Raw genomic sequence first — 72,089 nt, forward strand, 5'->3', positions numbered from 1 at the left:
GTACCTATCGAAGCCAATGAGGGTTCTCTATTGACCAGTAATGCATAATATGCAAATTCACATTACCTTCGTTGGTGAAAGTCACTTCATCTGTGAGAAGCACCCGTTGAAGAAACGTTGGAACATCTTGTTGGCGCTGCAGAGCAAACCGGCAGAATTCCTGGTACCGTTCGTAATCCACACCTGAGAGTGCTTGATGTAATGAGAGGTGAAACAGGTGAAATCTATGCGGGTGCAATACGCATAAAACACTGCCCTGACTTATATCACATTCCGAGGTGATACGTCGCGACGGAACAGTAGGGTCGTTATGCGCCAAAGCTATAGAATGCCCTCTTCATCCGCCTCACCAGTTGCAGTTTTCTGCTTTGTCCTCTGTATGCCGTTCCATGATCCCGATTGAAGTAGTTTCTTGCAAATACGTGCAAGAGGCTGGTGCGTAGGACGCTCACGATCATGATTACAGCTCTCCATACCGCTTTATTGCTCTAACAGCATTTCTTCTGCTTTCACCATACACTAGAAGCATTTTCTTAATTGGTGTACATGTCTGCTCCAAGAGAAAATGGTTGGAATGGCTCTGAGTATTATGGAACGTAACATTTGAGGTCATCGGTCCCCTGGAACTTAGAACTACTTAAACCTAAGTAACCTAAGGACATCACACACATCCATGCCCGAAAAATGTGGAAATGTGTGTGAAATCTTATGGGACTTAACTGCTAAGGTCAGCAGTTCCTAAGCTTACACACTACTTAACCTAAATTATCCTAAGGACAAACACACACACCCATGCCCGAGGGAGGACTCGAACCTCCGCCGGAACCAGCCGCACAGTAAATGACTGCAACGCCCTAGACCGTTCGGCTAATCCCGCGAGGCTCCATGCCCGAGGCAGGATTCGAGCGTGCGACCGTAGCGGTCACGCGGTTCCAGACTGAAGCGCCTAGAACCTCTTGGCCACACCGGCCGGCAGTTCCAAGAAACTGTGACGGAAATGCGATGTCTCATTACCCAAGCAGCACATTTATACACTTCTGTCCAGCTACCTTGTGCGTCGCCTTGCTGCGTTAACGAGAAGCAAAAAACAACGGCTTCCCTGTTAAGTTCCTCAATGGTCAACAGGAAGGGTCGCATTGTACAACGCCGCTTCGAAGGACGAATACGATACGGGAACATGTCCGTGTCTCAAAAACTATTCGCCTAAATGTTATGATATACACATATTTGAAATCGTCTTTTTAAGCCCATCATGTTACGCTAAAATTTAACATCAGGTTCCATTTGAAAAAAAAAACCAAAGATGGCTTCATATCTCTGTAATAAAAAAATAGCACAAACATGAAATGTGATGTATTCTAGTAGTCCCTGTCTCTGCAATTCACTGTCCAGACGGCATGTTTGTATCTATTACGATTTGGGAGATACAAGGGATGTTATGACTTAGCTGCCTCACCCTGTGTAAGTCCAGGGAAACGTACGTTACATGAATACCGTGTATCTCGAGGGCTGTTAACACCGATATTGCCGGAAAGAAATCCTTTCTTAAAATACAGTAATCTAACCCGAAATGGTTATTCATAGTGTTTGCGTTTCTTTGGTGGCTTGTTGTTGGTTCTATGTGGTAATATTCTGCTAAGAGCAGCTTGTTCCTCTACCTGACTACACGTTTCTCCTAGGTAGCTAGTGAAGTGTCATGATGAAGAAGTTGTAAGACTGGACGTTGCAACTACAGTATCGGCGATTTGCATTATGTTCCAAAGTACTACGAAAGCGTTACCACGCGTTGTGCGTATTTTTGAAGAAAACTGATTTTGTTTTACTGTGGGCAGCTACGCATTGACCTATCCAACAATCAGTTTGCCAGTCTAAGCTTTAATCATTCCGGTCGCCGCTGTATGAAATTAGAGTGAGTAGTTTAACATCTGGATCCACAATCTGAACGTGTCGCAATATTGGATCCTTTTAAAAACACATTATTCTAGCAATAGCTTATGGTGAACTGCAATGGGAGCAGGAGTACGTAGCGTATATGTAGGTGTCCCAAACAACACCAACAAACTTCAGGGAAAGGTTCCTTGTACACATATTAGTAAAAGGTATCTAGTAATCAAGACCTCTAAAATACATACCTTGAGAGGAATAAGCACTTTCTAAAATCATTGATTATGTTTTATGGGAAGCTATCCAATCGATCACTCAAACACATGCGCAGAAGTGGCGTAAGCTAAAAGAGGCTAGCTGTAACCCCACTAAGAAGTAATATGCCAGCACAGCAGAGCATTTCCCTTTGCCGGGCGGGTAGTAAACCTAACTAAAACAGAGTTCAATACACAATAAATGCAGCTATTGAATACAGATTGTAAGTATTGCATTCAATCGAAACTTAATGAAAAGCTCACTACGGTTCGAGTTACTGATTTGAAAATGGCACTTGATGCCACCGCATTATGTAAGGTCGACAAAGTAAAAATAACGTGTAGAGGAAGCTAATTAATCCAAAGGGCTAGAAATAAGTCCTAGAAATAAAGAATATCTCGAAACTTGATGACAGATTAAAACTGTGGCCAGACAGAGACTCGAACTCGGGACCCTTGCCTCTCACAAGCAAGTGCACTACCATTTGAGCTATCCAAGCAGGATCTCTGCCGGTCCTTACAGCTTTCATTCTGCCAGTACCTCGTCTCCTTGGATGGTAGGAGCCGGTCCGGCAAACAGTTTTAATCTCGCGGAAGTTTGAAATGAGCGCACAATCCACTGCATGGTGAAAATTTCACTCTGGGAAGAATACCTTGTACACAGAATCATCAATGATAAGATAAGATCTTATGATGCAATGATAATTGGTACTTACAAGGTAAATAATTAAATACTTCAGTCGTTCTTCATAAAGAAAACCATTTAGCTAAAACATTATCCTTTTTTGAAGACAATAACATTAAAGAAATAGAAGCTGATGCAACTAAGGCATAACCTAAAGAATTAAAACTGATATCGAGGCCTGCCGTAATATCAAAGAGCCTGATGTAGGCGCGAAGTTCAAACTCATGTACCCTAAAGCCCCTACTCTAGGTGCTTAAGTGAAGACTCACAAATTAGGCTGATCGGTTTGCCAGATTTCTAAGGAGTAGGGAACACAGGAGAACCGATTTCTAAATCTTTACTGCGGCTGTTTCAACAGAAAGTGGTTTTAGAAGAAAATTTGGCTTTTCGTAACAGGGAAGATCTATTGTGTGACAAAACCTTTCATCTCGACTGTGTTCTGTTGTCTTTAGATATTCAAAATCTGTACATGAATATTCTCATCAATGAGACTATTAACGTTATTGAAAACAGTCTTGGTAGAAAGCATCGGTTCGCAGCTGACCAGATCACTGAAACAATCTCACTTCTTAAATGAATATCTTCGTATAACTATTTTTCATTCTGCATTTGGTTTTATAAGCAACACGAGGGCTTACTCATGGGTAGCTGCCGGTGGGCTTTATTGCCGATGTTTTTGTTAGTTAATTAGGAAGTGACTATGTTAAGAACGATACAATTAGATCCAAACAGAACACAGAAGTTGTGATATAAATGACAATAGATTTATTCATCCTTAACATCACAAAACAACAAAAATGACTAAAGAAACGTCACACAAACATTTTTATTTGACAAACACTTTCACTAACATGGGGTCTGTGGTGGACAAAGTGATCACCTGGGGATCGACACACGACACTAAGCGGAACACTAATCGCTTTATCTGACTTCATACACGTGAATCCGGGTTATGGCACTAAAACTACGCCACCATCAAGCTTCTCTACTCTACTATTAGAAAGAACAGGCTGCTGAATAAAATATGTTGGAGCCTTACGGCGTAGCAGCGAATACCTTGCGCTACTGCTGGACAGGGTGCACACCACGATGCGTTCGGCGACTGAAGAAATGGACGGTCGCAATTTGTTATTAACGGCGCGCGCCCGAAAAATGCAAGTACGCGGTCTCACGTTCAGTTAATTCCGAACACAGGAACTTCCCTATGAGCCTCTGAAATCCCAGTGTGCAGGTGGACCGTTTGCTGGTCTACCATACCAATTTGACTCCATGCGACGACTATGCGTGAGGGAATATGTCAAACGTTTAGATGGCTGACTCAAGACAAGTAAATACACACGCGCATCACTCATTGTGTACGTGATGCTAGAACAGTACCTCTGACAGTTGAGAAGGTGACTGGCACAGGCTTTAAGAGGCACACTAGGGAAGGACACAAGTCTCACCGTTTAGGTAGAGACATGCAGTTCTTTACTTGCAAAGCGTCAATACAAGTGTGATGTTCTCTTTCTATCCACTTTCCTCCTCAACTCGGTAGCAAAATCCCATTTACATCTTAGACTTCCCCACTTTAGCACAAGCCAATCATGAGCTGGAGCACGGCATTTGAAGCTCGGAGAGTGCCCCTTGCTCTGCATACAGCGATTTGACCAAGCAGACTTTAAAGTTAATTGGGAGAAAAGGAAAAAAGATTCAGCTTTGTGGCCTCTTTCCCATGCTTTTACGCCATGTCTTTTGCTAACAACACGATCAGGATGGAACCACACCCCTCTTGTTATCTACCCTGTTGCGTCCATTTCAAAGTTTCCAAAGAACAGCCATAAACTCGCTAAAAGCCTCGTGCTTTCACAAATATGTTTTGTAGCAGAGTCTGGATGTCTGGGCGCAGTGATCTGTCCCACTGAATTTCGCGGAATGCTCACAGTTGTCTTGTTGGCTTCCTGACAAACAAGAACCCATCCTCTGCTTTTTTGCTGGTCTACAATTCAGTTGCCATTGAAGCGGCGAATTCTCGGCGCTAGTCACTCTACCTGTATGCGGATGCCGACCAACTGGCGCCTACGAACGTGTCTGCACAGTGAGACTGCATAACTTGGCTGTCCACCCAGGTTCTGCAGAAAAAACGCGCTTCCCTCGGCCCGTAGTCGCTGTGCACTTTTACTGCAGTCGTTTAAATCCTTGTCCTTTGAGCGCAGGTAAAGCTTACCGTTATTCCTTCCCTAGAACATGCAAACAAGAGCATTAACTACTGCCCACCATTTCATCCTGATGTATGGAGTCAAATCGAAATAAATATCATCTTCCCTATGAACATGAAGCGGCATACCACTGAATCAGAAGCGAGAGTGCCCTGCAATCTCTCAACCTTAAGCATATTTCTGTCAGCAACGAATACATCAAAAACATTACAGATGGCCTGGATCAACAAAAAACCAATCCTGATGAATCTAAACGTCCTGTAGGTCTGTACCTCAAGAATTCTAGATATGTTAAAACGGCTCTTGTAGGCACCTTATCGTATGACCTTGCAAATCTATTTATAAAATACACTGTGAACGTCATCTTTTCTTCTACAAACAAACTCCAACATCGGTACATCCACAAAGAAGTATTTACCCGACAATACTCTGGTCAGGGGTTTACAGAATAGAGTGTGTCGACTGTTAAGCTCCATATGTGGGCCAGAGTGATAGCAAATTTCGAACCAGATTTTGTGGACATTTTCGTAACAAGTAGGGACAAATGAAACAGAATTCGACCTGTGCAGATCACCTAAAATGTAGTGGGCACTGCCACTCAAAGTTGAGAAATTTACAAGCACTCCAGAACGCCAGAAAAGGAAAAAGGCTAAATCTTCTAAAGAAAATTGAAATTCTGAAACACTCTGGTAAAGGGAACGATCAATTGGTTAGCAGAAACCAGTCTTATTATGACGTAGGATGATGGTTCCACACAGAACTTTATCTTAATGCTGTAAGTGGGTATTAATGGACGGTTGTTGGTTTTCCACATTAATTTTCATGCAAGTTCACAGTTATTATTAATTGTAGAGACGGCTGCACAGCCTGGAACTTTTTTCAGTTTTTGTATTAACTCCATTGCCCCCTTATAATATGCATATGGCTCACTATTGTCAGTTTTCACTCCTACGCCAATATGATGATGCGCCAGTTGGGCAAAACAAGTCAGTTCCTGTAAATACAAGAGATTTTGCAATTGAGACTGTCTTATTTCAAGAAATTCATAGCGATTGCTGCACCAGGCACCCAGTATGGAACGGAACCATTTTATTCTTGTTGTTTACTTTATTGTACAAATTCAGTGCGTTTACAATAGATTTATAAGTAATGAAACGAAAGACAAGTCTCTTGTACCATTTGACGTTACTTCTTACGTATGGGGCATGTGAGATCATATAGTTGGAGCCATTTCCTCTATTATAGTCGATACCCATAGCGACCTTCGTTGTTTCTTTCCCTTTTTGGGTAACTGGGACCATTGAGTGGTTATGTTTCTTACGAAGCATTAGCACGTCTCGTTTATCCTTCAACTTCAAGACTACAGCTTTTGTCTTTATTCTGTTCGTCTATAACATCCTCTTTTTCCGGTTTTGACTCGATTTATCCAAGGGGATTGTTCTTTCGATTTGCATGCAACGTGCCTACCAAGAGTGTCTCTCGTTGGAAAAGCCTTTTAGATGGGGAAACTCTAGCGCATCAGTTGCCGTTATACCGTGCTCTACCACTTTCTAAGAGTCCGTCCATTAACTCTGTTACCAGCATCTCGGAAAGAGGTATACAGTCTGCTCTTTCTTTGACTGTGTAAACTTTGAATCACCAAGTAAAACCTCCGCTAACACAAAGCTTGGAAACTTTAATCGCTTATTTATGTCTTTTGTTAGGGGTTTAATGTCGAAAATAAATACGTCCACGAAATGGTGCAACTGATTTTATGTTTACAAATCACTTCTTCTAGATTGTAGGACTTCTTGAATTTATTCTCCAGAATATCCAAAAAGTATGAGATTTTGAAGAGCCTGTCATCTCGATCCCTTTGTTGCTCATTATTTGATAAGTGTAACATCGAAAGTAACAACTCAAAACTGTTACGATTAATTATTTTTATACCATTTTCATTCTTTCTTTCTGTGGAACAGTAATCCCCAATTTATGAAACTGCGTAAGTCCTGTCCATAGAATGATATCCCAAAAACTTTCACATTTAGTCACTATTGGTATCAAGACATATTGATAGCCTTTGATTTGGAGTTCCAGTTGCACAAAGGTTTGAACAGCGAACCTATTGGTCACTTCAACTAAAACTAGTATAATTTTATCGTCAATGACGTGTTCAGATTAAGAGGCACAAGGTATTTCTTGAAGTTTTTGACTGCATCTGAATGAACACCATTGTCTGAAGAGAAGAAAGTAAAATTAGTTCTGTCCCCTGCTACAGGTTCCCATTTGTTTCGGTCTGAAAGATTCATAAGAGGAACGTCATCGTTAGTCCCAGAACCAGTTGATCGTGCATTATGTTCATCATCTTGACAACACGTGACGTCACGTGTGCTGCATTGCTGTTGAAATAGCTCGTTAATATTTTATAAATTTTAGACTTCATTTACTTATTTTAAAGTTTATTTGTTTTAATATTTGCCGTAAAAGTAACTTATTAGTGGATTTTCATTCATCTCAGTCTTTCTTCCTGTGTTATTAACTCGAGTGGTCTGTTGTTTGTGAGTCTGCTTTCGTCGTTCGTCTAAGCCTCGCGCCTCAGTAGTGTGTTTACATTAGGCGGCGTGCACTGCAGCTGTAGCGGTTATAAGCTAAGTATTGTCAAACTTATTTGTGCTCTGTAATACAGTTATTAAATTTAATAGATTTCAGCGGTGTTGCGTGCCGTTTGTGGCGAAATAACGACTTAATAAACTCGCTGTGTTTTAGAGAGTTTTCAGTGCGTTGAAGTCGTTAGTAATTTTCGTGCTTTAGTTTTCAACTGACGTTTATTATTCTTTCTAGTGAAATATTTCAGTAAAATTCTCATATAGTGTTTTAACTTCGCTTAGTGTTACAGTGGTAGCTTTAATTTTTTGGTTGTAGCTAATAATTTTTTGAAGTTTTTCTGGTATTGGTATCGACTGTGTTGTAGTAGTATTAATACAAGTAGCTGCTTTCTTAGTAGGCAGAGAATTTCGAGACCATTATTGTTAGTTCTTAAATAGTTCTACTGGTGTAACTGAACTTTGGTAACCTAGACGTATAGTTTTTTTTCAGTAACTGTAAAATTTACCATGAGTGACAAGTGTGGGCTCTGTCGTAGGTTTGTTAGTAGTGGATTACGGTGTGTGAATTGTTCAAAGTATTTTCATTGGGGGGGTTGCAGTGGGGAAGCCAGTGGTCATTTTAGGGAGATCCTCTCCTGGGAATGTAGAATCTGTAGTAGAAACAAGTTAATAGAGGAGCAGGAGCGTAAGATCTGTACCCTTCAGGAGCAGTTACAATGCGCAAAGGAGGAACTAGATAGGTTGAGGAGGGTGAAGAGTGGTGGGGAATGGGAACTGGCAGTTGGCAAGAAGGTAGCTAGGAAGAGGAGGTACTCAGGCAGTTTTACTTTGCATACATGCAATAGATACGACCAACTGTCAGAGTTGAGTGGAGAGGAGTCTCATTTAGCCGTAGATGTAGGTAACTTGCAGCGGTCCTCAGCAACTAGGAGGCCTAGGTTAGTTGCAAATTCTAGCAGAAAGAAGGTTCTGCTGCTAGGTAGTTCCCACGGTAGAGGTGTGGGCCAGCAGTTGCAGGAAGTGTTGGGGAGTGAGTACCAGGTCACCAGCATTGTGAAGCCTAGTGCAGGGTTGGCTCAGGTGACTGAAAGCATAGGGGAGTTATGTAAGAATTTTACGAAAGAGGATCAGGTAGTGATAGTGGGTGGAGCAGGGAACAGTCTCGATAGGGACGGGGAATATGATGTCAGTGGTGACTTGGTTAACATAGCTACTCAAACTGGTGGTACTAATGTGTATTTCGTGCAACTGTGTCAGCGTCATGATCGGCCTCACCTGGATACGGCTGTTAGGCGCGTTAATGAGGGGCTGGGGAGGGCACTGATGGCGGAGGGCATGGATCACATCTCAGTGGTGCCAGTTGGGTCTATCAGTAGATGGGGTTTCACTAGGCATGGCCTGCACCTCAATAGGTATGGGAAGGGGAGGTTGGCTAAGCTTATAGGTGACAATGTAGTGGGTGGTGGTGGTGGTGGTAGTGGTATTATTCATGGAAAAATTCCTATAGTAGTTGGTGTTAGAGCTGCACCTTTTTTAGACTGAAGTCAGGTATACCTGCTCAAAGGAAGTGCCTCTAACTAAGGGCTTACCACCAGAGGATGTAATGTCTCCAAGTAGAGAAGGAATTATCATATTTCATCAAAATATAAGAGGTATTAGAGATAAGGTTAGTGAACTGCTAATAGATGTTAACTCTGAAATTATTGGTATATCAGAGAACCATTTAAATAATTTGATAATTCAGAGGCTTCCTTTACCAGGCTACAGATTAGCTGGCTGTTTCTCAAGGAGTTCCTTGCGGGGTGGGGGAGTGGCTCTGTACGTAAAATACTATTTCATTTGAGTCCATAGACGTATCACGACACTGCACTGAACAGATATTTGAAAGTTGTGCAGCAGTAGTTGAACTTAGTGAAACTAAACTTCTAATTGCTTTTGTTTATAGGTCCCCTAACTCCGTCTTCAGAGCATTTTTGCTTGAGCTAGAGAGGGTTCTTGATACACTTTGTAGGAAGTACCAGAAAGTAGTTCTATGTGGTCACTTCAATATTAATTTTGTACATGATTGTGCAAGAAAAAGGATGTTGGTAGATCTCCTAAATTCATATGATCTGATGCAAACTGTGTTTTTTCCAGCTAGGGTGCAGGGGAACAGTAGCACAGTCATAGACAATATTTTTATTCATTCTTCATTACTAGATGGGCATTCTGTTAGTAAAAGGGTGAATGGCCTTTCAGACCATGATGCACAAATTTTAACACTAAAGGTTTTTTGTACTCTAACCAATGTCGTATTTAATTACAAACTACGTAGGAAAGTTAATCCAACAGCAATAGAGAGTTTTTCAAAACTTGTCAAGGAACAAGAGTGGCAAGATGTTTATAGTGCCAATAATATAGATGCTAAATACAATGCTTTCCATAACACATTTCTCATGCTCTTTGAGAGTTGCTTTCCATTAGAACATTCTAAACGGGGTACTAGGAGTAATGGTCAGCTCGGTTGGCTGACTGGTGGGATAAGGATATCATGTAGAACAAAGCGGGAATTACATCAAAATGTTAGAAGTAGTCACAATCAAGCTACAGTAGCCCATTACAAACAGTATTGTAAGGTGCTTAAAGTGTTATTAGCAAGGCAAAAAGTATGTGGTATGCAAATACACTCCTGGAAATGGAAAAAAGAACACATTGACACCGGTGTGTCAGACCCACCATACTTGCTCCGGACACTGCGAGAGGGCTGTACAAGCAATGATCACACGCACGGCACAGCGGACACACCAGGAACCGCGGTGTTGGCCGTCGAATGGCGCTAGCTGCGCAGCATTTGTGCACCGCCGCCGTCAGTGTCAGCCAGTTTGCCGTGGCATACGAAGCTCCATCGCAGTCTTTAACACTGGTAGCATGCCGCGACAGCGTGGACGTGAACCGTATGTGCAGTTGACGGACTTTGAGCGAGGGCGTATAGTGGGCATGCGGGAGGCCGGGTGGACGTACCGCCGAATTGCTCAACACGTGGGGCGTGAGGTCTCCACAGTACATCGATGTTGTCGCCAGTGGTCGGCGGAAGGTGCACGTGCCCGTCGATCTGGGACCGGACCGCAGCGACGCACGGATGCACGCCAAGACCGTTGAATCCTACGCAGTGCCGTAGGGGACCGCACCGCCACTTCCCAGCAAATTAGGGACACTGTTGCTCCTGGGGTATCGGCGAGGACCATTCGCAACCGTCTCCATGAAGCTGGGCTACGGTCCCGCACACCGTTAGGCCGTCTTCCGCTCACGCCCCAACATCGTGCAGCCCGCCTCCAGTGGTGTCGCGACAGCCGTGAATGGAGGGACGAATGGAGACGTGTCGTCTTCAGCGATGAGAGTCGCTTCTGCCTTGGTGCCAATGATGGTCGTATGCGTGCTTGGCGCCGTGCAGGTGAGCGCCACAATCAGGACTGCATACGACCGAGGCACACAGGGCCAACACCCGGCATCATGGTGTGGGCAGCGATCTCCTACACTGGCCGTACACCACTGGTGATCGTCGAGGGGACACTGAATAGTGCACGGTACATCCAAACCGTCATCGAACCCATCGTTCTACCATTCCTAGACCGGCAAGAGAACTTGCTGTTCCAACAGGACAATGCACGTCCGCATGTATCCCGTGCCACCCAACGTGCTCTAGAAGGTGTAAGTCAACTACCCTGGCCAGCAAGATCTCCGGATCTGTCCCCCATTGAGCATGTTTGGGACTGGATGAAGTGTCGTCTCACGCGGTCTGCACGTCCAGCACGAATGCTGGTCCAACTGAGGCGCCAGGTGGAAATGGCATGGCAAGCCGTTCCACAGGACAACATCCAGCATCTCTACGATCGTCTCCATGGGAAAATAGCAGCCTGCATTGCTGCGAAAGGTGGATATACACTGTACTAGTGCCGACATTGTGCATGCTCTGTTGCCTGTGTCTATGTGCCTGTGGTTCTGGCAGTGTGATCATGTGATGTATCTGACCCCAGGAATGTCTCAATAAAGTTTCCCCTTTCTGGGACAATGAATTCACGGTGTTCTTATTTCAATTTCCAGGAGTGTATAATAGCTAATTCACAGGATAAAATTAAAGCCATATGGTCAGTTGTGAAGGAAGTGTCTGCTCAGCAGCACAAGGTTGCTGATATAAAGTCAGTTTGCAGTAATAATATTTCTGTTACTGATAAATCAGATATATGTACAGTATTTAACAACCATTTTCTGTGCATTGCTGGTGAATTAAATAAAAATTTAGTATCTACAGGAAATCATATAAATTTCCTAGCAAATGCCTTTCCGAGATTGACGTCTGAAATACTCCTCTGTGATACAGACAAGAGGGAGATTGAGACAATAATCAAATCACTGAAGACTAAGAACTCTAATGGTTATGATGGAGTGTCTAGTAGAATATTAAAGTACTGTGCTGCACATGTTAGCCCTGTATTTAGCCATATTTGTAATTTTTACTTTAGGAATGGTCAGTTTCCTGAGCGATTAAAGTACTCAGTAGTAGAGCCGCTTTATAAAAAGGGAGAAAGGGATAATGTAGATAATTTTAGACCTATTTCTATGCCATCAGTGTTTGCAAAAGTTATCGAAAAGACTGTGTATGTAAGGTTAATTGATCATTTTATATCACACGATTTGCTATCAAATGTACAGTTCGGCCTTAGAAGTCGTTTGACAACTGAAAATGCTATATTCTCTTTTCTCTGTGAGGTACTGGATGGGCTAAAAAAAAAGTTTCGAACGCTTGGCGTATTTTTTGATTTAACAAAGGCATTTGACTGAGTTGATCACACAATATTGCTCCAGAAGTTGGACCATTACGGAATAATGGGATTGGCTCACAATTGGTTCACCTCTTACTTTAGCAACAGGCAGCAAAAGGTCATTATTCACAATGTTGATAACGGCTGTGATGTGGGATCTGAGTGGGGTCCTGTCAAGTGGGGGGTGCCCCAGGGATCAGTGTTGGGGCCGCTCCTGTTCCTTATTTATATAAATGATATGCCCTCTAGTGTTATGGGTAACTCTAAAATATTTCTGTTTGCTGATGACACTAGCTTGGTAGTAAAGGATGTTGTGTGTAACATTGACTCGGTTTCAAGTAGAGCAGTACATGACCTCAGCTCATGGCTTGTATAAAATAAAGTAACGTTAAATCACAGTAAGACTCAGTTTTTACAGTTCCTAACACAAAATTCAACAAAACCTGACGTTTTAATCTCGCAGAACGGGCATATGATTAGTGAAACTGAACAGTTCAAATTCCTAGGTGTTCAGATAGATAGTAAACTGTCGTGGAAAGCCCACGTTCAGGATCTTGTTCAAAGACTTAATACTGCCATTTTTACTATTCGACGGTATCAAAAGTGAGTGATACTTCGACACGTAAATTAGTCTACTTTACTTATTTTCATTCCCTTACGTCGTATGGTATTATGTTTTGGGGTAACTCTTCCCATTCTAGAAGGATATTTTTGGCTCAGAAACGGGTGGTTCGGGCAATAAGTGGTGTGAGTTCCGAACCTCTTGTCGAACTCTTTTCACGAGTCTGGGTATTTTGACATTGGCCTCTCAATATGTATATTCCTTATTGTCGTTTCTTGTTACCAATATTAGTTTATTTCCAACAATAAGCAGCTTTCACTCGGTTAATACTCGGCCGATATCAAACCTCCATTTGGATCGTACTTCCTTAACTCTTGTGCAAAAAGGTGTGCAGTATACTGCTGCATCCATTTTCAATAAGCTGCCACTCGAATTCAAAAACCTTAGCAGTAATCCACGCGCTTTTACATCGAAACTGAAGAGTTTCCTCATGGGTCACTCCTTCTATTCTGTCGAGGAGTTCCTTGAAAAATGAAGATGATTCTCATTGTATTGCTGATAGCGTTTGCTTAAACTTATGGACTGATTTTCTTTCAGGTTCATGAACGTTTATTTTTATCTGTTATTACTTTTTATGTTGTAAGTTCATGTACTGACACGTTCCATGACCTTGGATATTTGCCCCTCAATTTGGTCTTACGGAACTTGACATTTAAATAAATAAATCTTCAGCCTCAGAACTCGGAATGGAACGATCATTATGCGAAACATTTGGGTCTTCAACGGAGCCATCGGAAAAGCCTGTGGCATCATCTTAGAAAAATAAGCCAGCATTTCAGCGATTTCAGCGTCTGAGAGACCTCTATTAGCCATTTTAGATCAAAATCTAAAATGAAATAAATGTGCTTGATAGGTTCCCGGGAATTACCGCTAGATAATATTGTAAAAACCGCACAATATTTCAGAGAGACAACTGCCCGCCATCTTCAGGTGCTACTGTCGCGTCGCTGAGAAGCTCGCCAATTTATATGTAGAACAGCGCAGGCGCCAGCGAGGGCATAACGTCATCGAAGACCAGTCGTAAACGGCGTCAAACACGTGCTTACCTCGACTTACGTTTTATTCATCGACCAGTATTTTGAGCAGACTGACGGTGTTGCTATGGGTAGCCCTCTGTATCCCATAGTAGCTAATCTTTTTATGGAAGATTTCGAGGACAAAGCACTTCAGAAGGCGATTTTGAAACCCAAATGTATTTGGAGATGATACGTTTGTGGTATGGCCGCATGGGACAGCAAACGCTTCCTATTTTTCTGGAACATCTGAACTACCTCCATCCAAGCATCTGTTTCACCATGGAGGTAGAGAAAGATGGTGAGCTCCCGTTTGTGTATGTTTTGTTTCGTAGAAACGGAGACGGCTTCTTGGGTCATAGTGTGTTCCGAAAGCCTACGCACACGGACTTGTATTTACAAGCTACGAGCTGTCATCATCCCTCACAGCGCAGCGGTGTATTACGGACGCTAGTGCGTAGGGCTAGAGCCATCTCAGATCAGGACAGCTTATCGGCAGAGCTTAGCCATCTCCGCTCTGTGTATCCAGAACGGGTACTCCGAGAAGCAGATCCGGAATGCAGCATTTCGACCAGCACGCTCCAAACTCCAAGAACAGCCTGAAGAAGCAGGGAACACCACGGAGTTGCTTTTTCTACCGTATGCCGGTGGCGTGTCTTTTAACAAATACCGGATTAAATGTGTTTTCCGGCCTCCAGCACGAGTGCAATCAATGCTGGGCTCTGTTACAACCTCGGCCTGAGGAGACCAGGAATATATAAAATCCCGTGCCACTGTGGGAAGCCTTATATTGACCATACGTGTCGTACAGTTAAAGACAGATGCGACGAAGGTAAACGTCACACGAGGTTGGGTCAGCCAGAGAAATCTGCGGTTGTTGAACTCTGCCTTGACACGGGACACGGCATGAACTATGAAGAAACCAAGATCCTGTCGTATGCTTCCACATACTGGGACTCCATCATCAAAGAGGCGGTCTAAATACGCATAAGCAGTGGCCTAATAAACAGAGACACGGGGTTTCACCTGAGCAAAGCCTGGGAGCCAGCCTTGGCGGCACTAAGGAGTCGTCAGCCGCAGATTAGCAACTGCACCGAGTCAACGCAAAGGGTAAACCTTAGCGCAGATGCTTAAATCGCGCGCCAACACCTCGCGCGCGCGAACGGGGTCCGTCGCTCCCGGCCGCATTTTCCCGCGCCGCGGCGCGCTTCCGCAGACCGCGACCCGTTCACCAGCAGAGGGCTCTGGTATTCGACGCCGTTTACGATTTCAAGCAGATGCAGCGGCGGGAAAGCCTCAAACAGCACATCTGAAATAAATGTGATAAAATAAAAAAAATATCTCAAGTGTGGTCTGTGTTTCCACGACGCTAAATTACTTCCACGTGACCACCGGTGGACATGCAAAAAATACTAAAAAGTATAAAATAACAACGTTAGAATAACAAGGGATATAACATATGATAACAAATAAGCGATTGAAATGAAAGATAGAGATTTAAGTGTTGGGTCCCACATATTCATTCAATAACCGAAAGCAGCAAGGCGGTCATCGTGGTACGGAGAGGTTTACTTGTGAACAAGTAGCTGAAGTGCCCATCGCGTATTGGTTCACTGAATGGTAGAACGGCGCAACGCCTGTATACTGATCCGTTCTCGAAATGACGGCAAATACATCACAACAGTTTTCCATCTGTTGCAATATTCGATGTTTCATTTTGTACGTCTCGGTGAATGAATATTACAGATTTTTTCGCTGTTATGAAGGTGTTCTCACAAAAGCAACTGTATGGGGTGACCAACTAAATAAATTATCTTTACATTATCACTCCTTAACATGCCCCTGGAGACCATGAATTACTCATACTAAATTAATCAGAAAATATCTCTGAACAACTTCCGAAATTGTTGCAGTGGACTTCGGTTTCATTCTGTATAAAATCAACGCCTTACGTAACGATAGGACTAACAAAAAGAGCCTTGCATACTTATTAAAGGAGCCGAATCGGTTCAGGAAGGTATGGCAGAAAATAAATTCGTAAATTTGGGACAAGATCTTATGGGAACAAACCGCTTAGGTCATCGGTCCCTAGGCTTACGCACTACTTAATCTAACTTAAACTAACTTACGCTATTGACAACACACACACTCATCACTCACGCCCGAGGGTGGACTTGAACCTCCGACGGGGATAGGGTATGGCAGATACAGCCTGCGAATTGCGCCCATAGACCACACTGACAAGCGCACCGAATTTTTCTTGTAATTACTTATAGCGAAGGTAATTTATTCATTCCGCTAAATCCTTCTTAGAGATGTGGCAAATATTCCAGACACTGCACGAAGTCTTTTTCGAGAGTTGCGTTCCGGTGCAAACAGAGTGACGAATTTAACGCTGAGAGGCCCATACTCGACCACTGTTATTCGTGTTGTGATATATCCCAAGCAGCGACAGATGACCCTCTAGCCGAGAGTTGCCGAGCGCTCTCCATTCCGGAGCGCCGCTTTGTCTGCGGCGGCTCCGCTCTCGGTCCCTTGTTCCGGCAGACGGATGGCTGCAAATTTTTCCCGTCATGCCGTGCTCTGTGGGAGGCGGCCAGATAGCGCCGCCGAACAAATACCTGCTGGCCCGCGTGACGTCAGCACCGCACCAGAATGGAGCGCCGCGATCCGGAAAACAAGCGAACGGCGGCTGCGCACGTACCTACGTCGGGCCGTTTGTGCGAGCACCACAATCGCTCAGTAGGTGCCTCCCCCTCCCTGCTCTTGCGGTCTTCTCGGCGCATTGATCTGTTCGCCGCGCTGGTACACGCTAAAGGACTGCAATGGCTCAGTGGTTGTCCAGAGAGAAAGCGAATTCTACTTTGGTATACTTCGTATAACGAAGAGAATAGTGAATTGGCCTGCCTGCTGTTGGTGACAGGCTCAGTGCACAAGCTTGTTTTTTTTTTTTTTTTAAAGACATTTGATAGTGGAAATCTCTGTCTAAAAGCAAAAGTGCCCTTTTTTCATACTGGGTGACGCACGAAATGTGTTACCAATTGTTTCTTTCACAATTTACCACGCACATGAGATATCCCACTGGGATCTCTACAGCAGTACCAGCAGAGCTTGGAAAAACGAATGAGTTACGAAATGACGTGTAATTCACGGTACTGCCGCTAGGAGACTAGTAAGCGGTAATGGCTGACAATGGAAGACTGATGACACACCAACGATCGGCAATTGTGTTACTTTTTCATATAACGAAAAGCCTTGTTGTGACTCAGAGGCGTTTTCGACAACAGTTTAACACACGATGGGTCCCTTGCAAAAAGACCATCCACCGGTTGTACGATACAGCAAGGAACAGTATTGGAAGCGAAGCGACCTCGGCCTAAGCCTGTCTGTTCGCCGGAGAATATTGAAGCGGTACGAGCTGGTGTACAGAGAAGTCCCGGGGAATCGTGTAGAAAGGCAGCAGTGCCACTGGGAATATCCAGACGCTCCGTTCAAGGCATTCTTAAAAGTGACCTCCATATGTACCCATACAAGATGACCTGTGCACAGAAGCTCGCTGAAGAACACAAGCAGCAGAGACTACTGAAACTTCCTGGCAGATTAAAACTGTGTGCCGGACCGAGACTCGAACTCGGGACCTTTGCCTTTCGCGGGCAAGTGCTCTACCAACTGAGCTAGCCAAGCACGACTCACGCCCCGTCCTCACAGCTTTACTTCTGCCACTTCCTCGTCTCCTACCTTCCAAACATTACAGAAGCTCTCCTGTGAAACTTGCAGAACTAGAACTCCTGAAAGAAAGAATATTGCGGAGACATGAAGTTCAGCAGAGACTACAGTCAGCTCACTGGGCGGAGGATAGGGAAGAAACTCCCAACAACGTTTGGTTTTCAGACGAGGTGCATTTTCATTTAGACGGTGTGGTTAACAAACAAAATGTACGCTTTTGGGTCACTGAAAACTCACAAGTGCTTCATAAACGACAACATTATGCTCCGAGGATTACAGCGTGGGCAGCAATTTCCAGCCACGGACTTATTGGACCCTTTTTCTTTGAAGAAGCCGTGAACAGCGAGCGTTATTTGAGCATGCATCGCAATAGCTTCATTCCACAGCTTCTTGCTACTGCCTTGCCCTGCAACACGCAGCGGTTCATGCAAGATGGAGCAAGGCCACATACTGCAAACACTGTGTTGGAGTTTTTACACGAGCATTTCGACATGCGGATCATTTCACTCAGGTCGCTTCAATGACGGACAAAATTGGCTCCCCTGTAGTTCAGACCTCAATCCATGTGACTTTTTTCTTTGGGGGTACCTAAAGGAAAAAATATCCCGAAACATCCACGTGAGTTAATGGAGCTCAGAATACTTATTCTTCAAGCTTGTAGTGAAATTACGGAAGACATGTGCCGTAGGGTAATCACTAACTTCAGTGTTTGTTTGAAGGAAGTTATGAAACGAACTGGTGGACATATTGAGCATGTGCTGAGTTAGAACAAATCTCCATGGACGGCTCTTCATTGTAGTATATGTTCCTTTCAGATTGTATTGACAATAAAGTTGTTGTTGTTGTTGTTGTGGTCTTCAGTCCTGAGACTGGTTTGATGCAGCTCTCCATGCTACTCTATCCTGTGCAAGCTTCTTCATCTCCCAGTACCTACTGCAACCTACATCCTTCTGAATCTGCATAGTGTATTCATCTCTTGGTCTCCCTCTACGATTTTTACCCTCCACGCTGCCCTCCAATACTAAATTGGTGATCCCTTGATGCCTCAGAACATGTCCTACCAACCGATCCCTTCTTCTGGTCAAGTTGTGCCACAAACTTCTCTTCTCCCCAATCCTATTCAATACTTCCTCATTAGTTATGTGATCTACCCATCTAATCTTCAGCATTCTTCTGTAGCACCACATTTCGAAAGCTTATATTCTCTTCTTGTCCAAACTATTTATCGTCCATGTTTCACTTCCATACAAGGCTACACTCCATACAAATACTTTCAGAAACGACTTCCTTACACTTAAATCTATACTCGATATTAACAAATTTCTCTTCTTCAGAAACGCTTTCCTTGCCATTGCCAGATTACATTTTATATCCTCTCTACTTCGACCATCATCAGTTATTTTGCTCCCCAAATAGCAAAACTCCGTTACTACTTTAAGTGTCTCATTTCCTAATCTAATACCCGACTTAATTCGACTACATTCCATTATCCTTGTTTTGCTTTTGTTGATGTTCATCTTATATCCTCCTTTCAAGACACTGTCCATTCCGTTCAACTGCTCTTCCAAGTCCTTTGCTGTCTCTGACAGAATTACAATGTCATCGGCGAACCTCAAAGTTTTTATTTCTTCTCCTTGGATTTTAATACCTACTCCGAATTTACCTTTTGTTTCCTTTACTGCTTGCTCAATATACAGATTGAATAACATCGGGGAGAGGCTACAACCCTGTCTTACTCCCTTCGCAACCACTGCTTCCCTTTCATGCCCCTCGACTCTTATAACTGCCATCTGCTGTCTGTACAAATTGTAAATAGCCTTTCGCTCCCTGTATTTTACCCCTGCCACCTTTAGAATTTGAAAGAGAGTATTCCAGTCAACATTGTCAAAAGCTATCTCTAAGTCTACAAATGCTAGAAACGTAGGTTTGCCTTTCCTTAATCTTTCTTCTAAGATAAGTCGTAAGGTCAGTATTAATATTCAAAAACAAAATGGTAACACATTTCATGCACCACCCTGTACTTACCATCATTTGTAGCTTGCAATTTTTATAGTGTTGTTTAGCGCTTCCTGTAGCTCTACAGTCACGTATTAGGTTGTCTACCAGCGTCGATTGACTGTGTCATGCGTTTGTGTCATTAAGAAGTATGATAGTGCACACTACTGTCTAGAAAAAGGAAGCTCGTTCTTATTTACTTATTGTTTTCCTAATGTGTGCCTGAAATGTTTCCAAACCCCGTAAATTCAACGCCGCGTCGCGATTCTGGCCTCCACCGCAGAGGCATCGGAAGATAGGGTGAGTAAGGAGTTTAACTTCCTTCTCGTGATGTGACATCACCATGGTGGCGTGGGACACTATTGTGATGAAATTTGTTGGTAATGTGACATCATTACCCTACCCTACACCTGACATGAAATTATGAGCTCTGTTATTTTTGTCGCACATGTCCATAGCTCGCTGTGTGAGACGTCGCCCAGCCCGAGGGTGACGTCTTAAGCGCCGTTCTTCGTACCGTATCAGAGGAAGGTTGCAGGAATCTTTTACCCAAATTTCAGACTTTTGCTTTGCAATGAGAGACAATTATAGGGTTTCGAAAAACTGATCCTTTAATCTTGTTGCACAGTGTATTCACATACTAGCCTAAATTTTGTCCGTGATAATGAGATGAAGTACGATATGCAAAAGCTTTGAAATTCCAATACTTTCTCATTATAGCAGTATTGTTTGCAAGTGTCGAAATTCAAGATGAAATTTTATCTTTGTGAAAGTTTAGCTAGTTACAGAACAGAAAGCAATAGCTAGAAGCATTTGGTCTACATTATGTTACCGGATACTAATGCCCACTTTAATGCATACTTTGCTTACGATTATTCAGATACATACACACCATTCTCATTAAATTTATCTGGTATGGAACGAGAATTTAGGTTGAGTAGTAAGCGTCTAGGTCACGAAAACATTAAGCAAAACTAAATATTCTCATTATTGATCCTCGATAATTTTAATGTACCCAGCACAGGTGAATCAATGAACAAAGAGGGCAATATATCATTGCCAAATTTAGCATTTCGTAACAGCACAACACTTCCAGTTTAATTTTACAATGACGCAGATCCGACCCACTGGGACAACCGAAATAGAGAGAAGGTAGACTGTAAGAGATGCAAAACATACAATCTTGAGGCCAGGCGGAATCGGCCACAAATAACCTAGATAGTGACATTCTAAGGATACCTTTTAACAACTGAACAACAAGACCTTCTATAATGAGATCTTTACGTACAGCTCTGTATAATAAATACGTCTTCAACACAAGAAAACCTTAAAGAAACAAAGCAAAAAGTAAAATTTACGACTTGTGATCTTAACTGTAGATAATGAACTCTTTTAGAACGTTGAAATGGCACTGACCTATTGCAAAACTTAAGCGTCATGAATTTAATTTTACAGCAAACTCAATAACTCTGATACTGCACCACAACAGACAAATGATTTATAGAAAACAGTTTACGTACTAATGACCAACCATGAAGCCGTAATAAAGCACAGCCGTTCACAATGAGGTAATCAAAAAATTTGAGTTCCACAACTTACACTTCGTGGTAAGAATAGTGTTCAACAGCTTAGAAGTTAAGCAGAGAGCAAAATGACCATAAGAAACATAATTAAAGCCATAATAAAATATAGAAATGATATTCTAGGTGAATCATTATAACAATAACACGCGGAGGAAGTAACCCAGCAAACAGCTCGTTTTCAGACGAACAGCTCATGCATCGAACACACGCGATGCTCACCGTTTGCTAGCAGCACCTTGACAACCGATATGTCCAGCAGTTTTCTACAAACGACCCCTATCATATTTTGTCTACTGTAGGAAACTATAAGGCATTTGTAGCCATCCTGAAAGGGGCAGCCAAGAAGAACATATCTCGGGTTTTTAGTAAGGATTATTCACCGGTTCGGTCGTGAAGGCGGAAGTGTTACTAAAGATATATGCAGATACTGGAGATCCACTGACTGGAAAAAAAATAAAGTCCAACAGGGCACAGAGATTGAAAAACACTACAGAAGAATAAACTTTATACACCCGACAAGGAAGGGGCGGAGCCTCCTCAGGCATTTCCGCACTGCTGCTGCTCTACCAGAGAAGACAGATCACATAACTGGAACAAAATGGCTGACCACCTGGTGCAAATTTCAAAATCTTCATCTTTAGACAAGATGTTCACTATAGAAATAAAAAAGGCAACAAGTTTAACTGCTCGTTCACTCCCACCTGATTCCCAGTGGTCACAGGCATTATCAATGGAAGACCTAGATTCAGTAGCCAGAAAGGCACTTGGCACGTCTGGTGTGTTTCCTAAGTTCTTGAAAAACCTGGATGGGCCACCCGTGACAATTGAGTCCAGAAAGTTGTCCTATTCGGCTGCAAGGCGGTGAAGTAATGAGCGGGAAGCGTTAACTCGTTGCCGCATGTGGTCCTCATTCAGCATGCGAATCACCCATCTTGCACACACCTTAGGGTAGTTAAATGTTTCCATAAAATTCTGTGAGCGGTGCTTCGGGAAACCTCAGGAACCAACGTGCAGATATCATCCAGGGTGATCCGCCGATCTTCATGCATGCTTTGCCCAACCTTCAACACTGTCCCCTCAGTAACTGACGGTCTCCCGCTCCTTTGTTCGTCGTGAAGTTCGATCCGATCAGCTGCAAACTCTCTACACCACTTAATGAACATTTTTGACTCCCATGCGCGACTCACCATACACTTCCGTCAATTGGCGATGGATTTCAATCGGCGCAGTGCCCTTTGCGTTCAAAAACCGAATAACTGCGCGCAATTCGCACTTCAAGTAATGAAAACGTCGCCATATTAAGTATTTAAAACAGTTTTCATTCTCGCCGCTGGCCGTAAAATGCCATCTACCGTACGGTGCTGGCATCTCTGGGACGTATTGACAATGAACGCGGCCTTATTTTAAAACAATGCGCAAGTTTCTATCTCTCTCCAGTCTGGAGAAAAAAAAAATCGGAGGCCTTAGAACTTGAATGCACCTCGTAGTTACATTTCGTTCATTTCATTAAGATGCAATTTGCCTTGACATTAGCAATTTATATGGTACAAACAAGTGCAAATGATATTATATATACACGGTTATTTCCATTACAGATCAGTGCCATACATTTGAATAAAATGGTGGTATATATGTATATATAGTATGTGCGTCAACAATATCTACTCCCACATACCGATTACATATCTTGTGTCACACTCCACCTCCTGATATCAGACGGAAGAATGCACTAGTACGTGAATATCGGAAGATGGTTTAATTTCCGATATTGAACGATATATATTCTTTGCGGAAAGCCAAAGATTGAGATCAAGCTTTCTCATACTTACCATACTTCATTGTTGATGAAGACGAATTCAGTGTCATCAGTGAATAGACATACTGCTGGAAATGAATGTGTCCTCCGCAGAGCCTGAAACTGCCATGCGTCGACGTTAACCCCGTGTAACTGACCAGCCTCGGGCAAACTGATCTAATCTGAATCGCATCCGAACGGACTGTGCAGAATCTGCCCACAATTAGGGGAACTCTTCGTCATCGTATTTTGACTGTTTTGCTGAACTACAGGGAGTTGCAAGTGATTTACCAACATGTACAGCACTTGCCTACCAGGGTCTTTTCGAAGATTTCCTGACAGTGAAAAGTGGGGTGATAAACTGTAACTGTTGTAATTTGCACCGTATTGTGCTGGAGAGCAGTGTTTAAGAATGTAGCTATTCTTGCGATTCAAAAACTGCTAACGCATACCATACGATAAATAGATAAATAGCGACTTCTCTCTACAATCGTTCCAATAATTAAGATGTGTTCTTAAGGCAAATGTACAACTCGTATTTTGTTTGACAAGAATAACTACCGTAAATTTTGGAAACATAAAACTTGGCCAAACTCTTATAGATACACACTGGACTCGCATTCGGGAGGACGACGGTTCAATCCCGTCTCCGGCCATCCTGATTTAGGTTTTCCGTGATTTCCCTAAATCGCTTCAGGCAAATGCCGGGATGGTTCCTTTGAAAGGGCACGGCCGATTTCCTTCCCCATCCTTCCCTCACCCGAGCTTGCGCTCCGTCTCTAATGACTTCGTTGTCGACGGGACGTTAAACACTAATATCCTCCTCCTCCTCTTATAGACACCAAAGTACAGGTTAATGAGCTGACCTAGAGTTCTTGTAAAGTAGTATTTTCAAATGAAATAGAGGTCCTGTGATATATCAGACATACAGACAAAAATAGTGGTGTCTTTCATGTGAGTATTACTTCATTCATTGTCGAGTATAACCGGCGATTTGCTCTTACAGGTGACTTGAAAGCCGATCGCCTTAACAGAGGCAGAACGCATGGAGATCGTCCTGATGCCAGGAGAGAGGAACGCCTGTGTTATAGCAAAATATTTCAGCCCACTCCATCCAGACAGGCCACCCATTACCTGCAGTGAAACGGTGTAATTTCTCGCAAGCATCCGTGAAATTGACCCTGTTGCAGCGTAACCGAAAGCTAGACAATCGGAAACGGCTATCTGTGAAGCTGCATCGGATGCAGTGCTAGCCACATTTCGCAGGAAGATGGCGTCACCAATAAACCAACAACGAAAATATTGGCCACACATTAACGGCACCCTTACGAAATGTAAATGATACATCTCCCAGAGGACTATACGGATTGTCAGAATCAATCTACACAGTGGGCGAGACGAAGCTGAATGATAATCGTCGTTCCTTCTATATGACATGTTGTTTACAGCTCAAACTAGTTTATAAGTGAACAGTGTGAGACGTAATGGTTCAAAAATGGTTCTGAGCGCTATGGGATAGAACTGCTGAGGTCATCAGTCCCCTAGAACTTACAACTACTTAAACCTAAGGACATCACACACATCCATGCCCGAGGCAGGATTCGAACCTGCGACCGTAGTGGTCGCGCGGTTACAGACTGTAGCGCCCAGAACCGCTCGGCCACCTCGGCCGGCGAGAGGTACTGGTCAGATATCAGTTCTCACTGGATGGATCCGTCGTAACTAGTTGGTTCATGGTTTGCTGTGTACTATGGAACCCTCATATTGCCGGGACCTTGTTTATACAGTTACTCTAACAATAGCCAATTACCTGTAGTACTTATACGTCGCTTGCCGTAGCTACTTTCTATTATCAGCATAGGAGGCCAGGCACAACCGTCGTTCGGACGGAGTGGCCGTGCGGTTCTAGGCGCTACAGTCCGGAACAGAGCGCCCGCTACGGTCGCAGGTTCGAATCCTGCCTCGGGCATGGACGTGTGTGATGTCCTTGGGTTAGTTAGGTTTAATTAGTTCTAACTCCTAGGCGACTGATGACCTCAGACGTTAAGTCGCATAGTGCTCAGAGCCATTTGAACCAATTGTCTTATCATAGAGAACTGAAGGGTGAACAGGGTTCAGAGCAACCATTTGCCTTTGGGTTGGGAAACTGACCCTAAAATACAGAAAACACCAGCAATGATCAACGGCATGGGGATAAGGAACGCAATGGCAAGCATTGCATTAAAGACGACGAATGTTTACCCACAGCACATGTGGCCAGTAACTGGATGTGTCATGACGTGATCTCCACTGACTAACGATTCAGGACGCTCCATTCGGATTTCCGAGCCGGGACAGCAAGTGGGGATGTAAACGTTAGGACAAAGATTGAATAACCAATGAACCAATGAAAGGGTGAAATTCAACGAGTCGGAACAGGGAATACCAAAAGTTTGTATTCTACAGCATTTGAAAAGGGAAAAGTAAAGGCTCAATACAGTGGTTCTCAATCAAGTGAAATTCAAATAGAGTAAGGATTATTGCAAGATAATATAGGGTGATAGCAGCAGTAGAAAATGGTATAACTGGAGTAGGCTTCTTTATGAATAGACAGGTAGACCAGAGAGTAAGTTACTGTCAACCGACCAGTGATAAAGTTGATCTCATCAAAATCGACATGAGGGCAACGCCAGCATCTATGGTTCTGGTATATACGCCGAAGCACAAACAGAAGATGAAGAGATAAAGAGTTCAACGCGGATTTTTCACGGGTTTCTCGTGGTCTAGTGCCTAGCGTGTCTGCCTCTGGATCACGGGGTCTCCGATTCGATTCCCAGCCGGATTTGGGATTTTCTCTGCCCGGGGACTGGGCGTTTGTGTTGCCCGCATCATCATCATCATCACATCATCATCATCATCACATCATCATCAACATTCATGACAGTGGCTAAATTGTAAAACAAATTGGACTGTGTAAAAATTGGGGCTTTGTACGGGCGCTGATAACCGCGCAGGTGAGCGCCCCACGAACCAAACGTCATAATCATCATCAGTGTGTAATGGGAAACAAAAATCTAATAATCATGAGGGATCCAATAGCGGAACTAAGGGAAGGACGAGAATGAACTCTTGGAGATAATGGAATCGGCAGTATGATATAGAGAGGAAACAGACTACTTTAATTCTTCTGTAAACTTCAGCTAACAGTTGGCAACACAATGTTTAAAAAACACAAATGCGGAAAGTATGCTTGTAAAAGACCCAAAGAAATGGCTAAATTCCCGCTGGATTACGTCATAGACAGACAGAGATTCTGAAATCGGATATTGGACTGTAAGACGTACCCAGAAGCATACACAGACCAGACTCTGACCACAATTTCGTAATGGTGAAGGGTAGACTGAAGCTTAAGAGAATGGTACGGAAGAATCAATGTGGAAACAAGTAAGATACTATAGCTGTACCATAGCTATACTGAGAAATGATCAGACGTGTCTGAAGGTATCTAAGTCTGTAGAAAATGCGGTAATTAATACTAGTAGGAAGTTCGGTTGTAGGGGAATGAATATCTCTACAAAAGGAAATTACAGCAGTTGGACAGAGGAAAGTAAATATGAAGATAACTGTGAAGAAACCTTCAGTAGCAGATGAAATATTTCAGGGACTATGTGAAAGAAGGACGTACAAAAATGTTTAGTAGATGACAGGAATATAGTAATTTGGGCGATTTAGGAATGAAATAGGTAGAATGAAGTAGAATGTAAAGGTAATCCAAGGCGAAAAGGCTGTAGGAAAATTGTTAAGTAATTGAACAAGAAATGGTCGATGGCGTGACTGATTTAGCATACAAGAAAGTCAAAACAACTTTCGGTAAAGTTAAAAGCAATGGCGGTAACATGAAGACTGCCATGGGCATTTCACTGTTAAACGCAGAGGGGAAACTATGTGGGAGACATAATGGATCGAGTATTAGTATCAGAATTCAGTCTATCTTTCGAATACATGCAACCAAATCAGGCAAATGTCTAGATAGCTGTCCTTCTGAATTTCTAAAATCACTGGGCGAAGCGACAACCAAACGATTATTTAAGCTGGTTTTACAATCTGTAGAGGCATTACATAACACTGTAGGGAAAATAGCATTAATATAGTCTTCAAAATAGCAAGAGCAAACAAGTGAAGGAACTATCACACAGTCAGCTTAACAGCTTATGCAACGAAATTGTTAACAAGGGTAATACACAAAATAATGCGAAGGAAATGTGATGATCAGTTAGATGACAATCATTTCGGCTTTAGGAAAAGTATAGGTATCAGGAAGATTTTCCCAATGTAGTAGAAGAAGAAACAGGAGTCGATTCAGAAGAGAAGGGGATCCATTATTGGAATCCGAATTTAAAAGAGCTTTGGAGGACTTAAGCTCAAATACGGCAGAAGGGATCGATAACATTCCATCAGAATTTCCGAAATTATTAAGGGTAGTGGCAACAAAACAACTATTCTCGTTGGTGTGTAGCATGTATAAGTTTGGCGACGTACCATCAAACTTTCGAAAAAAATATCATCCACACAATCCCGAAGACTGCGAGAATTATCGCACAGTCAGCTTAACACATCATGCATCACAGTTACTTACAAGAATAATGTATAGAAGAATGGAAGATATTTGAGTATGTTCTATATGGCGATCAGTTTGGCTTTAGGAAAGGTGAAGGCACCAGAGAGGCAATTCTGACACTACAGTTGATAATAGAAGCAAGACTAAACAAAAATCAAGACAGGTTCATAGGTTTTGTCAACTTGGAAAAAGCGTTGGACAGTGTAAAATGGTGCAAGATGTTCGAAATTCTGGGAAAGATAGCGGTAAGTTACAGAGAGTGAAATAAAGGAAAGGTTCAGGAGTGGAATTAAAATTCAAAGCGAAAGGATATCAATGATACGGTTCGCTGATGACATTGCTATCCTGAGTGAAAGTGAAGAATAATTACATGATCTCCTAAATGGAATGAACAATGTAATGGATTGAGATTAAATGGAAGATAGACGAAAGTAATGAGAAGTAGCAGAAATGAGAACAGAGGGAAACTTAACGTCAGGGTTGATGGCCACGAAGTAGATGAAGTAAAGGAATTCTACGGCGGCGCGGTTAGAGGAGCCATGTCACGAATTGCCCCCTCCCCCCGCCGGAGGTTCGAGTTCTCCCCCTGGGGCATGTGTGTGTGTGTGTGTGTGTGTGTGTATATGTGTATGTGTGTGTCGTTCTTAGCATAAGTTAGTTTAAGTTCGTTGAAAGTTGTGCGTAAGTCTAGGGACCGATGACCTCGGTAGTTGGTTCCCTTAGGAATTCCCGTATACTTGAATTTTTTTTGCGATCTATTACGTGGACAGCAAAATAACCAATGAAGGACGGAGCAAGGAGGACACCAAAAGCAGACTAGCACTTGCAGAAAGGGCATTACTGGTCAAGAGAAGTCTACTAGTGTCAAAAATAGGTCTTGATATGAGGACGAAATTTCTGAGAATGTATGTTTGGAACACAGCATTTTGTGGTAGTGAACCATGGACTGTGGGAAAACGGGAACAGAATAAAATCGAAGCATTTGAGATGTGGTGCTTCAGACGAATATTGTAGATTAAGTGGACTGATAAAGTAAGGAATGAGAAAGCGCTGCCCATGCATGGTTGTTTACATCTTTCGGCGGGTTTAGTGACATCTCTGAACAGTAAAAAGGACTGTGTTTTTGATGCAATATCCACAGTCAACGTATATCTTCAGGAGTTCTTGGAATCGGGGTGGCCGGCCGGTGTGGCCAAGCGGTTCTAGGCGCGTCAGTTTGGAACCGCGAGACCGCTACGGTCGCAGGTTCGAATCCTGCCTCGGGCATGGATGTGTGTGATGTCCTTAGGTTAGTTAGGTTTAAGTAGTTCTAAGTACTAGGGGACTGATGACCTCAGATGTTAAGTCCCATAGTGCTCAGAGCCATTTGAATCGGGGTGATGCAAAACTTTTTTTGATGTGTGTATCATGAAAAGTTATCATCTGTGAAACACATTATTCTGCAGTTTGCCTTTCAACAATTAAAGCTTTTCACTGCAGAATGGACATCGTCTGCTGTTACTGATTCTCCTTATGAACAATACCTAAGAGGATGTATGTTCTACGCTCCTAAAATCTTCCAAGAGTTGATCATCATACTCCTGAAACAAAACATTACGGCCGCAGAGGAACAAATGCTCTGATCTGCAATAGGATCTGGAATGACTTACGTTTTTGCGTGTGGATCTGAAATCAGTCATTCTAATGTCAATGTGCGTGTCCCTATGCGTAGTATTAAGTTATCAACAAGAAGTATCGACGTCCTTGATAAGCTGAATCGAAATGTACCTCACTATAATTCTTGTATTATAGCGAAGGCAACATACACAGATGAAGTGTCCAGTTTCCATTTGGCTGATGATAACACATGCCTCTCACAAACGGCATTGTCAGTAGCAAAGGCGCAAGCATGGTACGAAGAACTATGCTGACACAATGGAAGGATTTGTCAACAAAAATCACTACATACGTCCACTTAAATTCATGGAAGGAATAGAATGATAGAATGATTTCTGAACATAATAGTGGCAATCATAGAACAGCTAATAAGGAAAAGAATTACTAATCAAGAATTTAGTCTCCAATTTAGTCTCCTAATAATATATTGCGATATGAAAAGCGGCCCTAGGCACATTAAACAAACATTAGCAATCACAGATAATGCATCAGCCTTGGCATATAATACCCCATTCAACATACACAGACAAGTAGCGGCAGCAAACCGAAAACGAATCTCCTCATTATGTCCGTAAAAATTTCAATGTACACGACACTTGGCTGGAAAGGAAACTGACATCAGCTAAATCCAACATAAAAATCTGGTTGCCGCTGACTTCATCACCACTCATTTACGAAGGGATCCACCCCACTCATGTCCTCAGTTACAATAATCTATGCGCAAAGAAGTAACTACAACAAACGTACAACTGCTTTTCACTCTCGCTTACCTGTAGTGATATCTCACTGCCAAAAAATGAGTCATTTTGTTTTCTTTTACTTCTCCAAACCTAGAACTGCCGTGTACCTTTCTTTATTTCTCACGAGAGAACGGCACATAACATTCCACTTCGAACTACTTTTTCGACGATGCCTTACTTGTAAGATCTACATCTACATCTACATCTACATCCATACTCCGCAAGCCATCTGACGGTGTGTGGCGGAGGGTACCTTCAGTACCTCTATCGGTTCTCCCTTCTATTCCAGTCTCGTATTGTTCGTGGAAAGAAGGATTGTCGGTATGCCTCTGTGTGGGCTCTAATCTCTCTGATTTTATCCTCATGGTCTCTTCGCGAGATATACGTAGGAGGGAGCAATATAATGCTTGACTCTTCGGTGAAGGTATGTTCTCGAAACTTTGACAAAAGCCCGTACCGAGCTACTGAGCGTCTCTCCTGCAGAGTCTTCCACTGGAGTTTATCTATCATCTCCGTAACGCTTTCGCGATTACTAAATGATCCTGTAACGAAGCGCGCTGCTCTCCGTTGGATCTTCTCTATGTCTTGTATCAACCCTATCTGGTACGGATCCCACACTGCTGAGCAGTATTCAAGCAGTGGGCGAACAAGCGTACTGTAACCTACTTCTTTTGTTTTCGGATTGCATTTCCTTAGGATTCTTCCAATGAATCTCAGTCTGGCATCTGCTTTACCGACAATCAACATTATATGATCATTCCATTTTAAATCACTCCTAATGCGTACTCCCAGATAATTTATGGTATTAACTGCTTCCAGTTGCTGACCTGCTATTTTGTAGCTAAATGATAAAGGATCTATCTTTCTGTGTATTCGCAGCACATTACACTTGTCTACATTGAGATTCAATTGCCATTCCCTGCACCATGCGTCAATTCGCTGCAGATCCTCCTGCATTTCAGTACAATTTTCCATTGTTACAACCTCTCGATACACCACAGCATCATCTGCAAAGAGCCTCAGTGAACTTCCGATGTCATCCACCAGGTCATTTATGTATATTGTGAATAGCAACGGTCCTATGACACTCCCCTGCGGCACACCTGAAATTACTCTTACTTCGGAAGACTTCTCTCCATTGAGAATAACATGCTGCGTCCTGTTATCCAGGAACTCCTCAATCCAATCACACAATTGGTCTGATAGTCCATATGCTCTTACTTTGTTCATTAAACGACTGTGGGGAACTGTATCGAACGCCTTGCGGAAGTCAAGAAACACGGCATCTACCTGTGAACCCGTGTCTATGGCCCTCTGAGTCTCGTGGACGAATAGCGCGAGCTGGGTTTCACAAGACCGTCTTTTTCGAAACCCATGCTGATTCCTACAGAGTAGATTTCTAGTCTCCAGAAAAGTCATTATACTCGAACACAATACGTGTTCCAAAATTCTACAACTGATCGACGTTAGAGATATAGGTCTATAGTTCTGCACATCTGTTCGACGTCCCTTCTTGAAAACGGGGATGACCTGTGCCCTTTTCCAATCCTTTGGAACGCTACGCTCTTCTAGAGACCTACGGTACACCGCTGCAAGAAGGGGGGCAAGATATAGGCTGTTCTTCGATGTAAGTTTTATCAGCAACTACGAAGCTGCCGAAACGTTCTCTAAAGGTAGTTTTATCCAAGGGTCTACAGGTAACACGTGTTGCGTGCCGTAAGTCAGCCGTCACGTAGCTGCGCATTTCAGTGATGTTTCAGCTGTCGCTCACCTTCGCATACGACTCACCGAATTCCGCCTATCGCCACTGACAATAGAGAATTAGTGGCCCTGCGTAGTTTAGTCACGAAATCGACATTTCAGTCACGCCTCCGCGCTACCACTGCCTCGCTTCCGGCCCACATAGTGAAATATGAATGGCCGAAAAGCGCCGCACATAAGTCTTGTTCTTCTGCGTGCTTCTAACCACGCGTTTCTCGGTGCAAAAAAGGACAGATGTGGCAGCCGTTGATACTGCTGGTTAAAACTTCAGGTGAAGGTGCATCACAGACCGCCAAGACGGGATAGGTGCACAAAGTGGGAAAAGAAGTATTTGAAAACATAAAAAAAATCTTAGTGGACTTTCTTTTCTGTTGGTACCGCAGGCTAGGCTCAGGAACGAATGATGAATTACAGGCCTTTGCCAGGACAGTATCGGAGCTCTCCACAGATAAGTAGCGCGTCTACCTGTTAACATACCTGCTTACTGAATGTGACAGTGGCACTCCAGCAACAGTCCAATTTATGACCATAGCCAAGTCACACAAAAACTAAGGGAAAACAGAAAGGGAAAGCCATCTTGATTACCAATAAACCGCTTCAGTTGTATTTAGTCCTTTATTACTGGATAACTACCGGTTTCGTGGCACCAAGCCACATCTTCAGGTGAATATGTAACTGAAAAGTTAGAGCGGAAAATCTCGGAGCGTTTTTACCCAGCCTTCGTTGCCCGTCAGAAGAAAACACCGCTAAAAGACGGTATGTCATAGAATAAAACAATTCCAATTTAGGGGATGGGTCCGCTTCTCTGATCTATACGGAATAGCGAACAGGCGACGTAACCGCCTGCTCTGATACAGTCAGTAATGATCCTATAACAAAGGACTAGATACAGCTGAAGCACTTATTAACAGGCAAGATGACTACTCATATCCGTAGTTGCCAGATCTACAAGGTTGTCTGCAGAAAGGGGAAGATTCGTAGTTAATTCACTCCAAACCAAATTTATATGTAATTTATTGTTGACTCGCAGAAGCCTCCGAACAGCTTACATCCAATATCTAAAAAAGTTTATATTATTACTGTGCCTTTGAATCACCCCAAAGAAGTGGGGATGGATTTAAAATTTTTAAGCGATTAAAGGTTTGGTCATCAGCGTCCTTTCCCAAGATCACGGTACTGGTAAATGAGGAATACGAAAAATGAATGTCATATAGCCATAGCTACAGCAATAGGAAACGTTACATACATGTTTTAGCCGATCAAATCACCAGCTGTCACATGCTAACCGAAGTAACAAAACAGTGGCACTCAGTATGAAGGCTGGTTGATCTGACGATGAGCCATCCACAAAAAGACACCAAAAAAGACAAATCACCACAAGATAAAGACAGATCTTAATCATTTTTTTGGGCAGGGAGGAAGCTCCTGTTATCATTTATCGCGTGTTACATTAGATTTATGAAATTCTGCATTCTGCCATTTTTTTTTTATTCTTTGACGTATTTACGCAAATGAAGTGAAAAAATGTTATATTTTGCAGAAGGGTGGGTTTTAAAAAGCAAAGAAATAAGAACATTACATCGTCCCAGTGCGTTCTACAGGACGCAGCAGAACCGAAGAAAATTATTATTTCTTTAGTTAGAAATCTTATGGATTCTAAAAGGTGTAAGCTTCTAAATGGATATGCTGTTGGGATCGTGCTTAAGCAACCGCAGAGGTAGCAAGAATACTATCAAAAGACATTCTTTTCTTTTTGAGTCGTCAGTCTTCCGATTGATTTGGTGTGGTCCGCCACGAATTCCTCTCTTCTACCATCCCCTTCTTCTCAAAAGTACCACTCGCAACCCTCATCTTCAATTATTCCAATCTCAGTCTTCGTCTACAGCTTTTACTCTGTTTAGCTCCCTCTAGTACCATGGAAGTTATTCCGTTACGTCTTAACAGATGTCCTACCGCCATGTCGCTTCTTTTCGTCAGTGTTTGTCATATATTTCGTTCCTCGCCGACACTGCGGAGAACCTCCTCATTGAACACCTTATCAGTCCTCCTATTTTTAAACGTTCTTCTGTAGCACATCTCAACTAATACGATTCGCTTCAGTTCCGGATTCTCCACAGTTCATGTTTTACTACCATTCAGTGCTGTTGTCCAAACGTACATTCTCAGAAATACCTTCCTCGAATTAAAGCCTATGTTCATACTAGCAGACTTCACTTGGCCGGGTATGCCCTCTTTGTCAGTGCTATTTTTGTCAGAATTTCGAACATCTTGCACCATTTTACACTGCCGAACGCTTTTTCGTGGTCGACAAATCCTGTGAAAGTGTGTTGATTTTTCTTTAGTCTCGCTTCCATTATCAATCGCCACGTCAGAATTGCCTCTCTGGTTAATTTACCTTCCCTAAGACTAAACTGATCATCGAAGACCTCCTCCATTTTCTTTTCCTCTCTTGTGTACGTTATTCTTGTCAGGAACTTGGATGCATGAGCTGTTAAGCTGACTGTGCGATAATTCTTGCACTGGTCAGCTCTTGCGGGTCTTCGGAATTGTGAGGATGATATTTTTCCGAAAGTTAGATTCTATGTCTCCAGACACGTAATTTCACACACCCAATTGAATCGTCTCTTTCTTGCCGCTTCCTCCCATGATTTTAGAAATTTCAATGGAATGTTGTCTCTTCATTCTATATTATTTGATTTGAAGCCTTCTAAATATCTTTTAAATTATAATACTGGATCTCTTATCTCTTCTAAACCTACTCCAATATCTTCTTCTCTCTCATCAGACATTTCATCCCCCTCATACAGGCCTTCAATGCAGTCTTTCCATCTAGCCGCTCTCCCCTTGGCATTTAACAGTGGCCTTCCCGTTGCACTCTTGATGTTACCACCTTTGATGTTAATTTCACCGAAAGTGGTTCCGACTTTCCTATTCGCCGAGTCAGTCCTTCCGACAATCATTTCTTTTTCGATGTCTTCACATTTCTCGTGCGCCCATGTCGTCTTATCTTTCCTGCACCCGCTGTTTATTTCGTTCGTCAGCGACTTGTATTTCTATATTCCTGAATTTCCCTGAACATTTTTGTTTCTTCTTCTTCCAAGGCTCAACTGAAGTAACACTTCTGCTCCCATGATTTCTTTGCAGTTACCTTCTTTGTCCGTACTTTCTTCTTTCCAACTTCCGGGACTGTCCTTTTTAGGGATGTCCACTGCTCTTCAACTAAACTGCCTACTGGGCTATTCCTTACAGCAGTATCTATAGTCTTAGCGAATTTGAAGAGTACCTCTTCATTGCTTAGTTCTTCTGTATGCCAATTATGTGTGCATTGATTCTCTCCGAATAGTCTCTTAAACTTCTGCCTATTCTTGATCACTACAAAAAAGTGATTTGAGACTATATGTGTTCCTGGGTACGCCTTACAATCGAATATCTGGTTTCGGAGTTCTACCTGACCATGATGTAATCTAAATAAAATCGCCCCGTGTCTCCTGTCGTGTTCCAAGTACACCTCCTCCTCTTGTGATTCTAGAACAAGGTATTCGCTATTACTAGCTGATGTTTATTGCAGAATATAAGTCTTTCTCCTATCGCATTCCTGGTACCAAGCCCATTTTCTCCTGTCACCCTTTGTTCTATTCTTTCCCATATAAATAGCTTTTTAATCCATTATGTACAGTATATTAGATTTTCAACACCCATTAACCCTCTCATGCGTCGCGTCCTCAAATGAGGACACTTTAATTTCGGCTCATTTCTGTTATCTTTGACATCTGAGGTGACAATAAAAGCACAGGTACCTCAATAGGGGGACTAATAATATTTGCAACAATGTCTCCTAGATGGTGTTTGGCCTGTGGGAACCTTAGATTCGTCACTCCATTCTTGGTGTGGCCACGGTCCTGTATTGTGAAAATATGACATTGTTCTGTGAGAAAAGTACTGCTGTCTCTGCAGAGGTATGTGTTATAATAAGTTTGTTAATACTTATTACCGATTATTTGACAATTTTTCCAGATATCTGAATCGTATAAATGTCGGTTTTCATAAACATTACTTGTGTCCTCATTTGAGGACTTCATCCATCAAGATGGACTTTACACTACTGTCTTCAGTACATACAAAATATTGGATTTCTTCTCCTCTGTTGTTTTTTGGTAACACATTTTACTGTATGTAGCACTCGGTTACGTAGTCAGTTATGACATATGCTAACGTAGACAGTGGCTGTAGCCAAACATCAGAAAATTAGTTTGATAGGCATACTCGATTTTATAGTTATTTTCCAAAAAGTGAGTAACTCTATTTTATTTCTTTAGGATAACAGAAAGGCCGCATTCATAAGCCAAGATGTCTGAGGACGATAGAATTAGTTCAAATAAAGAACGAAGTAAGAACTTTCTCCAGGTTGTAAGTGATGCATAAATTCTACAAATTTTGGGAGCTGACTCAGAAGATGATTTGGGTTGGAGTGATGAGTCTGACAATGGCCCATCATTCTGAGTGAACCTCATTACTGATACTTGTGATATATCTTCAGAAACAAGTGACACTGACAATGAAAATATTCCCAACAATGCAACAAGTGAAGTTGAAAGTGAAATTCGAAAAGATCCTTCTGAACCAGGAGTATCAACAAACTGTCCTAAAAAGAATGTGAATTGGTTCAGTGAATTGGACAACTCAGTTACTGTTCCACCATTTACTGGAAAAGCAAAAGTGTGCATTACTGGAGAAATTCCCCTTGATTTCTTTATGTAGCTATTTCCAGAGGAACCCAGCTGAAATAGTTGAGTAGACCAACTTAAACGCACATCAGAACGGAAAGGAATATTTCTCTACTTCTATTTCTGAACTGAAGATATGTTTTGGAATAGCACTCGTAATGACTTATACTCGAGATATCCGGGAATACGACAGTACTGGTCAAAAAAGGAAACTGGCTTACGCGTGAACTTGATTGCTGATGCTATGTCGTACTGGAGATATGAATAACTCATCCTTTTCCTACATTTCAAAGATGTCTCCATAATTCCGCCGGACAATACTGACAAAACTACCAGATCATGACCAATTTTGAAATCCCTGCATGATAGCTATCACACGGCTCTCGAACATGAAGAATTTCACAGTGCTGATGAGATGGTGATTCCATTGAAAGGCAGATCATCACTGAAGCAGTACCTTCCCAAAAAGCCCAAGAAATGGGGGTACAGAATGTGGGTGCGTGCGGGTGTCTCTAATTATGTGTGTTGCTTCGAACTGTTTCAAGGCGCCAGAGGAGGACGCAGTAATATCTATGGAAGTGGGGCAGCAGGAGATATTTCCTCCGGACAATACTGACAAAACTACCAGATCATGACCAATTTTGAAATCCCTGCATGATAGCTATCACAAGGCTCTCGAACATGAAGAATTTCACAGTGCTGATGAGATGGTGATTCGATTGAAAGGGAGATCATCACTGAAGCAGTACCTACCCAAAAAGCCCAAGAAATGGGGGTACAGAATGTGGGTGCGTTCGGGTGTCCCTAATTATGAGTGTTGCTTCTAACTGTTTCAAGGCGCTGGAGGAGGACGCAGTAATATCTCTGTGGGGCAGCAGGAGATATTGTGCTCCGTCCGTGTCACGACATTCATGGAAAGAACGAGAAAGTCTATGATGACAATCTCTTCATTAGCATTCTCTTGGTGCCTTGGTGCCAAAATTGAAAGAGCTATACATATGGTATGTTGGTACCATTCGCAATAACAGACTGGAGGTAGCAGATAAAAAACTGGAGTTCGCAAAAAGAATTATAGAAGGAGGGACGTGGCAGTTCTTCAGTAGTGACATCAACAGAAGGCGTTACTGTCACGCGATGGATTGACATTCACGTGTAATCGTTGTATCATAATATGCTAGAAGAGAACCTGAAGGGGTTGCTACTCGATTTTGTCGAAAGGTAAAGAAGCTTGTAGAGATCCAAAGACCCCACTGTATTGGAGTTTATAATAAGCACATAGGAGGGGTTGATCTAATGGAATTTTTTGTTGCCCCTTTATATAAATGACACCAGAAATCTTAGATGGTTCATGAGGATTAACTACCACATGCTAAATGTGACTGTAGTAAATGCATGGATACTTCGGAGGATGGGCGAAAAAGAAAATATGGATTTGTTAGCATTCGAAAGTAGAGTCGCGTCCTGGCTAATATACAAAGCTGTCTGTACAATCGAAAAATATAGCCTGTCATGCGGTACCCAACGAATTACGCTTCGATGGAGGATCACACTGGCCAGCCAAGTCAGGTGGTTCCAGTGTCAACAGGTGTCACGGTCGGGACTGGCGTCGGAAAACCCGTTACATTTGTGAAAAGTGTAAAGTTGCCGTGTGACCCGAGTGCATGAAACAATTTCACTGTAGAAAAATAGTTCAAATGGCTCTGAGCACTACGGGACTTAACAGCTGAGGTCATCAGTCCCCTAGAACTCAGAACTACTTAAATCTAACTAACCTAAGGACATCACACAGATCCATGCCCGAGGCAGGATTCGAACCTGCGACCGTAGCGGTAGCGCGGTTCCAGACTGAAGCGCCTAGAGCCGCTCGGCCTCTCCGGCCGGCTTCATTGTAGACAAAACACAAAATAGTGCACACTCTTCATGTATTTTTTGATATTACTGATACATGTTCTAATAGTGTACACTCTTCATGTATTCTTTGATATTACTAATAAAAGTGCAATTTAAAATGTAGTAGTTTTTGTGCTCTTTGTCCTCATATGAAGACACGTCCCTATTGGTCTATAAACTATTTTTTTAGTTAAATTATGATAAATTCTATATAAAATAGGTCTTAACGAACCAAATACTGTATCAGAAATTCTTTTCAAAGTCGGGTTGATAATTCGTACATGAGAGCTGTATTCCTGAATCTCCCTGAACATTTTTGTATCTTCTTCTTCCAAGGATCAATTGAAGTATCACGTCTACTCCCATTTCGCGACCGATCGTTCCTTACTTTCCGAACAACACTCGTACTTCCGTATGCCTATCTTTTGTGCATTGATTCTTTCCGACTAGGCTCTTAAACTTCTGCATACTCTCCATCACTACAAAAAAGGCATTTCAGAGTATATGTGCTCCAGGGTACGCCTTACAATCGAATGTTTGTTTTCTGAATTCTAACTGACCATAATGGAATCTAAATAAAATCGTCCCGTATCTCCCGTCCTGTTCCAAGTACACCTGCTCCTCTTGTGATTCTTGAACAGAGTATTTGCTATTACTAGCTGAAGTGTATTAGAGTGTATCAATCTTTCTCCTCTCTCATTCCTGGTACCAAGTCCATGTTTTCCTGTCACCCTTTGTTCTACTCCTTCCCCTATAACCTGCTCTCTAATCCCCTATGTACAATATACAGTGTATTAGATTATCAACACCCATTAAGTACTGAATTACCAGTACAATAGCCTCATATACCTTCTCTGTCTCTTTATCTCCAGTTTGCGACGTCGGCATGTATACCTGAACTATCGTTTCCGATGTTGGTTTGCTGTCGATTCTGATGAGAACAATCCTACCACTGAATCCTGTCACTGAACTGTTCACTGTAACTCACTCTCTTCCTCACCTTCCTATTCATAATGAATCTTACCAACATTTTCTGCTACTGTTGATATTAGCCTATAGTCGTCCGAGCAGAAATCCTTGTTCTCCTTCTCTTTCACTTCATTGTATGTAGACTGAGTCTTAGCAATTCCCTTTTCAGATTTTGTAGCTTCCATACCACGTTCGAACTTCTGACATTTCACACCCAGACTCTTAGAACCTTATCGTTTCGTTTGTTATTCAACCTTTTTCTAATGGTCGCCCCCCTCCAAAAAAAAAAAAAAATAAATAAAATGATAAAACGTGTGTGAAATCTTATGGGACTTAACTGCTAAGGTCATCAGTCCCTAAGCTTACACACTACTTAATCTAAATTATCCCAAGGACAAACACACACACCCATGCCCGAGGGAGGACTCCAACCTCAGTCGGGACCAGCTGGTCACCTGCCCTTTGGCCATTGATTCCCGGAGATCTGAATGAGGGCTAGTATGGAATATTTTGCCAAAGGTAAGGTTATCACGAAATTTTATAAATTACAAGCCACATGTCCTGAGGATACTCAATATGTGTCTTAAATGCACGAGGTTTCCATTGTTTCCAGCATACTCATGCCGTCAGTCATTGCTGTTTCTTCCGCCTTTAGACACAGTTTCTAACACCAAGGGCAAGAGAGTGCCCTGATCATCATTCCGCTCCTCCACTCTCTTTGACAAAGCCACTGGATGAATGAGGGTGACTTCTTATGCCGGACGGCCTTGGCTGTCATTGCTGATGACCTTTATTTAAGGTTTAAGCGGTGGCTGGGTGAAACCAGAACTGAGAACCATTGAATTGCGAATCAAAGACACTACTCCTATACCACGGTTTACCTAACGTTGTGTAACGGGTGACACAAGCAAATACACAGCTTTTGGCATACTTTTTTAGTTTGGTGAGAATATTCTTGATTTTGAAAAAAAGCATTCCGGTTTTATTTCATTAGTCTGTTCACGTCGTATTTACATTCCAGAAAAATATTCTTTCACTGTTTGATACAACAAGCTTTAGAATTATTCACTTCTTATAATTTAGTGACCGTTCCATGGCAGAGTCAATTTGAATCAAATAATTTTCGGTATTACTCGCCGCGTCATTATGAAACACTAAAAGAACTAAAATGCTGACGTTGCGATCGACTTTGCAGCATTGTTCTCAAAGCGACTGACTGCTAATAGAGTTGACAAGTTTTCACTTTATACTTGCGCCCTTTCAGTCTGCCGGGAAAATAAAATTTTTGCATTTAATTTACTCCGCCAGCGATGCACTTTCCAGCCCAGTAACGTCTTTGTACCCAAAAGTAACTTGACTAGAGATGTCTCCAGCTAAGCTTTGTCTGTCTATCGTGCCGTCACTGGCTTTCCTTGGTGGCGTCTCCCCAAACTTCTCTTTCTTTCGGGTAGTTTGGGTAACGACTATATATTGGATTACTGAAATCTGAAATCCAGCGGAGTGGTTTATGGCGTTAGGGCAGTTGAAAACATTGGCTCCTTGCTCGAGCCGACTAGGCACCCTTTTCTAGCTACTAGAGCAATCCAGATATGTTTATAATGATCAGCACGTATGATGCTAAAACTATCCAGATAAGCAGCTTTACAGATATCGACCTAAAGTATAATTGCATCATACTGAGAATAGCTGAAGCCTGGTGTTAGATTTTACTTACTTTCTAGGTAATCAGATGACTTTTAAGGCAGTTCAAGTTCATTTTGATTTGTTCAGTTAGAAACGATTTTAAAGCAGTAATTCATATTATGTATAAGTTGATCATTTCTTTTTTTAGTAGTCTATTTAATTTTCAACGTTCTTTTATAACACATCAGCCTCCTTGGATGAGTGCTCAGCGCAACTGACTGCTATCCAGAGGAATCATCTTGGATCCCCAATACTGCGAACGATTTTTCCTTGGTGGAAAGACCAGAACAGAACGTAGTGCACTCATCCCCGTGATGCCGGACGAGGAGCTGCTTGGCCGGGTAGTAGCGTCTTCAGGTCAGAGAAACTGACAACGGCCCAGAGAGCAGTGTTTTGACCCCGTGCTCCTTATTACAGCATTCAATGACGCCACTGGAGTAGGACGCCGTGGCTTTCCGTCGATATGGATGGGTCCGTCAGGACAGAGTATACTTCTTTTTTATAGAAACACATCTGAAACCTTTGGATTCTCTTCTTTTTGGGTTTTCTCACAGTCTGTGACTCACTAAAATATCATCATGTTCCCAAGACATAAATTCTCCGAAATTTTTTCCTCACGCTTGGGATGATGTTTGAAACTGCCATGCTTCTATTGGCCACGAATGACCTCCTTGTTTCAACCGTCACATGCTGTTTTGGCTTCAAGGTAGCAAATCTCCGTAACTACATCTATTTTGTGTTCCCCAATTCTGATGTAAAGGTTACTATTTATCTCATTTCTGCTACTCCTCATTACCTAAATCTTTTTTCTGTTTACTCTCAATTCCTTTCAACATGTCTTGTAATTCTCTTCACTTTCAATGAGGATTTAGTTGTGGTTGGCAGGAGAGCCAACACCGTGTTACTAGAGGAAGCCGAAAGGCACGCGTTTTAGCTCACGCAGGCTGGCGTGAGGTCTGGAACAGGACAAGAAAATTAGAATTTAGGAAAAACGGACGTAGTTGGTGGAATACTTAACTTTAATCCATTAATGGTGAACGTCGCTCTTGACGGTAAATTATTCACAATATCAATAGTAACTGGTAATGGCGCCTTGCTAGGTCGTAGAAAATTACGTAGCTGAAGGCTATGCTAACTATCGTCTCGGCAAATGAGAGCATATTTTGTCAGTGAACCATCGCTAGCAAAGTCGGTTGTACAACTGGGGCGAGTGCTAGGAAGTCTCTCTAGACCTGCCGTGTGGCGGCGCTCGGTCTGCAATCACTGATAGTGGCGACACGCTGGTCCGACGTATACTAACGGACCGCGGCCGATTTAAATGCTACCACCTAGCAAGTGTTGTGTCTGGCGGTGACACCACAGATTTCAATGTCATCAGCGAATCTTATCATTGCTGTCCTGTTACCCTGAATTTTAATCCTACACTTGAATCTTTCATTTCAGTGACTGCTTCCTCTATGTACAAATCGAACAGAAGTGGCCAAAGACTACACACTGTTTTACCTCTTTTTTCTTGATCTTTCATTCTTATGTTTTCATCTCGGTTATTACAGACAACGTATTTTAACCGTATTTCCTTACAGATTACTCCTACCTTCTCAGAAGTGAGATCATTTTACGCCATTTTACATTGATAGACCATTCTTCTGTATCTAAAATTCCAACGAGAGTGTCTTGGTTATTCTTAAGACAGAACTGCCTCTCTGGTTCCTGTACCTCTCTGAAAGAAAAACTGACCATCACCTATTGGCTCCTTAATTTTTCCGCCCCATGAATACATGACTTGGGGTTCAAACATGGCCATTGCACTAATGATGGGGTTGAATAATGTCTGATTGCGAAAAGGCTTTCCGTTCAGAACTACGAAAGCACATTGCCGAGAGTAGTTTTACAATGATTAGCGTACTTGATGTGTATTCCCAACGAGCGAGTTTGCAATCTCCTACTGCTCGGCCACACTTAGCTCTCCGGAGGTTTCTGTAAATTGCTAAGAGAGAATGATGAGCTAGTTGCTTTGAAAAGCAAAACTCCGAGTCTTTTCCTTAAACTAGACCAATCTGTACTTCTACTATCTCTAATTACCTCAGTATCGACGTACTTAAGAATGTTACATCCTCTATGAAAAGCTTACTAGGAGAAAACGATGAGCCTCGAAGGAGAAATACAGCGTTCATTTGCACATTATACTCTCTCAACTGATATTAGCGAATCAGATGTGCTTTCATCACGCCTCCATCACACAGACCGTTTCCATAGCAGCGGTTACCCCTGAAGTCACGTTTACATGACGACAACCTGCGGCGTGCTTGGCCGTGTCAATGTTATCTCGGTTCACTAACAAAATACACACCATTAAAGGATTCATCGTATCATGTAATTCCATTTCCAGAGAATGTACACAGCAAACAAAAAGCTGCTACGTTCAGAAATACAAAAATCATGGAATAAATACTCAAATAATCCATTTTCAGAAGTCTTAGACGCTTCCCTGTAACTACGTAGCACTGTCGTATTTTTACCACCAATATGCGGGTGGAAAAAAAGAAGATAAGATGTCCATAGACAGCGATGTCTCTAGTGACGAATAAGTTCTCAGAGCAGGAAAGGCGATGAACAGAAGTCACGATAATCATTTCAAAGCAAACTTGTCCAGTGAACTGCGAAAACACATATCTGGATATATCTCCTTCAAAATGACCTATGGTTAAAACTGGCCAACTGAACTGGTAATAAACAGAATGAAGCCTACTTGGACCATGCATTCATTCTCAAAACACGTTTAGGCTATGGACCTCCACGGAAATAAAATTTCAAAATGTACACTCGACAGCAAAAAAAGTGGGTCACCCCTGAATTCCAATGTGTAAGCTGCACCTGAATGTATGCAACCAACATAGCATATCTGTGTTGCACATAGTCACAACCCTCCACAGTACATTCATTGTAAGATGCACAATGGATACCGCTAGAGACTACTAGAGAACACCAGTTTTATGACAGTCCGTCCAGATGTAAAGTAAAACCACGATAGTACAGAAGAGATCAGACAGTCCTTAACGTTTGTAAACTAAACTTAATTACAATAAGTGACATTTTATACGTTATGGGACAACTAGTTTTGTCACATAAATCGTTCAGTAATCCTTAGGCACAATTAAATATTTCAGACAGTATATGGATTTATAAAGTTGTATGGCTATTGGAAACAAGTTCTTTGCTGTCTGAAAGGTTTACCCAACACATGTTGAACGTCGTTCAACGTTCAACGGGGAGTGGTTTCGCATCAACTTTATGTAATACAAAGCAGTTAAAATAAAACGTGATTAACGGCGGCATCCACTCTACCGAAATCCCAACATTAACAGCGAATCACAAGTAATATCATTGTTCACATTACTCATCAACAGTTACTTGTAAACGAAGTTGTACTTTAAATGACATGACCAACGTCTTCGTTCTGGATCCGGATGCAAACCCAGAACGTAAATCCATTGTTAATCAAGCAAAGCTTTGTGCCTTATCGAGACTCGATCACTAGGCAGAAAGAGACGTCAAATATTGACGTTTGCCCCACTATCAGTTATCAATACTCAACTTGAACGTAAATGACGATAATGTTTGTACGAAAGCAGGAACCCTAACATAACAATTACCTTCTTGATAATTAACCTCGAAAGACGTTGTATAGTGTTTCATTGTCAAGGAATAAAGGATGCGCATGTTTAAAATTGAAATGCCATCATGTAATGCCGGGGACAAGGATGCGAACCCAGCACCTAATCGGATTGTTGAATAAGTATGTAAAATCAGAATGTAGATATCACAGTTTGTCACCAGTAGTGGGGTTGGAACGTTAAATGACGACTGAAGTTGTATTGCCTGACCGGGATTCGAACCCGGCGCCTACCGCCGTCGTTGTCTAACCAGGAACAGACGAGAAATGTCCAATGTTGGTCGACCATCAGCGAGATGTGCACACGTTTAACTAGAAATAAGGTGACGAAAACGTCTATGCTGACTGAGAGTCGAACGCCGCACACATAGTTATGAAGACACGTTATTAATCAACTTCATATTCAGTAGTAGCTAGGAGTAGCATGTTTAGTTGCAAACTTTAAGGCCTTACTCATCCCTAGTAACGTATTGCCTAATATCTGCGATATCATGAAGTTAATTTACAAGTTGATTGACTGCCGTAAAGAGCAATGTTTTCTAGTAGTCGTGTATCATTGAGATGTAAGTGAAGTGCCTCAAAAATGGCTCTGAGCACTATGGGACTCAACTTCTGAGGTAATTAGTCCCCTAGAACTTAGAACTAGTTAAACTTAACTAACCTAAGGACATCACAAACATCCATGCCCGAGGCAGGATTCGAACCTGCGACCGTAGCGGTCTTGCAGTTCCAGACTGCAGCGCCTTTAACCGCATGGCCACTTCGGCCGCCGAAGTGCCTCAGCAGAAAGTAATTTCCGTCGTGCAGCACGTATTGTTTCAGAGACACTGAGAACATGTTATAAGTGCACAAAACGTGTATTATATACTAAGTATATACCATTATTTGGGGATGCTGCCGCCAAACCTGTTTACTTTTACATTCCGCTCAGTTGTCGTGCTTGAATACAGGTTTTCTTCAGGCTACATCTAATGCACAGCGCTTGCAAGAAAGAATAGTTTCCTGCGTCATGCTATTGCTAGCTAGGTGAAATATTTTGTGTTAGCTATGTTTAAAATGAATGTATTTTTGAAAGTATTGTTCGTCAAATATTTGAATAAATCGTCTACTATAGTTGTGCCTTCACATGTTATAGCATAATAGCTGTAGCTGCGTTAGTTTGTACTACAGACTTCGGTAGATTAGGTGAAACTTTTGATCGTGGCCATGCGGCCCGGGTCTGTACTAGCCGCGGCTCGCGAGCGACGGGCCAGCCAGGCTGGCCGAGGCGAGACGCAAGTGAGCGAGCTGGCGGTGGCGTTGGTGGGCCAACAGCCCGGGACGAGCCAGCACGGCTGCGCCGCATGCCTCTGCCTCTGCCGCTCCGTTTGACGTAAATATGTTTACCTTCTCTCCTGTCTGCCGTAATGGCTCACTGGTAGAGGTCTATTCGAGGTAGAGTCAAAAAATGGTTCAAATGGCTCTGAGCACTATGAGACTTTACATCTGAGGTTATCAGTCCCTAGAACTTAGAACTACTTAAACCGCACTAACCTAAGGACATCACACACATCCATGCCCTTGGCAGGATTCCAACCTGCAACCGTAGCGGTCGCGCGGTTCCAGACTGAAGCGCCTAGAATCGCTCGGCCACTCCGGCCGGCCGAGGTAGAGTCGTCGCTCTCATTGAGGAAGGAGGATGTTCTATCAGAGAAGCTGGTAGGCGGTATGGCGTACCACATACCACTGCAACGAGATGGTGGAGGATCTGCCTTGAAAGAGGCACCACCAACAGGGCTCCTGGCTCAGGCAGGAAGAGAGTGATCTCACAGCAGGAAGACACGGACCTAGTGTCTAAGAGCAAAGAAAATCTCTTTCTGAACGCGAAGCAGTTGCGGCGGCAGACCAACTTCCCCAGCTCCAGTGACACGATTCGCCGAAGGCTGAGGGGCGCTGGACTGCATGCACGACGATCCGCCGTGAAACAAGAGCTCAGCGAAGACAACGTTTTATACCGGTTAGCATTAGCGGAGTTCCATCTGAGGGCGTCGTGTGACAACGTCATTTTCACTGATGAGAAGGTGTTATCCACCGATAACGACGGTCCACGAATCGTTTACAGGCCGCAAGGTACTCGCCATCGACGCGAATATGTAACCACGACGAGAAGAAGTGGCCGGCTATCTGTTACCGGCTGGGGTTGGAATTCTGCGAGAGGGGCAGGAATTCTTCACAGGATAGAAGGAACTCTGGACAGCGAGCAGTATGCCCACATATTGGAAAATGTGATGCTTCCGTCAATGCGAATGCCGTACGCAGAAGGGGACGTCACATTGGAAGAGGACCATTCTCCCATTCACAAGTCTGCATTTGTTCAACAGCGGCTCTCCACGATTGGCGTCAACGTCATGGACTGGCCGCCACGGGCGGCTGATATGAACTCCATGGAAAACATGTGGGCTGAGGTCCCAAGAACATTAACAGAGAACTGGCCACGAAACCAACCAACTACTGCGGACGGTCTTTGGGACTACGTCCTGAAAGCATGGGAGGAAGTTGCTTCTTCAGGCTGTTACGTCCGACGGCTTATACATTCTATGCCAAGACGCGTGATAGAAGTACAAGATAATGAAGGATTCTGGATAAAATATTAGAGCTCTTGAAATGTTTTGTTATGTCTTCTTTTTCGTCATTTTTACTCATTAGAAGCCAGTGGAAGATCCTGTGGCAACAGAAAAGATACAATATGGGTTATCTTTCCTTTGAGTTGCCCTTTTAATTCAAGTGGGTTTCTTTTGAATATACAGTTTGTTAAGTATTCTACTTTGATTTCATTTATACCATGTCTACACACTTACAAACTAATCAGCGTAGATGGACTCTGTCACAGTAGTTTTTCTATTTCAAACACGTCTCTCTCTTCCCGTCCATCCATGAATACACCCTCCGTCCTCCACACAATACGCCAAGGATTTCATATTATGTTTAATCGCCGCCCGGGATTAGCCGAGTGGTTTAAGGCGCTGCAGTCAGGGACTATGAGGCTGGTCCCGGCGGGGGTTCGAGACCTCTCTCGGGCATGGGTGTGTATGTTTGTCCTTAGGACAATTTAGGTTAAGTAGTGTGTAAGATTACGGACTGATGACCTTAGCAGTTAAGTCCCATAAGATTTCACACGCATTTGAACATTTATGTTTACTCTTTGTTAATATCTCTTCTATTCTCTCTCACACTCTTTCTCTCTGACACTATCGCCGCAAACGCCCTTCTATTACACTCCCCCAAAACTTTGTAAACAAATCTAGCGGTTTCCAATGACGCTACATTTTCTCTTTTAATTGCTGCTGTCTTTACTCTCTATCATTCTTCTCACCACCTATGAAACCGTATTCGTTGATCTCCCCTTCCTTATAACCCATTCTTCGTTCTGAGAACAGTCCTTCCTTATCTCTCGGTCCTAAGATAAAACGCACTGTGGCACACGTCTACGTAACCAATACTTTGCAAGCATTTCACGCTTAAATGGTTCAGATGGCTCTGAGCACTATGGGACTTAACATCTATGGTCATCAGTCCCCTAGAACTTAGAAATTCTTAAACCTAACTAACCTAAGGACATCACACACATCCATGCCCGAGGCAGGATTCGAACCTGCGACCGTAGCAGTAGCGCGGCTCCGGACTGAGCGCTTAGAACCGCTAGACCACCTCGGCCGGCATTTCACGCTTATATTTTGCACTTCTGCACTTCTATCCATTCCCAGATCCCGCACTCCTTCCTGTTACGCGTCCCTTGACATCGGCATCTACACCTAAATGAATACTCTGCAAATCATAATTATGTGGTTGGCAGGAGGTTCTGTGATCTGGTGCATTAATCTTGTATTGATGTGTAAAATGTGTAGGTTCACATATCACGTCGGGCGTAGATTTTTAACACACACAAGTAGCTCTCCTTCACCTCTAGTAACGCCAAGTGCAGAACGCCTGTAAGCTCCGTAGTTCAACATCGGCAGTAAAGATATCATCCCTTCGCTGCCGACTGGGCATTCGTTTGAGCTGTGACAGATGGAGAAACCCCGTAAGGCAGAGACTCTGTCACCAGCAAGCCGTCGTAAACTAGAAAACGTATTTCATTATAATGAACCAATGGCCATGTAAATTCACAAGGGTCCTATTTTATTTGAAACTGAGACTTTGAAAATTGTGGTGCTGGACCGGGATTAGAATTCGATTTCACTACGTGCCCGAAGATTGCAAACTCTTCTAGGCGTCCTCGAAAGGCACCTATCAGGTTTCGAATCCTGATCAGCACAAAATATTCATTATTTCATTTCAAGCCCTAGCATGTGCACTCCGAACTACTGGTTAAAAACAGTTGCATTTTCAACGTCTCTTCGTGCGTTGTCAGCTGTAACGTGTTCGTTTCAACTCACAGCCACATGATGAGCATTTTATCACAACAATACAAGATCAAACGTTTCCTTACATCTTTTCAAGTTCAAACATTCCTCTCTATCCTACTGGTGAAAACGGATCTGGGTTTGACGTTGTGTTCGCAGTCTGGAACCGCGAGACCGCTACGGTCGCAGGTTCGAATCCTGCCTCGGACATGGATGTGTGTGATGTCCTTAGGTTAGTTAGGTTCAACTAGTTCTAAGTTCTAGGGGACTAATGACCTCAGCAGTTGAGTCCCATAGTGCTCAGAGCCATTTTGACGTTGTGTTCGTTGTGATCAGCAACGACGACATGTTGTGAATTCAACTTCTAGCCAGCAGAGTATTTTCCATCACATCATTGAAAGTACAAGCATGCCATTCCTAGCTATTATTGGAAAAGAATTTGATAGTTAAAGTTTCTTCATGACCACGTGCGCGGGGTTTGAATTCCATTCAGCACAGAACTTTTCGCCGCCTGATATCTAGCTAAACATGCGCCCATCTCGCTACTGGTGAACCAACAATAGCTATTTATCGTCTAGTCCTGGCTAGAAAACGACGGAGCTAGATGCTGGGTTCGAATCCCAGTCAGGCAAAAACAATTCTATCGTCAATTATGGTTCCAGCATTTCGCTATTGGTGAAAAGATTTGATATTTAACTTCTGATTTTATGTACAGTCGTGATCAAAAGTAGCCGAACGACCTGAATTGCATTTCACTTGATTCCCATGGGACCTACATAACGCAGCTGTCTAGCAGGTCCTCTAATCGCTCCTTGGTACAGTCGTTCGACTATTGAAAATGGTTCCAACAAGTCACCACTAGAAAATACTGCTCTGTATCGCAATAACTCAGGATTTAAAGTAATACCACGATACTAAAAATAACAGGGAACACCTCATCGCGGATAAAACTGTCCTTAAGGCTTGTAAGCTCGCATTTATTGCAAAAACTGACATACCTGAAATTTTAGCACTCTCATTATTACGTCAGATAGGTAATGCACGTAGTACGTTCGTCGTATTCATGTTTTCCTCTTCAAAGTAACATACCATACTTGTTATGTAACACAAAATGTCATTAAAATTTTACTTTATTCACGAGCAGCTAGTTGAGAATATGTATGAACTTCTAATGACACGACAAAGCGCCTTGTTCTGCATATGGATTAAAATCCAGGTCATGCAGGCTAGGCCGCCGTGGCCGTGCGGTTCTAGGCACTTCAGTCCGGAACCACGTGACTGCTACTGTCGCCGGTTCGAATCCTGCCTCGGGCATGGATGTGTGTGATGTCCTTAGGTTAGTTAGGTTTAAGTAGTTCTAGGTTCTAGGGGACTGATGACGTCAGATGTTGAGCCCCATAGTGCTCAGAGCCATTTGTACCAATCATGCAGGCTAAGATTTCGTGGCTGACGGAAATTAACAGTCATTCCTGACTAGGCATAGCGAGAGTGATATACCTCGATTTTAGACAGTATCAGTTAACAAATATCAACTGTAAATTACATAACGTAAACATTTGTAACGGTCGCGAATTCCTACCCAGCATCTATTGTCCCTGTTAACGAACTACGAGAGATGTTAAGTACTGCTTTTTCACAAGTAACTTACTTGAAATACAGTGAGGTAAAGCTTTGTGTTGGACAAGGATTCGAATCCAGAATCTAATCGGATTGTTATCGAAGCACAATCAACTTTGACATATCGGATTTTCTCGGCCGTAGCTAGATGTATTAAATGAAATGACGAGACGAAACATTAATTTTTCCTTTCCAGGATTCAAACCCGGCACATATCGCTGTTATATTCCAGAGAAAAGGAACGTTAAGTATGGGTTTGTTACACCAGCAGCGACTTGTGAGCATGTTTGCACTAGAAATAATATGACGGAGTGTTCAGTGCTGACTGAGAATCGAACCCCAAACATATCTTTGTTGACTACACACAAAGAGACGACACTTACCGAATTTTCCTCCACCAGCAGCTCGGAATAACATCCCTGAACTTACAGTGATCTCGCAAATAGTTGTGTCTCACTGGGAGTCAAAAACGTCAGATATCGTTAGTGTTGACAACGAATGAAAATGCATTAAAAATAAAAATTAGTATCCACCAGCAGATAGGTATTCTCATGCTAGAGCTTGAGAATACGTAGTGAAAAGTTTAGTGCTGGGCCAGGATTCCAACCCATTCATGCGCAATTTGTGGAGATGTTGAGGAATCTGCACTTTTGAACAAACAACAAGTTGTAGTCGAGCTGTATTGTCACGAAGGGATAAAATTCCGCGTTAAGGGCGGTCTGAGTTGCATTCCCAGTTCATAACCAATTTTATCGACATACAGAAGCTCAAATAAAAAACGGAATAAGTGTCCTGTGACCATACACAGAGTTTGTTTCGTCACTAGAAATAAATAACTAATATAAGAAAAGCTACTGGTGTTAGAGTTTCTATATGTCGCCACCCCTTACTTTATTGTGTTTCTACCTAAAGTCTACTTGGTAGAGAAGGAAGGTCATGTTTAATGTGATTTTCAGACCACAGTGCCATTATACCTTCTTCACTTGGCGTAGCCAGAAGAGAATGGAATCTACCTCCCCCTATCAAGAAACATCGGCAGAAGTTGGAATCGAACCGGGACCAACAGCGTATGATACTATCATCAGTCCAACAGTCCACCACACCAAGCCGGCCGTAGTGGCCGAGCGGTTAAAGGCGCTGCAGTATGGAACCGCACGACCGCTACGGTCGCAGGTTCGAATCCTGCCTCGGGCATGGATGTGTGTGATGTCCTTTAGGTTAGTTAGGGTTAAGTAGTTCTAAGTTCTAGGGGACTTATTACCACAGCAGTTGAGTCCCATAGTGCTCAGAGCCATTTGATTTTTGAACCACCACACCATACCCCGCGCCTCCTCACCGTATCCTCCTATGATACGAGCACAGGATTTTCTTCCTATAACGGTACAGAGCTGTTCTTAGCACAGCTGAGAATTGGCAATATCCTCACAAATATTTGGCAACACTGTGACAGTGCAATTACTTCCGCGTATGGTACTGAACTGACTCGCTAAATTCACCTGATATCCCCTTTCCATTTGAATGACTCGTGGTATATAATCCACACGTAAACTAAGACACTGAGACAGAAATTTCAATTTTTTGGCTTAAGAAATGCTATTCTTCACGTAAGTGAAAACTTTTATTATCTTTCACGATGCGTTATGAGGCTGAGCGACCAATACCATGATGAGAGTGTCGTGCTGGCAGCAGTGTGTGCGTAGCCCCGTGGTACCGCCCGTGTCTCGTGTTCCACTGGTTAAGAAAATCGTCTGTTCTAACCGTGGTAGGGGCAGAGCGTACGAGCTTCTTTTGTGTATTATTTCATGGAGCTGCGAATTCCCACAGAAAATTCTGTAACAAAATCAGAAGAAAACCTTTACACATCAAATCCTCTTGGCAGCTCGACTCGGTAAGTTGTGTTAATGGTCGTAGATCTTGGCTTTCTGACTGCCAAGCTGCTATACAATACAAGCGTCTCTGAAGAAATTCGAATCGACCGTCAACGATACGAATTTCAATACTGTTCTTCACTTAGGACTCCCATGCCAGGGTGATAAGTACGAAGGAAATAAATTGATTAGAAAATCGTAAGAAAATACTTTCATCTCATAGTGCAATGGTGAAAAACTTACAACGCCTCTTTCCGCTGCTGACAAGCAAATTTAAGGTTTTCTAGGAATACGTAACTTTATTTATGAAATGCCACGTTTGCATACCTTTTGAGTATGACACAGCATACCGTTTAAACACAGACTCAATCGAAATCTAAGTGAATAGTGTTATACTAATTCGTGCAGATAGAGGCACGCTTGTGTACAGATACTCAGTTTTGTTAAAACAGACTTTCGTCGTAAGGTTATCGTGGGTAGTTTTATTTCATTTCTTACAATACAGTCGACAGTTTTCGTACGGTTTCTTTAAGTGTTGTTAAAACAATACTAAACATGAGAGAGAAATTAATCAACCACAATATATGCGAATTCTCTGATGTTATCTGTAACAGTCTGACGATGCACGTGCAGTTTATTGATTACATGCATGTAGAAAACTGGTTCTGAGTTAAAGCTGTCAAACAAGGTTTGAAGAAGAATAAAATGCCACTACCAGACGACAGCTAATGTGGAAAATACTTCTGACTATTTTGGCACGATGCGCTCTCCCCATACATAATACAAAAGCTTCGAGCGCATCTGCTGCCTGGCCGTCTATTAAACCTGAAAAGAACAAAAAGACAGAGAAGTTAGCTTTTTTTCCACATGCGACTATTTTGGGTTTAGAAGTGAAGAGAATTATGATCAAAGTTCCATTAAATTGATAACTTTAGCAGACAGCAGAATTGTGTATAAAAAAAATCTAGTAGCGAATGTAATACAACAAGCGATGTCTCATCAACAGTGCACGACGCTTACCGGTACGCTACTAGCTGTGACATAGCTACAGCACCTCTGGAAGTGAACAACAGTTCTTCCAGAACTTCGGCATTCCACAGTGCTGTGAGATAATGCATATGGCCGGATATAGACTTCTGAGAGACAGACAGTTACAGCATTTGTTTTGCACTGCACGAGGGTTTTAACAAGCAGATAGCGCAATAGAGTAGCTCAAATGGAAAAGGAACACTTCGTGTTTAAATTTCTGCATCCTACACTGTTGGCAGTTCTGTGTAGGTGGCAGTTACGTTATTTTATTTCGGTGATTACAAAATAGAGTCGAATGTATGCACTGGGTAGCCAAGGCAGCTAGTTCATGGCGATTCGGTCGACCAAGTAAATAAAAGTACTGACCATCCTGCAAACCACTACAGGGAGCCTGTGTGTCGGAATTCTCATCTTGTGTGCCGCAACGGTGTTATGATAGAGAAATGAGCTGTAGAGAAGAGGGTGTGGTGGACTGTTGGACTGATGGTAGTATCATACGCTGTTGGTCTCTGTTCGATTCCAACTTCTGCCGATGTTTCTTGATCGGGGGAGGTAGATTCCATTCTCTTCTGGCTACGCCAAGTGAAGAAGGTAAAAAGGCATTGTGGTCTGAAAATCACATTAAACATGATATTCCTTCTCTACCAAGTAGACGTTAGGTGGAACCACAATAAAGTAAGGGGTGGCGACATGTAGAAACTCTATCACCAGTAACTTTTCTTATACTAGATATTTATTTCTAGTGACGAAACAAACCATGTGTATGGTCACAGGACACTTATTCCGTTTTTATTTGAGCTTCTGTATGTCGATAAAATTGGTTATGAACTGGGAATGCAACCCAGACCGCCCTTAACGCGGAATTTTATCCCTTCGTGACAATACAGCTCGACTACAACTTGTTGTTTGTTCAAAAGTGCAGATTCCTCAACGTCTCCACATATTGCGCATGAATGGGTTGGAATCCTGGCCCAGCACTAAACTTTTCACTACGTATTCTCAAGCTCTAGAATGAGAACACGTATCTGCTGGTGGATACTAATTTTTATTTTTAATGCATTTTCATTCGTTGTCAACACTAACGATATCTGACGTTTTTGACTCCCAGTGAGACACAGAACTATTTGCGAGTTCACTGTAAGTTCAGGGATGTTATTCCGAGCTGCTGGTGGAGGAAAATTAGGTAAGTGTCGTCTCTTTGTGTGTAGTCAACAAAGATATGTTTGGGGTTCGATTGTCAGTCAGCACTGAACACTTCGTCATATTATTTCTAGTTCAAACATGCTCACAAGTCGCTGCTGGTGTAACAAACCCATACTTAACGTTCCTTTTCTCTGGAATATAACAGCGATATGTGCCGGGTTTGAATCCTGGAAAGGAAAAATTAATGTTTCGTCTCGCCATTCCATTTAATACATCTAGCTACGACCGAGAAAATCCGATATTTCAAAGTTGATTGTGCTTCGATAACAATCCGATTAGACTCTGGATTCGAATCCCTGTCTAACACAAAGCTTTACCTCACTGCATTTCAAGTAAGTTACTTGTGAAGAAGCAGTACTTAACATCTCTCGTAGTTCGTTAACAGGGACAATAGATGCAGGGTAGGAATTCGCGACCGTTACAAATGTTTACGTTTTGTAATTTACAGTTGATATTGTTAACTGATACTGTCTAAAATCGAGGTATATCACTCTCTCTATGCCTAGTCAGGAATGACTGTTGATTTCCGTCAGTCAAGAAATCTTAGTTTGCATGACCTGGGTTTGAATCCATATGCAGAACGTTTCGGTTCGTCGTGTCATTTGAAGTTCATACATATTCTTAACTAGCTGCTCGTGAATAACGTAAATTTTTAATGACATTTAGTGTTAAATAACAAGTATGCCATGTTACTTTGAAGAGGAAATCATGAATACGACGAACTTACTACGTGCATTACCTATCTAACGTAATGAGAGTGCTAACAGTTCAGGTATGTCAGTTATTGCCATAAATGCGAGCTTACAAGCCGTAAGGAAAGTCTTATCTGTGATGAGGTGTTCCCTGATATTTTTAGTCTCGTGGTATTACTTGACATCCTGAGTTATTGCGATACAGAGCAGTGTTTTCTAGTGGTGACTTGTTGGAACCATTTTCAATAGTCAAACGACTTTATCAAGGAGCGATTACAGGACCTGCTAGACAGCTGCGTTATGTGGGTTGCATTCGGCAGTGACCCACTTTTTTTGCTGTCAAGTGTACCTGCGATGTACTAGATCGTGCAGTGAAGAGTGAAAATGACTCACGTATGAAATTCGCCAATTACACAGGCAATAAACAGAATCGCCCTACTTGGACCATGTTTCCATTCTCATAAATATCTGGACAACCAGATGGCGACGTTGATCTCAGTACATCGAGCTAGAAGCTCAGTGTATTACTCTCTACTGCGCCGCCTTGCCCGTTATCATTCACAAGGGACATTTTTATTGCAGCTTTGATGTCTTGCTTCAGCCACGCTAAGGACCAGTTTTTGCATAATATCCACGTATTATTGGCATTATTCTTATATCTTTAGTTACATTAATTAAATAGTATTGTAAAAATTACGTGTTTGATTACTTTAAATTTTCGTGTACATTTGCATAGAAATATTGCCTAAACAAGTCTGATATTGTGTTTGTATATTTTTGTTGTTTTGCAGTTTTCACGACACTCTACTTCTGGACATTGTTTTCCGTGACTGCCCGATTCCTTAGTTTTGGTATTTATCGTTTTTCTTGGGCTTCTCAGTACATTGTTCCACTGAAGAGTGTTTCATGTTAAAATTTTTCGGAAATCATCAAAAAGTATTTCTGGTTTCTAAATGTCTTCTTTATTACAGATAACGGATTTGGGTGACAATATTTAACAGTTCTATGTAAGTGAACATAATGGTAACATTACATGTGTAAGTAGGCTGTTTAGGTTTTTATGTTGGTAACGCCACGTAGCGCTCTATATGAAAATCATTGACTGTGCTGTGTGAACGCTGTGGTTGGTTTGCATTGTTGGAATAGTCACTATGGTAGTGTTGGGCAGTTGGATGTGAACAGCGCGTAGCGTTGCGCAGTTGGAGGTAAGCCGCCAGCAGTGGTGGATGTGGGGAGAGAGATGGCGGAGTTTTGAGAGCAGATGATCTGGACGTGTGTCCATCAGAGATAGTAAATTAGTCAGACTGGATGCCATGTTGCAGCACTGATTTTATAAACTAAAATTAAATGCATTTGTTAATGTGAACACTTTCTCTCAACAGATCTATTAAATAGTAATTTTATGATCCACAATCTTCGAAAAAGGAGCACTTTGAAAGGAAAGAAGAATAAGAAGGGACTAATAACAGTAACTGCATACATAGTTTTCCTTTCAAGTACTTGGTAATTTCTTTTGTTGAATAAGTTGTGGTGCACCACTTTAATTACATAGACATTAAGATGTGAATAGACATTTCCCTTATCTGCAGTGTTGTCTTTCGTGTACTATTTTTTCTGCTTGTGGGTTTGTCAGGTTTAGATATAAGTTATTGCATTTGCTGCTGCTGTTTGCCAGGCATAATGCTACTGAATTTTACTTTGTATTATTCTGTTGAGCCTGTTTTACTACTGATTTATTTTTCTTGTTTGCTGCACATTGCCTTATATTAGTTGTAATATTGCATTTGCTTTGCTAATTTAGATATACTGCTAGTTGCTTTGCCAATTTGCATTGTTTTTGTCATTGCTGTTTTTGTTAATTGTTTTGTACTGCTTCATTGCCTCGTCCCTTAGTTTATATATCTGAGCTCAGTATATTTAAGTTAGCTTATGAGGGGGTACACTATATAAGAAACTAACTATGAAGAATAGGGAAAGAATGCACTGAGAAGTTATATGAAAAATATTTGGGCCAAAATGAATATTGCACAATGAGAAATAATTGTTTTTAAAAGAGCATATGAATAGAATTCAGAAAGCATGCTTGGATATGATTTTTTTGATGGAAACAAATGTTGAAATAAGAGGGAAGATCTGTCAAGTTTTGGGTTGGACTGCAGTACCAGACATCTCACTGAAAACAAACCCTGTCCTCTTCTTTTGTGTTATTCCGCTATGTGTTTGTGTACTATTGTGTATTTGTGTTTTTCCTGTCTTTATGTGTTTAGCTGATAAGAGTTGTGTTGTAGAATTTTTCTAATAATACGTTATTTTCTTTGTAAAGATGTTTAGACATTATTTATTCTGTTCTGTTTTAATGCTCAGGTGTGAAGTTGATGTTTTGAAAGTTATTCTGATCTTTTATATATTTACTTATGTCATAAATCCTGTAACACTGATGTATATGTCTATTTCTATTCTTTTGTAAAGCCCGTCTTATTACAAATGTTATCTGTATTTTATGTTCTTTAATTATGTATTTTGTACCTTTGTAATTGTATTCTTATGTTGTAAATTTATAATTGTATAGACACCAGTTCTTCAAATTAAGTTACATTTCACTGCACACGTTTCTGTTGGTCATAGTATATGCACAACAGATGAGAAGTTGGGACTATTAGTGTTTGCACGTGTGTTGATAATTCAGCAAGATACTGGTTAACAGCACTGCTGGTTCTAAGGACAATTCCAAAAACTTTGTGAGTGCGCAAGTGGTGGTTTATGGACTCGCTATATTGTCCGCAAGAGTCTTCGATGGTGATTGTGCACCTGCACAGTCGCAATAGATGGCTGCTGGCCGTCTCTACAAGGACTGCAGTGGGTCTGCACTTTTGATGACCCACCAATACAATTATCTCCACAAGGACTGCAGTGGGTCTGCACCTCTGGTGGCCCACTAATACCGTAATCTCTAACAGGACTACAGTGGTCTGCTCTGTGATGACCTACCTACCAATATTCTTCAACTTCGACTGACTCTGCTGTGGGTTTGCTCTGTTGTGGCCCATTACCTGTATGCATGTCAAGAGTCAGCACTGTCTTTCCGTTGGAAGGACAACACTACTTCTTCAAGGTTGATTGGAAATCCATTACTTCCGTGTGCATTTTCTTTTACTGCTCAGAATTTGAGAAAAGAAACACTGCAATTTTACTGTGATGAATGATCAGGACTGTCTTTATGGACTGTGAGAAAATTTTAGCTTTTGACCAACATTGTATCAATAAGTGTGTGCATTTGATTCTTTGTTATTGTAATTATGAAAAAATTTTTCAAATCTGTATTGGCCACTGCCCAAAACAAGTTATAAAATTTTTTGTGGGGAGCATGGGAGCTATGGAAGTAGGCTGTTTAGGTTTTTATGTTCGTAATGCCACGTAGCGCTTTATATGAAAATTACTGACTGTGTTGTGTGAAGGCTGTGGTTGGTTTGCATTGTTGGAATAGTCGCTATTGTAGTGTTGGGCAGTTGGATGTGAACAGCACATAGCGTTGCGCAGCTGGAGGTGTGCCGCCAGCAATGATGGATGTGGGGGGAGAGACAGTAAATTTGTAAGACTGGATGCCATGAACTGCTACGTATATTATGACTTTTGTACACTATTAAGGTAAATACATTGTTTGGTCTCTATCAAAATCTTTCATTTGCTAACTATGCCTATCAGTAGTTAGTGCCTTCAGTAGTTTGAATCTTTTATTTAGCTGGCAGTAGTGGCGCTCGCTGTTTTGCAGTAGTTCGAGTAACGAAGATTTTTGTGAGGTAAGTGATTTGTGAAAGGTATAGGTTAATGTTAGTCAGGGCCATTCTTTTGTTGGGATTATTGAATGTCAGATTGCGTTGCGTTAAAAATATTGTGTTAGTTTAGTGTTGATCAGAATAGGTAAAGAGCAAAATTTCTGAGTACGTTCGGTTTTGCTCAGCTGTTTGAAAATCAAATAGTTTATCAGCACCGTAATTCATTAATTTTTCTAAGGGAACGTTTCACATGTAGTCAGTTTAGTAGTGTTATTATTGCATTTCTTAGCTAGTACAGCACAATCTTTCTGTTGCGCAATTTCTATCCACCATCTTCTTTTCGCTATGCAGTGTAAGATAAGCTAGGTGATTATACCGAAATTTTTCATTGATTGAGAGTTCTAGGCTAATATAAACATTTTTAAATGACGAGGACGGCTTCTATATTGCTATTAATATATTACTTTTGTTACAAGATATTTGTCATGATGCTGACTATGAAGAATGTAACCAGATCATTATCCGCAACAACTCTCTGATTTGCTCTTACGGTTTCTGGTGTTGATCGAATTTGATGACATTTTGCCAGGCAATATAGTATGGAGTGAACAGGCGCATTTTACAGTGCACGATACACTGCATGTACAAGAATGTCTAATTTGGAATACCGCTAAATCGTGTGTTTTGATCGAAAAGCCGTTGCACTCGCTGTATGTGAGTGTGTGGTGTAAATTCACAAACACCTGTGATCAAATGGCTCTAAGCACTATGAGACTTTACATCTGAGGTCATCAGTCCCCTATTCTTAGAACTACATAAACAAACAAACCTAACTAACATAAGGACATAACAGACATCCATGCCCGAGACAGGATTCGAACCTGCGACCATAGCTGTAGCACGGTTCCGCTCAGAGGCGCCTAGAATCGCTCGGACATAGTGGCCGGCAAACAAACTTTATTCTCAGTACATTTTTCTTTGATGGGACTGCAGCCAGAGGACCTGTCAGGCGTTCCGCGACGTCTGCACATTTTCTAGACATGTGATTCCTACTTTGGAAGAGCGCTTCTGTTTAGAAACCACTCTCTACCTGCAAGAGTGAGCAACACATTATGACTCTCACTCAGTGACAGATCTGCTCCATGCAACCTTCCACGAACGTGTTACCTCCAGAGGTTTCCTAAAAGTATGGTCCGCAAGACCACCCACTTGATTCCATGTGACTTGTGGCTCCGAGGATATCTAAAAGGACTCGTTTAACTTTAGGAGAGTGTGCACGAAAACGTTGCTCGGATTCCATCGAAGCTGCTGCGAGCAACCGTTTTACGGATGAACAACGTCCCTGGTCTTCATATTGAACAAATTATGTAAGCTGTGGTTAATAATAATTTCAGCATTATGCCTTTTCACTTGTCTGACTTTTTCTGTCATGTCCCGCTCCTAATGTATTAAATATGGAAACGTTTCTGAACATCTTTATTGCATTCACAGCGTCAGATCAGCACCACGTGGCAAAAACTGGAATTATGTTTTCCAGCGTAAATCCGTCGCGCGTTTACGCATTAGCGTGTCTACCAAGTTCCGTTGCAATACGATAATTATAGACTACCTTGCACCTCTGTGACTAGCTGCACATTAATTGCATCCACCCGGTGCATGTTACGATAGACGTCTGCCCTACACTACAAGTACGCATGATACAAAATATCAGCAATTAACTGATAACAGGTAACATTGTTGTAAATGTGAAACGAGAGCAGAAGTCCTCTGTAACTGGCCGCAGTCGGAGAAACCGCTTTACATCAAGGCAGAAACCTCACTGCCCGGCCGCATGTCGACTGATGAAGGCCCTGCAATCGATATATCGAACTGCGCGACGGCCGAGGTTCGCCCAATCCCAAAAATCCGTCCCGTCCCCTTTCCACGTCGGCTATTCCGTCTGCTCACATCATCTCTCACGGGGATCGCTTTCTTCTCGAGTAATCTTGCGAACGACAGATTCTTTGAAAAGCAGGGCAGGATTTGCTGCGCTCGCGTGTTCTCTGCTCTTGGGAATGGTCCTCCGGCCGCGGCCTGATCTTGTACTGGGGGGCGAGAGCTTCTTTGTCCTCGAAACGAAGACGTCGCCACGAGCATTGGGGTTGTAATTAGCAGCACGCCGCAATTTCCTTCAAATCCTTCAGCTTAACAGGGAGGAAATGGAAGTGGGTGCCACAGTTTCGTATCCGCAATCGCCCCACCATTCCTCGGAGCAGTGAGCTAGATGGTGTAGTGATTAGCAGATTGGACACGAATCCAGGAGAACGACGTTTCAAATCCGCTTCCGCCCATCCAACTTAGGTTCTCCGTGGTTTCTCTAAATCGCTACAGACAAATGCCATGTTGTTCAGTTGATAGATCACGACTTGTAACACTACAACCCAGACCTCACATATTTTTCAGCTATTGAATGTCTCGAGTTCATGACCATATTTTGTAAATATAGTTATCAAAGATTTTTGTGAGTGATTAATGTTTATGAAAATATGTTGTGTACTGATATGATAAGTAAAAATTATTTATGTCAAATTATTGTAGTAATCATGTTGGCCATATGAGGGAAGCTTTTGTTGAATAAAGCACAGAGAATATCCTTCACGTAGCAGGAACATCGCTGGCGCGAATGCGCACAGTCGAAGGGGTGAAGACAGAGAAATTACTGGGAAGCATGTGTGTCGTAGAACACACGTATGTGTGCAAGAGTGTTTTGCGTCGAAAATGTTGTTGTAATAAGTGGCCAGGCAAATAATAAGTGGGCGAGCAAGAATTTGGGCACAGTATGTGGCAGTAAGAAGTTTTTGGAACTAACGAAAAATACAATGTCACCCAAATTTATTCAAGCGCCTCGCTGATCAAGAAGAGCCTGATGCCAATATTGGATCTCACAGCAAGCACTACATCGCACTACAAATTTTCAAATGAGTGTAAATTTCTAAGGGACCAAACTGCTTAGGTCATTGGTCCCTAGACTTACACACTACTTAAACTAACTTACGCTAAGAACAACACACACATCCATGCCCGAGGGAGGACGCGAACCTCCGGCGGGAGCGGCTGCAACGCACCACAAGCAATGCATCGTACAGCGGGATACAATCGCTATTTTGTAGCTGTGCCATTGTCTTAGTAACTCTTTGGAAAATTGTAGTATTTTATTCAAAGAACGAAGATATCAAAGGAAACTTCATTAGCCCCAGACGTTAGCGATCAGAAAATCCTCTCACCATCAATTCCGAAACAGTCGCAAGTTAAAAAAATAGTCAAAAGAAGACTGAGTTAGTTACATTTACAGTAGATTTCCAATTAAGAACTTATTTAGTAACAATGAAACACCAGCTAAAAGTTGACAATTTCACTTTTCTTATTCATACGATGACTAGTTTCGGGCCGCGACTAATTTTCAAAATATCGTAACTGAGAGTCGAAATGGTATTTTGGAGAAAGCAGAAACCATGCCAAAAAGTGCAAACTAACAGTTGCGGAGCGCACAGCTCACAAAATTCTGTAACTGGTTGTTTGCACATTTTTGACATAGTTTTTGCATTTTCGGAAATTTCATTTTGACTATCTGTTGCAATGATTTAAAAACGAGTCCCGTCCCGAAACTATTCATCGTATCAGTAAGAAACGTGAAATTTCCAACTCCAGTTTGTTTTCCTTTATACTGATCAATAGAAACTGCTGACCTACACTTGTTCCAGTGGAAGTTCGCAAGTTCTTATTGTGCTCAAATGCAGTACCAACTGCAGAGGTTCAGTGTATTGCAATAATACTGCAGACCATAAGTTTAAATTAAAATCGATTAATTTAAAATTGACCTTCTACGAGAAAAATGTTATGTGGTATTTGCGAATAATATTATACACTCCTGGAAATTGAAATAAGAACACCGTGAATTCATTGTCCCAGGAAGGGGAAACTTTATTGACACATTCCTGGGGTCAGATACATCGCATGATCACACTGACAGAACCACAGGCACATAGACACAGGCAACAGAGCATGCACAATGTCGGCACTAGTACAGTGTATATCCACCTTTCGCAGCAATGCAGGCTGCTATTCTCCCATGGAGACGATCGTAGAGATGCTGGATGTAGTCCTGTGGAACGGCTTGCCATGCCATTTCCACCTGGCGCCTCAGTTGGACCAGCGTTCGTGCTGGAAGTGCAGACCGCGTGAGACGACGCTTCATCCAGTCCCAAACATGCTCAATGGGGGACAGATCCGGAGATCTTGCTGGCCAGGGTAGTTGACTTACACCTTCTAGAGCACGTTGGGTGGCACGGGATACATGCGGACGTGCATTGTCCTGTTGGAACAGCAAGTTCCCTTGCCGGTCTAGGAATGGTAGAACGATGGGTTCAAAAATGGTTCAAATGGCTCTGAGCACTATGGGACTCAACTGCTGAGGTCATTAGTCCCCTAGAACTTAGAACTAGTTAAACCTAATTAACCTAAGGACATCACAAACATCCATGCCCGAGGCAGGATTCGAACCTGCGACCGTAGCGGTCTTGCGGTTCCAGACTGCAGCGCCTTTAACCGCACGGCCACTTCGGCCGGCACGATGGGTTCGATGACGGTTTGGATGTACCGTGCACTATTCCGTGTCCCCTCGACGATCACCAGTGGTGTACGGCCAGTGTAGGAGATCGCTCCCCACACCATGATGCCGGGTGTTGGCCCTGTGTGCCTCGGTCGTATGCAGTCCTGATTGTGGCGCTCACCTGCACGGCGCCAAACACGCATACGACCATCATTGGCACCAAGGCAGAAGCGACTCTCATCGCTGAAGACGACACGTCTCCATTCGTCCCTCCATTCACGCCTGTCGCGACACCACTGGAGGCGGGCTGCACGATGTTGGGGCGTGAGCGGAAGACGGCCTAACGGTGTGCGGGACCGTAGCCCAGCTTCATGGAGACGGTTGCGAATGGTCCTCGCTGATACCCCAGGAGCAACAGTGTCCCTAATTTGCTGGGAAGTGGCGGTGCGGTCCCCTACGGCACTGCGTAGGATCCTACGGTCTTGGCGTGCATCCGTGCGTCGCTGCGGTCCGGTCCCAGGTCGACGGGCACGTGCACCTTCCGCCGCCCACTGGCGACAACATCGATGTACTGTGGAGACCTCACGCCCCACGTGTTGAGCAATTCGGCGGTACGTCCACCCGGCCTCCCGCATGCCCACTATACGCCCTCGCTCAAAGTCCGTCAACTGCACATACGGTTCACGTCCACGCTGTCGCGGCATGCTACCAGTGTTAAAGACTGCGATGGAGCTCCGTATGCCACGGCAAACTGGCTGACACTGACGACGGCGGTGCACAAATGCTGCGCAGCTAGCGCCATTCGACGGCCAACACCGCGGTTCCTGGTGTGTCCGCTGTGCCGTGCGTGTGATCATTGCTTGTACAGCCCTCTCGCAGTGTCCGGAGCAAGTATGGTGGGTCTGACACACCGGTGTCAATGTGTTCTTTTTTCCATTTCCAGGAGTGTATTTCTCGCCCGAGGGAACACAGTGCACCGACGAGATAGTGGCATCAAAGTAGTAGAAAAGAATAGCTTTGAATATTGCTGGCCAACTATTTCGATTTGATTATTAGTCCTTATCCTAAAGTCATCAGTTATCGACGGGTTTGATGCTGTTATCAGTCTGAACCCACTTTGCGCTAACCTTTCCATCTCAATGTATCTTCAACACCAAGCAGACTCTATAATCTTTCTTCCCTATTCAAACCTCTGTCTCTGTACCCTTTTTCCCCCTCTACTGTTCCGTCTATCGCCAAGTTATTCCAGTATACTTTATCAGATGACCCTGTAACCAGTCTGTTCTGATCGTCTGAATATGCAAAGATTTCTAACCTACTCCTTTTTTATACCTCAACAATCCGTACTTTGTCTACTTAAATCAGAACATTCTTCTAGTGAGGACATTTTAAATGCTTCCATACTCGGCTTCTATGGATTTCCAATGGTCCACATTTCACTTCAACACAATTACGTTGACTAGACGAATCTCCTATCTCATTTACCTATCAATGTGTCACACCACTACAGCTTTGTTTTTATGAAATGAATGTTCACTTGTATCAATCTCCTTCTGATATATTGTAATGTTGCATGTTAGATATCCATTAACATTTCGTACTCAGGTCTAGCGTGAAACCTGCCAAACCCTTCTTTATATCAATCTTCACCGCCTTAGTAATTGCTTTCCTTAACGTTAAGAAATAATTTGCGAAATATACTAATCATGCTACTCAACAGGTCCTAAAAGTAGTCGGTGTGTCTCTCCGAAAGGACTTGTCACTTGGCCTTAGCGCTGACATCTATTCACCTTGCAGTTCTGTTTCTTTTCAAAGTTTTCCTTTACTTCCTTCCTATACCCTTTGATGTATAAAATGAACAACCATATCTCTAGAGAACATTTTCTCTTCATTTAATACTTTAGTTACTTCCAGTTTTGCTTTACAGAAAAATTGAACTATAATTTTATCTCCATGGTTTAGTCCCTACCTTCCTTGAATTGTGAAAAACCGATTCCATCTTACAATCTCGAAAGTTTTTCTTTTTCAAGATGTGCAAATGCGAGGAAGTATTTCGGTTTGTCTGGTAGTTTCACATAGATGCAGCAAACAGAACTAACCACTCATCCAAGCGCAACAGTTCCGTATTACACCACGAACTTCGGTAAGCAGTCAGGTTAATGTTCAGAGAAAACCTTAGCTCCAAATACAGTATTGTCTCCGAAACTACTTATTGGGTTTCGGTTAATGAAACATAAGAGTTTTTGTCCCCTTCTTAGGTACTATAGTAACAGCAGATACTGCTGTAGATCTGGTGTAAAAGGCGAAATGAACATCAGTATTTATGTCACTAATAGTGTTGTGGATAACAGACTTAACGTCACTTCTCACAAATTGTTAGGTGGAAAAAGAATTACGATATTTTAGGTGGTTCCACAGGCATTTGAGTCTAACGGATTATATACTACGTCTTCCATACAGAAGAAAAAAAGCCCCCCCCTTTCCTGTCCCCTCCCCTCTTTTACTGGAATAACAGGCACAAACAGCCTTTCATTCCACATACACACTGCTTCTTTAGATGTTGTGACATGTGATATGCGCTGTAAACGTCTAGGAGGACGTGATATTGAATTTGTGTTTTTTGGCTGCAACTGATTCCGTCTTGGTAACAACGTAGTAGTACGATTTCAAACGACGAATCATCGCAGCCAGTGTTGCTTTTCTACGCGTATACCAGCAGCAGAATACATGAAAACCCAAATAGACAAAGACCGGAATGGAAGATTAAAACTCGCAAACGAAGTCCTGTAATCCCCTCCTCTTTAACGTAAGCGTTACCTCGCCTCCAATGACTCACCAGGAATAAATTTCATGTAAAGCAGAATGATGATTAAAATATTTCAACGTCCTCACTACCAGAAAATTGTTAGTTTCCAAGTAAGGATATGTTATGGTATAGCTATTTTCAGAAGCTCGTGGTATAACTACAACAGACTGATAAACGCGCGTATTGTAGGACGAGTGAGTTTATTTTTCGTTTTTTGTTGGGAGCGTATCCCAGTTAACGCCGCGAAATGCTGTCACAGCTGCTGATCCGAACCCATGTCAATCCGAGTTAACTGCAACATGCTGTATCACGCGTGCGTGATCTCATTTGGCTTCATTAACAACTGCATGGAAAAATTCTCTTTTTTTAAAAAAAATGTTTTTATCGTTAAAGGCGGTACAGTCATTGAGCTACCATGACGGACTATTCGGTATTTCGATGAAATATCCCTTAATTTTGCTGCGTTTTGTGTGTTGTAAGTTTTTTTTCTATGTTGCTTATTTCTTTAGTATTATCTTTACCATTCGTTAATTATAAGTGGACAAAAAACTGGAAATCGTTTGAGGAGCCACGATAAAGCTAAACACGACGTGTAGATAACAAATGTTGCCTACTACAAGGCAAGTTTTTTGCTGTTCGGGGGGTTCACAAAAGTTCCAGTGTAGAAATCTCATGTAATGTTTGAAAATAGATGGACATTGCGTCTGGTCACCCAGATAACTGTTTAATGGAAATATACATCTGACGAAAGACTACATCGCAAACGTTCGAAACTGACTCGTAAGAAGAGACAAGTGAACATTCTATCTGAGTAAAAATTCGATGAAGCAGTTCTTACAATATGCTGTCAAAACAGAGTAAAAGATATCCTCATTATGCAGGATCAGTGAGTAGATGACATTGAGGAGGAGGGGGAGATTAGTGTTTAACGTCCCGTCGATAGCGAGGTCATTAGAGACGGAGCACATGCTCAGATTAGGAAAGGATAGGGAAGGAAATCGGACGTACCTTTTCAAAGGAACCATCCCGGCAATTGCCTGAAGTGATGTAGGGAATCACGGAAAACCTAAATCAGGATGGCCGGACACCGGATTGAACCGTCGTCCTCCAGAATGCGAGTCCAGTGTGCTAGACACTGCGCCACCTCGCTCGCTGATGATATCGCTGATGATATCTGTGTTCAGATATTAGAGTAGAGCCGCATAGTAACCGTCTGCTAGAATATCTTTTATATAATGACCAAGTGGACCAGGTGGAAGCACTGTGAGGCAGTTGTATCAGTTTACGTAAGAGGTCGCAACGCTGTAAAATGGTGCAGTCGTTGTCATAATGCGGAAACGGAGAGATCTATCTCACGTCGAAAACAGCATGACCATTGGCTTTCGGCACAAAGCTGCAAGTACTTCCAACACTGCTAAAGTTGTTGCGTGCTGCCGCGGTTCAGGCGGGACGTATGGGAAGTTGCAATACTCTGAAAAGAAAACCTTGTGAAGTCTACAGTTTTCAAGGAAATTTAACTAATTTTGGCACTGTTGTTAAGGAATGTTATATAGGTACACACATACGTTTTCGTGCTAATTGAAGTTATACGTATTTAATTGTAAGCAGTTGAAAAATTTTCAACAAGGTGAATGCAAGTGTTTCTTTTCTGGAAAATCTCTCAGAACGAGTTACTTTATTTTTGTACTAAGTCTGATATAGCATTACTAAGTATATCTATCGAACAGAATATTGATACCTTCTTTTGCTGGAATTTTACAGCTCTCCAAATTTCTGTGAATAGGGCTTTTGTCTTACATAAAAGCATTACTATTGTAGTAAATGAAAATTCCTTCCGCAGACAGTTTCACTGTACTGCTAACTAATCGCATGCGAAATTTAAGTACTATAATGCCAGTGGTTTGGGAGAAAGAGGTACATAAATTTGCCAGAATGTAAGTAATGGGAAAGCTGAAACAAAGATTTGCAGTGTTTGCATTAGGCCTTACCTTATCTGGGTGAACTATTGCAACCATAGGCATTCTCCTCTTATCCCGAAGTAGTCTGTTCTTCGGTTGTCCTCATAGGTTAACCTTATTTTCTAACTGAGCAATAATAGTGTCAACTGCATCAATTGTCGTGTTACCGATTTCCTTCAATATTGACTGTGTGAAAGCTCCTAGATCAAATCCTAATCTCATTAGATTCAGTAATCTGCCAATACTAGCACAGTTAAAAACTAAACAAGCATCATACGCTGCAACTGCAATCAGCAGTTCTGAAAACAAATGTTGTCTTGGGCGTAGTTTTCCTATCAGAGAGTTGTGCATTGCATTGGGATTTTGAGTTTTTCAACGCACACACTTTTGTATTAGTTCTGCTATCTGCTGGTAACCGAAATATTCCTCAGATTGTGACATCATCAAACTGCAATAAAACTCATCAGGAAACAATAACACGGGGAAATACAGAAATGTATAGAGCAAGAAATGGGGTGGTCAGGTGCAAGATTTTGTTAATTATTATTTCATCGCACTTCAGAGAGGAACTGGAAAGGAAGAGTTAGGAGTTGAAATTCCAGTACCAGGTAGTAAAAGACGATCCAATAAAAAAGTTTTCATAATTTTGGTCGCTTTCGCGTTCGTCTCCCCTTAAGGTATACCGTGCGTTGCAAAACTACGCAGTCCAAAACCGACGTCGAGGCAGCTGTGGTGCATAATGGGCCATAGATGGCAGGGTTGAACGTCTGCTGTGGAAACGTGTGTGGGCGAAAAGACGGGCAAGTGTTGAGTAACTGACCGGCCGAGATGAACCAAGGGGCTGTAACACGTCCGGGAGTACAAATGGGTGGGGGGTACCTTAAACTGGTTGTCGTTCCTGCTTTTCTTGACCGTGAGTCCTGTCCACACCACGTACCTTGTAACCCCGCGGCGATCGTGTTGTTCTCCTCCACAGTTGGCTGTTGGCTTGCCTGAAATTATTTATCGAAATATGCAAGCGAATAAGGGGAGCCACTAAACGTTAAAACACAACACTGTTCGACGTCTGGTATGAACATCTATACTCTGAGACAATATGGAAACCACAGGTTGCACTATTGACACTCTAAATCGTAAATGTTTATCCCAATTAACAATCTTGATGATTAACAACAGTACAAAATATAATGTAAGCTTTCACGGCCGGTATTGTCATCACTTAAAACTTCCGGGCAGATAGGCCGTGGTCGAAGTATAAAACTCTCCTGACGTTTCGTCTCCGACTGCGGGAGACATCCTCGGAGGTAAAGCGGCGAACTGCTTTTCTTGGCCGTGCGCCCTGTCCACACCACTTACCCGGTAATCCCGCGGTGGTCGTATTGTTCTGCTCCACAGCTGGCTGTTGGCTTGCCTGAAATTATTTATCGACATATGCAAGCGAATAAGGGGAGCCACTCAACGTTAAAACATAACACTGTTCGACGTCTGGTATGAACATCTATATTCTGAAACGATATGGAAACCACAGGTTGCACCAGTTCGCCGCTTTACCTCCGAGGATGTCTCCCGCAGTCGGAGACGAAACGTCAGGAGAGAGTTTTATACTTCGACCACGGCCTATCAGCCCGGAAGTTTTAAGGGATGAGTACAAAATATAATTCAGACGAGCGTACGCGTAACTGACACGACGCGGGTGATTGTTGATGATGCGGAAGCCGAATGATCGAACGGAAGTTCTTAAGCTCGTCTCACATACAGATATCTGGTAATAGTCCTCCTTTTCACTAGTAATAATGTAACACAGTTCGTAAAGTTAATCATTCAGTTCTCAGTTCTCACTTGTGCGAGCGTGCGCGTAGCCGTCGTGGCGCAGCTAATTGTTGATAATGCAGAAACGCGATGATCGAACGCACGCCCTCACGCTCGCTACAAGACACTGGCACTTGTTTGTACTCTTTTGTGGTAACTAATTTTTGCTGATTCACATTAGTTCATTCTGGGAGACCGAACACGGCGCGGATGATTGATACTGTGCGACACGCAACCAGAGGATGCACAAATACGTTATCGGCGGCACTGCTCATATTTAATTACATCTTGACGCACTTTCCTCTGAATTACTTCCATATTTAATCACTTTACTGTAATAGCACTTGTAGCAACACTTCAACCTGAATACTAACAACGCTTCTTACATGCAGAGCTACACACTACACAACATAAAAGTACCGTGTCCGCGCTCGACTCACTACAGACGCGGCTGCCCGCAAAGATACTCCACAACTAAGCTAGCGATATGACAATACGGTTACAGGGCTACCAAAAGTGTCTCCTCAACGATCGTTTAGCGAACGTTGCTGCAGTTGACGCAGGATGCAATTTGCACGCCAAAACCACAACTGCACATTCACTGAGTGGAGACAGGTGGATTTCTCAGATGAAACACGTTTTATGTTCCATCTGCGTGAAACGCCTGAAAGCAAAACCCTGTAACAATCGTCAGAAGGGTCCCGGCCGCAGGAGGGAGTAGCGTCATGGTCTGGCGAACATTGTCGTTGCATTTCCCGCGTTATCTTGTCGTTCTGGATGGTACAGAGGATCAACACAAGTGTGCATCTATTCCTGGGAACCATTTACATCCCTACATTCTGTTGTTTTTCCTCTCACGATGACGTATACCAGCAAGACAAAGTAACGTGTCACACATGTCGCAGTGTACGTGCGCGGTTGGAAGAGCTCCGGGATTAGTTTACCGTACTTCTCTGACCACCAAACTCCCAGGATTTGAAGCCAATCGAAAATCTGTGGGACCACGTCGATCGGGTAGTTAGCGCTATGGAACCTAGCGCACATTTTGTAACAATACGAGTCAAGATATATGTAACGGAACTTGAATAGTGTATTTGTCTCTATTGGTTACGGTAGAGAGATCGATCTTTCGGTCCTGTCTGTATATTTATATATAATATTGCATGAATAAAGGCTGGGCGAGTGTAAAGATATCGTTAAAAACGCACGCAGCGCGATTTGTTACAATTTGGTCGGTCATAATAATAATAACATGCTTTTGAATACAATTAAAATATAATGGCTATACCTGTTAGTGTTATTGGAAATAATATGTAGTAAATTAATGAGTAAGGTAGCCAATCCTATAAGAACAGGTAAAAATGGGCATATTGAGGTGTTTTGCTTTATATCGACGAAACCGATGATACGGCGTCATTTTTTCCTGGTTCGCAGGAGAGCTTCTGTAAAGTTCGGAAGGTAGGAGACGAGGTACTGGCAGAAGTAATGCTGTGAGTACCGGGCGTGAGTCGTGCTTCGGTAGCTCAGTTGGT

Source organism: Schistocerca cancellata, chromosome 5 (genome assembly GCF_023864275.1).
Source record: "Schistocerca cancellata isolate TAMUIC-IGC-003103 chromosome 5, iqSchCanc2.1, whole genome shotgun sequence".
Taxonomy (NCBI): domain Eukaryota; kingdom Metazoa; phylum Arthropoda; class Insecta; order Orthoptera; family Acrididae; genus Schistocerca; species Schistocerca cancellata.